The sequence below is a fragment of the Hemibagrus wyckioides genome, linkage group LG21, assembly GCF_019097595.1.
Source record: "Hemibagrus wyckioides isolate EC202008001 linkage group LG21, SWU_Hwy_1.0, whole genome shotgun sequence".
Classification (NCBI taxonomy): domain Eukaryota; kingdom Metazoa; phylum Chordata; class Actinopteri; order Siluriformes; family Bagridae; genus Hemibagrus; species Hemibagrus wyckioides.
This window is the reverse complement of record NC_080730.1, coordinates 19,518,266-19,586,234: the sequence shown is the minus strand read 5'-3', so window position 1 is coordinate 19,586,234 and position 67,969 is coordinate 19,518,266. Positions and strand designations below refer to the sequence as shown.

Sequence of the window (67,969 nt, the reverse complement as noted above, 5' to 3'; positions counted from 1 at the left end):
TAATGCTAAAATCTGAGATATTTTCATGCTGTACCACGTGCACAAAGTGATGAAAATGATCTTCACATAAACCTATATAAACAGAACAGAAGCTGTTCTCCATCATCTTGAAGGATTTGGACTCCTTCCATGTCAGAAACTCTAATATTAAGGTGATCTCAGAGTTTCCCAGTCATAATTACAACTTTTGGGGCTCATAGGAGTGCAGCTTCCCAGAGATCAACTCGTATTTACAATCACAACTCTGGCATTAATGTGATCTCAGAGTTTCCCAGTCGTAATCATGACTTTTGGGACTCTTATGAGTGCAGCTTCCGAAAAATCAACTCATATTTACGATCATGACTCTGGTAATTACGACTTTTGGGGCTTATAGGAGTGCAGCTGCCCAGAGATCAACTCGTATTTACGATCATGACTCTGGTAATTACGACTTTTGGGGCTTATAGGAGTGCAGCTGCCCAGAGATCAACTCGTATTTACGATCATGACTCTGGCATTAATGTGATCTCGGAGTTTCCCAGTCGTAATTACTGTGTTAGCTGCTGGACTCTGATCTCGGCTTCAGTAACATGAGTAAATTATTCAGAATTCCTGAAGTCTGTGTCTTCTGATTCAGTGTGTTAATTGATTTAATTGTTAATTGATTTCATTGTCGCATTTAGGTTTTGTTTATTTTTTATTTTTTTGTTACCTTATGAAACCTTTGATGAATTCGATTCCGAAGCAGTGTTCACATCCGCCTCTACTTCAGGACATCAGGGATGGTGTGGAGCAGCTGCTTCCTCTCCATCTGTAGCGAGGCTCAGGTACAACTCCATTACACACACACACACACACACACACACATACACACACACACACACACACACACACACACTGAGCCTCGTAACTAAATACAGGGCCAGCCAGAGCTCCATATGGGCCTTAAATCTCCTCATAATACCTGCAGCACTCAGCATGTGTGTGTGTGTGTGTGTGTGTGTGTGTGTAATGGAGTTGTACCTGAGCCTCACTACAGTGTGTGTGTGCACTTTAAAGGTGCACTAATAATGTGGTCGAAATTGAAAATAAATCTGCTCAGTAAAAATACAGTTGGAAAAAAAATCTCATGAATGTTTTGGGAAAGTGAAATTAAATGTTTTATTTTTTCGAGATTAAAACACGATGCCGGTTTTAAAGATCACTGGTGTGTGATGACATCATAACCCTGCTTTCTGACCTTTTAATCCACCAAAGAAACCCTGATGCACGTAAAAGCCTGTAAAAGTTCATTTAATTTAATATTCAATCTGATCCCATACTCTCTCTCTTCTCTCTCTCCTTCACTCTCTCTCTCTCTCTCTTTCTCTCTCTTCTCTCTCTCTCTCCCTCACTCTCTCTCTCTCTCTCTCTTATGTTCCCTCCTGCTGGTCTGTGTCCCTCTGAGCCTCTCAGCCTGTAATTAATCCCAGACCTGCATCAGGGCCCAGAAGCTGCCTCCAGGTCAGAGGTCAGAGGTCACAGTTTGGGGTGGCAGCCCGAGGGTGATGGAGGTGAGACCTGAATGAAACACACACACTCGGGTTTCCGAGTCAGCGCCGAGTCTCAGCACCAATCTGATCCATTTCTGTTTAATCAGACTGCGTCCAAGTCCTGAGACTTTCCCTACTCCAACACACACTAACACACTTAAATACACTCCAACACACACTAACACACTTAAATACACTCCAACACACACTAACACACTTAAATACACTCCAACACACACTAACACACTTAAATACACTCCAACACACACACTGATACACTCCAACACACACTAACACACTTAAATACACTCCAATACACACACTAACACACTTAAATACACTCCAACACACACTAACACACTTAAATACACTCCAACACACACTAACACACTTAAATACACTCCAACACACACTAACACACTTAAATACACTCCAACACACACTAACACACTTAAATACACTCCAACACACACTAACACACTTAAATACACTCCAACACACACTAACACACTTAAATACACTCCAACACACACACTGATACACTCCAACACACACTAACACACTTAAATACACTCCAATACACACACTAACACACTTAAATACACTCCAATACACACACTGATACACTCCAACACACACTAACACACTTAAATACACTCCAACACACACTAACACACTTAAATACACTCCAATACACACTAACACACTTAAATACACTCCAATACAAACACTGATACACTCCAACACACACTAACACACTTAAATACACTCCAACACACACTAACACACTTAAATACACTCCAACACACACTAACACACTTAAATACACTCCAACACACACTAACACACTTAAATACACTCCAACACACACAAACACACTTAAATACACTCCAACACACACTAACACACTTAAATACACTCCAACACACACTAACACACTTAAATACACTCCAACACACACTAACACACTTAAATACACTCCAACACACACTAACACACTTAAATACACTCCAACACACACTAACACACTTAAATACACTCCAATACACACACTGATACACTCCAACACACACAAACACACTTAAATACACTCCAATACACACTAACACACTTAAATACACTCCAACACACACTAACACACTTAAATACACTCCAACACACACTAACACATTTAAATACACTCCAACACACACTAACACACTTAAATACACTCCAACACACACACTGATACACTCCAACACACACTAACACACTTAAATACACTCCAATACACACTAACACACTTAAATACACTCCAACACACACTAACACACTTAAATACACTCCAACACACACTAACACACTTAAATACACTCCAACACACACTAACACACTTAAATACACTCCAACACACACTAACACACTTAAATACACTCCAACACACACTAACACACTTAAATACACTCCAACACACACTAACACACTTAAATACACTCCAACACACACTAACACATTTAAATACACTCCAACACACACTAACACACTTAAATACACTCCAATACACACACTAACACACTTAAATACACTCCAATACACACACTGATACACTCCAACACACACTAACACACTTAAATACACTCCACCACACACTAACACACTTAAATACACTCCAACACACACTAACACACTTAAATACACTCCAATACACACTAACACACTTAAATACACTCCAACACACACTAACACACTTAAATACACTCCAACACACACTAACACACTTAAATACACTCCAATACACACACTGATACACTCCAACACACACTAACACACTTAAATACACTCCACCACACACTAACACACTTAAATACACTCCAACACACACTAACACACTTAAATACACTCCAACACACACTAACACACTTAAATACACTCCAATACACACACTGATACACTCCAACACACACTAACACACTTAAATACACTCCAACACACACTAACACACTTAAATACACTCCAACACACACTAACACACTTAAATACACTCCAACACACACTAACACACTTAAATACACTCCAACACACACTAACACACTTAAATACACTCCAACACACACTAACACATTTAAATACACTCCAACACACACTAACACACTTAAATACACTCCAACACACACTAACACATTTAAATACACTCCAACACACACTAACACACTTAAATACACTCCAATACACACACTAACACACTTAAATACACTCCAATACACACACTGATACACTCCAACACACACTAACACACTTAAATACACTCCAACACACACTAACACACTTAAATACACTCCAACACACACTAACACACTTAAATACACTCCAATACAAACACTGATACACACCAATACACACTAACACACTTAAATACACTCCAACACACACTAACACACTTAAATACACTCCAACACACACTAACACACTTAAATACACTCCAACACACACTAACACACTTAAATACACTCCAATACACACTAACACACTTAAATACACTCCAACACACACTAACACACTTAAATACACTCCAACACACACTAACACACTTAAATACACTCCAACACACACTAACACACTTAAATACACTCCAACACACACTAACACACTTAAATACACTCCAATACACACTAACACACTTAAATACACTCCAACACACACTAACACACTTAAATACACTCCAACACACACTAACACACTTAAATACACTCCAACACACACACTGATACACTCCAACACACACTAACACACTTAAATACACTCCAATACACACACTGATACACTCCAACACACACTAACACACTTAAATACACTCCAATACACACACTAACACACTTAAATACACTCCAACACACACTAACACACTTAAATACACTCCAACACACACTAACACACTTAAATACACTCCAACACACACTAACACACTTAAATACACTCCAACACACACTAACACACTTAAATACACTCCAACACACACTAACACACTTAAATACACTCCAACACACACTAACACACTTAAATACACTCCAACACACACTAACACACTTAAATACACTCCAACACACACTAACACACTTAAATACACTCCAACACACACTAACACACTTAAATACACTCCAATACACACACACTGATACACTCCAACACACACTAACACACTTAAATACACTCCAACACACACTAACACACTTAAATACACTCCAACACACACTAACACACTTAAATACACTCCAACACACACTAACACACTTAAATACACTCCAATACACACACTGATACACTCCAACACACACTAACACACTTAAATACACTCCACCACACACTAACACACTTAAATACACTCCAACACACACTAACACACTTAAATACACTCCAACACACACTAACACACTTAAATACACTCCAATACACACACTGATACACTCCAACACACACTAACACACTTAAATACACTCCAACACACACTAACACACTTAAATACACTCCAACACACACTAACACACTTAAATACACTCCAACACACACTAACACACTTAAATACACTCCAACACACACTAACACACTTAAATACACTCCAATACACACACTAACACAATTAAATACACTCCAACACACACTAACACACTTAAATACACTCCAACACACACTAACACATTTAAATACACTCCAACACACACTAACACACTTAAATACACTCCAATACACACACTAACACACTTAAATACACTCCAATACACACACTGATACACTCCAACACACACTAACACACTTAAATACACTCCAACACACACTAACACACTTAAATACACTCCAACACACACTAACACACTTAAATACACTCCAATACACACTAACACACTTAAATACACTCCAACACACACTAACACACTTAAATACACTCCAACACACACTAACACACTTAAATACACTCCAACACACACTAACACACTTAAATACACTCCAATACACACTAACACACTTAAATACACTCCAACACACACTAACACACTTAAATACACTCCAACACACACTAACACACTTAAATACACTCCAACACACACTAACACACTTAAATACACTCCAACACACACTAACACACTTAAATACACTCCAATACACACTAACACACTTAAATACACTCCAACACACACTAACACACTTAAATACACTCCAACACACACTAACACACTTAAATACACTCCAACACACACACTGATACACTCCAACACACACTAACACACTTAAATACACTCCAATACACACACTGATACACTCCAACACACACTAACACACTTAAATACACTCCAATACACACACTAACACACTTAAATACACTCCAACACACACTAACACACTTAAATACACTCCAACACACACTAACACACTTAAATACACTCCAACACACACTAACACACTTAAATACACTCCAACACACACTAACACACTTAAATACACTCCAACACACACTAACACACTTAAATACACTCCAACACACACTAACACACTTAAATACACTCCAACACACACTAACACACTTAAATACACTCCAATACACACACTGATACACTCCAACACACACTAACACACTTAAATACACTCCAATACACACACTAACACACTTAAATACACTCCAACACACACTAACACACTTAAATACACTCCAACACACACTAACACACTTAAATACACTCCAATACACACACTGATACACTCCAACACACACTAACACACTTAAATACACTCCAATACACACACTAACACACTTAAATACACTCCAACACACACTAACACACTTAAATACACTCCAACACACACTAACACACTTAAATACACTCCAACACACACTAACACACTTAAATACACTCCAACACACACTAACACACTTAAATACACTCCAACACACACTAACACACTTAAATACACTCCAACACACACTAACACACTTAAATACACTCCAACACACACTAACACACTTAAATACACTCCAATACACACACTAACACACTTAAATACACTCCAACACACACTAACACACTTAAATACACTCCACCACACACTAACACACTTAAATACACTCCAATACACACACTGATACACTCCAACACACACTAACACACTTAAATACACTCCAATACACACACTAACACACTTAAATACACTCCAACACACATTAACACACTTAAATACACTCCAACACACACTAACACACTTAAATACACTCCAACACACACTAACACACTTAAATACACTCCAACACACACTAACACACTTAAATACACTCCAATACACACACTGATACACTCCAACACACACTAACACACTTAAATACACTCCAACACACACTAACACACTTAAATACACTCCAATACACACACTGATACACTCCAACACACACTAACACACTTAAATACACTCCAATACACACACTAACACACTTAAATACACTCCAACACACACTAACACACTTAAATACACTCCACCACACACTAACAAACTTAAATACACTCCAACACACACTAACACACTTAAATACACTCCAACACACACTAACACACTTAAATACACTCCAACACACACTAACACACTTAAATACACTCCAACACACACTAACACACTTAAATACACTCCAACACACACTAACACACTTAAATATACTCCAATACACACACTAACACACTTAAATACACTCCAACACACACTAACACACTTAAATACACTCCAATACACACACTAACACACTTAAATACACTCCAACACACACTAACACACTTAAATACACTCCAATACACACACTAACACACTTAAATACACTCCAACACACACTAACACACTTAAATACACTCCACCACACACTAACACACTTAAATACACTCCAACACACACTAACACACTTAAATACACTCCAACACACACTAACACACTTAAATACACTCCAACACACACTAACACACTTAAATACACTCCAACACACACTAACACACTTAAATACACTCCAACACACACTAACACACTTAAATACACTCCAACACACACTAACACACTTAAATACACTCCAACACACACACTGATACACTCCAACACACACTAACACACTTAAATACACTCCAACACACACTAACACACTTAAATACACTCCAACACACACTAACACACTTAAATACACTCCAACACACACACTGATACACTCCAACACACACTAACACACTTAAATACACTCCAACACACACTAACACACTTAAATACACTCCAACACACACTAACACACTTAAATACACTCCAACACACACTAACACACTTAAATACACTCCAACACACACTAACACACTTAAATACACTCCAACACACACTGATTCACTCCAATACTCACAGATACACTCCAGCACACACTGATACACTCTAATACACACTAACACACTCTGATACACTCAGGAACACTAGAACACACACTGCTGCACTCCATACTCTGACACACACCTCAAATCAAATCAGAATCACTTTACTGTCACATCGCCATTAGCACACGTGAGCGAGTGAAATCCTCAAGTGCAGCTCCAGACCTTCAGTAAAATATGGAATGTTCAACTGTAAATACTCCTATAAATATATGCTTTGGATAAGCAGCATGGTAATGACATATGATGCATTATTGTGCAGTATGTACTGTCGGGTCAGTGGTCAATAAGCAGTATGGTAGTGGCCATGAGGACACATGATGCATTATTGTGCAGTATGTACAGTCAGGTCAGTGGTCAATAAGCAGTATGGTAGTGGCCATGAGGACACATGATGCATTATTGTGCAGTATGTACAGTCAGGTCAGTGGTCAATAAGCAGTACGGTAGTGGCCATGAGGACACATGATGCATTATTGTGCAGTATGTACAGTCAGGTCAGTGGTCAATAAGCAGTACGGTAGTGGCCATGAGGACACATGATGCATTATTGTGCAGTATGTACAGTCAGGTCAGTGGTCAATAAGCAGTACGGTAGTGGCCATGAGGACACATGATGCATTATTGTGCAGTATATTACAGTGTGATGTGTATAACAGTTCACAGGTATAAACTGTGACACGCATTATGAATGTCATGTCATTCACACAGGCAGTGTACAAACACAATGTATTCACAGAGTCGGGTGAGTTGTAAAGGGCGGTGAGTTCCATAGTAAACTGGTGACTGATGTTAGTCCTGAGTGTTTAGCAGTCTGACAGCCTGCGGCAAAAAGCTGCCCCTCAGTCGGCTCGTTCCGGACCGAATACCGCGGTAGCGCCTGCCCGAGGGCAGCAGAGAGAGCAGCTCGTGTCTCAGAAGGCTGGAGTTTCTGATGATCCTCTGGGTTTTTCTCACACCATCGTCTGATGTAGATGTTCTGGAGTTAGGGAAGCTCACCTCAGACAGTGTGGCCGGCCGTTCGGACCACCCTCGGCACTGCTCTGCGATTAAGAGCTACAACCAATCAGGATGCTCTCCACAGTGCAGGTGACCTGAGAATGACCTTCTTCAGGCTCCTGAGGAAAAAGAGGCCCTGGTGAGCCTTCTTCACCGATGCAGTCCATGTGAGGTCTTCAGTGATGTGTATACCAAGGAACTTTATACTGGTGTTCCGTTGATGGTGATGGGGGGTGGGGGGTGCTCACTCTCCTGCCTTCTGAAGTCCAATATCAGCTCTTTGGTCTTTTCGATATTGAGAGAGAGATTGTGAGCGCGCACCTCTTCTCTGTAGGCCATCTCATCGCTGTCAGTGATCAGGCCTACCACGGTTGTATCATCAGCGAATGTGATGATGACACTGGAGCTGTGTGTCCATGCAGTCAGGGGTGTGTAGGGAGTACAGTAGAGGACTGAGAACACAGCCTTGTGGGGCTCCGGTGCTGAGGATGAGTGGGGAGGAGACAGCGCTGCCTCTTCTGACCACTTGACACCTGCCTATTACAAAGTCCATGATCCAGCTGCACACCTACACACTCTCTGGAGTGCTCACACACACACACACACACACACACACACTTGTGCTCTTGCTGTATTTCTCAGCAGGTTTAATAATCACACTGATGCAGTGGGGTTAAAGCACTACAGGCTCCACACACACACTGAGACAGGAGAACATCTGCAGCACATATGGTGGAGCAAGTAGTACCATGATGATGGTGATGAGTTATAATGGGGGAAATAATGATGATGATGAAAGATGAAGATGTGCTCGTGATATTTAGTTTTTTTTTTAAAAAGTACTATAAAAATCAGCCACTGATGTGCTGGACATCCCTCTCTCTCTCTCTGTGGTGTGGGAAACCTGTCGAGTAGAAACACACAGTCCTTAAAATAAAAAGCTTCTAAAAATAAATAAATAAAAATTGTACTGGAAACAGACTGACACCAGTGTCAGGGCACAGCAGCGCACAGGGGGATTATGGGTAACGAACAGCCGACTTCCTTCTAAAGAGCTGCTCTTTTGTTCGCCTCATTATCTGTGTGTCTCAACCAAATAAAGCCAAAGGAACTCGAGTGAACTTCAGATGACTTCACACACACACACACACACACACACACACACATACACACACACACACACACACACACACACTTAGATCAGAGTTTGGTCTGTAAGTTTTTCCTTTTGGAAGTTGCTGTGTGTGTGTGTGTGCATGTGTGTGTGTGTGTGTGTGCGTGTGTGTGTGTGTGTGTGTGTGTGTGTGTGTGTGAGATAAAGAAACAGTAACAATATTATTTTATTATCGGAACATTTTTCTGGCTCCATGAGTTCAAAATGTTTTCATGAAAAAAAAAAAAGATTTAATTTAATTTAATTTTTTTTAAACCTACATCTAATAGCTTGAGTGTGATTTTGAAGAAAAAAAAATCACTGGACAATGGTCAGTCCTCACAAAGATAGAAAAATCTGTCTGTGTGTGTGAATGAGAATAAGATCCAGATCACTCTCTCTCTCTCTCTCTCACACACACACACACACACTCTCACACACACACACTGTCTGTGTTTTATTGCGCACTATGTAGGACACCACACACACACACAGACTGTGGCCCTGTATCCGGTGTGTGTGATGAGTGCCAGGCCTGAGAACTTCACACACACTGCAGGATTTATTCGTGTTTCTGTAGACACTCCTCTGTCTCAGAGCAAGAGGAGGCCAGGTAGAGAGGAAGTTATCTCTCTCTCTCTCTCACACACACACACAGGCATCAATGTGCTGAGACTCCCTTGTTCACTCCTTTGGCGAAAAATAGGGAAACTGGGCAAAAGGCCCAAGCATAACACACACACACACACACACTGTGTGTTCCAGCAGTTAGAGTTACACTTCTTTGCTTGTTAATTCTAATAATTGCACATTTATACATTATTTCTGTGTCTTTGTGAAAACAGATTCAAATATTTGACTCCTTTGTTCAATTCACTTATCTGAGTCACATGTTTGATTCACATATTTGACTCCCATTTAGTTCATATAATTGATTCATATATTCAGCTTTATTTGATTCACAGATATTTGATTCACATGTTCAGTGTGTGTATTTGATTTTAGATATTTGATTCGGATCCTTGATTCACATAATCATTCTTTCTTATTCAGTAACTCCTTTACTCCTCCTTTACTTCTCTTTAACTCCTTTACTCCTCAGAGCTGAAATGACTCCGGAGCCCGGCCCAGGAATACTGGCTACCAGGTGGGAATTGGGGTCACATGTTCATGTTGTTTTGTAATGGATTAATGGTCCCTCTGTCCAGTGTCACCCGGATGAAAACAGGCGCCATTCTGAGTCCAGTTCTACATTTTTTGTACAGCCGCTTTAATCGAATTAAACCTGTTAGAGTCGAGTGCAAAACACAAGGACGATTCAGACAAAGAGGAAAAGGTAGGTATAGTTTGTGAATGGAATTCTTCCCTCTGATTGGATGAGACATCTGTCACTCAGGATCTACAGGAAGTCCAGCTGCAGCAGTAGACAGTGGATTGGTGTGTGTATGAACACAGGTCTGCTCTTATAGCGCTCCTTACATCCTTTCATCTGGAATAGTTCGGTCTTCCAAACATACCTGGTGTGTTTTTAGAGATCGTAAACTAATCTTTACGCCATGATACGCTATCAGTATATCCATAATCACTCCAAAATCACGCAATAACCAAAAAAATGGTTTAAAGTGAAGGCAGAACTCCACACATGTACAAGAAATAAAGTTAGATACACAATTTTCTACTTCCTGTATATCCTGAGTGTCTCGTCCAATCAGAGGGAAGAATTCCATTCCCAAACTTTACTAACTTTTCCACTTTGTCTGAATTCTCCTTGTGTCTTCGGGTTTGTTTTTGTGTTTTGTACTTCTCGGCCACCGTGATTTATTGTTGCATGAATTGTTTAAATATTTCTATACACTAGTGATAGAATGACGCTCTTCATCTAAGAGGTTTTGCAGAGAAGATCCTCAAATCCAGGTTTGTGGCATCAAAACAAAGCTCTCAGCACTTCCTGAACACCTTTCTCTTGTTTCAACATGCTGACACAAAGATCTTTGGGTCAAACCTTTATCCTAAAGCGTTAAAGCGCTGATCAGGAAGAAGCGAGTGAGTTTTAGCACAAAATGGTTGTGAGCAGAAGGAGGTGCAGAATCAGAGGAGAAAGAGAGAGACAGAGAGAGAGAGAGAGAGAGAGAGAGAGAGAGAGGGCAAGGTGGAGCTGGAGGTGTTGGGCTTTTTTTAGGCAAGCTGAGACAAACTCACTGAAACTCTGACGCATCGGACCTTTCTACACTTCACCGCTCTTTTTTCTGCGGGTGGCACGCGAGTGCACACACACACACACACACACAGACACACACACACACGGCAAAAATAAAATTCAAATGAATGAGATGATGGAGATGATGAAGAGACCTGCATGCCAGGTGTGCACAGGTAAACACACACACACACATGCACACACACACACACACACACTAATTTTCTACTTTTGTAAGGAGCTTCCATTAGCATAATAATCACTAGAGAAAACTGATGTGATATTTCATCAGTAACCACAAGGAAATCTTTTCATTTCGAAAGCTCCTCACACATTACACACACCCAGGACACACATACACACACAAACACACAGGACATGCACATTCAGGTCAGAGAAATGTGAAAAACAGATTTCTTAATAACCATTAAACTCCATTAAGCCGTTAAACTCTGCCTCACTTCCTGGGGCCACAGATTTTGATGATTCAGGAGAAACAAAACAAGGAAAGAGTTCAAAGGAAAAAAAGACAGAAACGAGCAGGAACAAGCTGGGAAATAAACTGGAAGGGAAAGGTTTCGTAAAAAGACGTCGATCATCAGAGTTTCAGGAGGAAGGTTCAGGATTTTCTGTTGATTAAAGGTGTGTGTGTTCTAGCTAGTTAGCTGCACTAGCTTTCTGAGGCCTGGCCATCACATTTGATGAAGCTCTCACTATTTAGCGGTCACTTTGTTTGGGAGCAGTGAAGCATGGGGGTGGTAGCGGAAGTGATAGCGATGATCTTTGATGTTTGGGATCTTTTGGGATCAATTTTTTTTTTTCTTCTTCCTCTGTTTTTGGTTGCTCCTTTGTGCGCTGGCTTTGTGATGCTTTTTCTTCTCTAATGATCTAATGAGCATGGAAGGAGAAGGTGCAGACAGGTTCAAGGATCACGGATCAATCCGGAACGTTCCGTGAGACTCGGACTGGTGTGTGTACGGTGCCGTTACGGTGCCTTGACATTTTCCACAAGATTTCTGTGCAGGTTTTTTGATGACATGATGATCACGACGCTGCGGGATCTATAGCTATGAGGTCATACCTTAGTTTGTGTGTGTGTGTGTGTGTGTGTGAAGTGGCAGCTTGCTTTTCCTCCACCTGTTTAAAGAAACCTGACTCCCTCCGACCCCTCAGCCAGTTCTCCACACCATTTACCTGTGCAGGTAGACGAAGCTCCGCCCACTCTGGTTCTCTGCTGCTCATCGGTGTTCTCTCATCCCTCGCTCTTTGTGTTAGTGAATGTGAGGGGAAGCAAATGGGGGACAATAGAGCTGTCAGTCAAAGCGCTATTGCTTGTGTGTGTGGGGGGGGGCTTTAATTGAAGGAGACAGGAGCGTTATGTGATTTTGAGTCAGAACGATTTACCCTCTATAAATATCTTCATGTTCAGACAGCAGCACTGTTGAGTCGAATCCCGGATTCTGATTGGTCAGAACTTTGGTGTCGATTCATTTTAATTCCACCGGCGACTCGCAGGTTCCTGTTAACACGCCCGCTCTGTGTTATCGTTTCTATGGTAACAAAGACGTTTATTAACCTTTATTAGAGGATTTTATTGGTCTCCAGGTGTCAGTGCTTCGAAAAACTGGATAAAAAGTCATCGCTGGCAGATTGCTGTGGTGTTCAGAACCATCAGAACTTCAGTCTGTCCTTGATTATTCTCCTCTAGCAGCAGGACACACTGTTGTTCCTTATACAGTAAAGTGCAGGTCATAGAGAAATAAATGAAGACATTGATAGTGAGGGCTCTGGAGTTTCATACGCTCATGCAAGAGAAAGCAGAAAACGTGTGTGTGTGTGTGTGTGAGAGATGAGAGATGAGGGTCAGTGGCCTCCACCTGTGCATCAGCTCCCCATTAGTGACCTGCTGAGTGACTCTTTGTAAGAGTCTTACACACCTCCATTACTCTGTGTGTGTGTGTGTGTGTGTGTGTGTGTGTGTGTGTGTGTGTGCGTGTGTGTGCATGTGCGTGTGCATGGCAAGGCTTTTATTATGGGATTTTGAAAAGACAGCATTAAGAAATTAAGGAGGAGAAGTGGCTTGCTGAGTGGAGTCTGATTTTGTGTGTGTGTTAGAGACATGCATTCATAAAATTATATAAAATGCAACCAAATAAATAATAACTTTAACGACATAAGTACTATTCTTTCCAAGGCATGTTAGTTTGAAATATTCTTTGTCTGTAATCTTCGTGTATCTGACACAAGATCCAGCTGAACTCTGACATTTTCCTCAGAGCTGATCTCCTTTAGCCTTTAAATCTGAGAGTAAACTTAAACTACAGGATGGAGAGAGAGAGAGAGAGAGAGAGACAGACAGAGAGAGAGAGAGAGAGAGAGAGAGAGAGAGAGAGACAGACAGACAGACAGACAGACAGAGAGAGAGAGAGAGAGAGAGAGAGAGAGATCAGACGCTGTGTTTTTACACCTTAACTCTGACCTTTAATGAAATCCAGAGCTGAGGGGAATAAACAGAGTTGATGTTTGACAGTTGAAGAACAACAAGGATGAGTCACTGAGTCACAGAGTCACAGAGTCACTGAGTCACTGAGTCTCGGACCAACGCTCAGGCACTAATGGATTCTCTGAGCTGATGTCAGATCAGACTTGTCAGTGTATTGTTTTTTATTTTTCTTTGGCTTTTTAGATCTCAGTACTGTGTTTGACGTGACCTTTACAAACTCACACACACACACACACACAACACACACACACACACACACACACACTTCCTGCCTGCATGTGACAGGGGTCAGAATCACCATCGAACTTCAAACACTCGAGTGTGCTGGACAAAGCCCTCGGTCCGAGCTGCTGAACAGCAGAACCGTGTGCTGATCTGATCTGCTGCTCCAGGACCTGAGTGCCGAGTGAGTAAGAGGTAGAAAATACGATGTGTCTCATTTATGAGAAGCTTCTCCTCCATCATCTCCACTCTCTGACTTCTTTCCTCTGTAGCAGGGAAACATGAGAGCGTTAGTTAGGAGACGGAAGACGTTCAGCACACAGAGAAGTGTTTAGGAGAGACACGTTGTGTGTGTGTTTGTAGAAGGGGTCATTTTTGAGCTAAGAAGCCCTGATATTGGCTCTGGGCCTGGTGGAGCGAACGCTGAATCAGAGCCAGTGAGACTCGCACACACAAGTTTAATGTGAGCAGCTGCTCTGCAGAAATGTACTGAGTGTGGGCCAAACCACACACACACACACACTGATTCCGAACCCTTCACAAAGCGTTTTTTTGGCGTTCTGGCTGCAGATTTTCGAGTCAGATTATTATTCAGCGTGCGCTCCTTCCTGTTTGGATGTGCTCGAGCGCGGCGACACATTTCACTCTCCTCTCTTGTTAAAAATAAAAGTGGAGTCAGGAAGCGGAGCATCAGCGCAGCCTGCAAACGACCTTGAGGGGATGGAGATAAATCAGGAGGCGGGGGGTGGGGGGGTGGGGGGTGGGGGGGTGCTCTGAAAGTGAAGCTCGGGGGGTTTTGCTGATGGAGCAAAAGTCTTGTTTTTTTCTCTTTAAACTCGGAGCTTTAGTCGGTTTAACTCTTTGCTGCCGGCTGTTTTTTTTTCTCTGTCTGCTCTTTCCTGGTTGAGAAACACCAAAGACACTTCAACCCCAAACACAAACACACACACAAACACACACACACACACACACACACAAACACACACACACAAACACACAGCCTCAAGGAAGGAGTTTCTGCCAAACTGGGCAAAAAAAAAACCTCAAGAAGAAAAAAACAACACAAGACAGACTTTTGGATTTTCACATGGACTTCAGGAAACAGATAAAAACATTTATGTGATTTAATCCATATTAAAAAAGGGTGTTAAGATGTTTGTTTATCTCAGAACGCCTCAACGCTTCATCACTCAGTGAGCAAATAACCAGAAAATACTCGAATCTGAGCTCACACACACACACACACACACACTTACACACAATCACACACACACACACACACACACACTCGCCTGTTTCAAGTCTTTAAATAGTCCTGTAGTTTATTTTGTAAGGATTCTCTTGCTCTTCAGTTCTAGGCTTTGCAAAAATAAGTTTCAGAACAACCCCATGGCAGATCAGTGTGTGTGTGTGGGTTTGTGTGTGTGTGTGTGGAACACCGGATAAAAAAAAGTGATGGAAAGTCAAACACTGAACCCTCTTCGTTATTTTGAAGCTCTAAAGGTTTGTTATGCATCTCATTGCCGTCAGTGTTGTTTTGTGAGTAAACGAGGACCTCACACTGCCCTCCAGAGGCTACTCCAGAACCTGAGACCGGTGCTGATTCACTGCGTCACTGGATGGAGCTACAAAACAGCATCAGCATCCACTGCCACCTCCAGCCTTCGCTGACTGAAAAACCAGGAAGTGAGCCACCATTGTTCCCTCTGACATGATTTCCGGCGCCCCCTCGGGTCTAATGAAAGCCCTTCGTCTTCCTCCTCCTCCTCCTCCTCCTCCTTCTCCTCTTCCTCGGCACGGTTCACATGCTCTCCTGGCTCCTTCCCAGAGCGCTGCTATTTCCCCACGGCCTGAGAGTAAACACTCGGCCCATCTGCTTTTTACACAGAGCAGAGCCACGGACAGGCAACCAGAGCCAGATGTGCAGAGAGCAGGAAGTGGCATTAGAGCTCCAGCTCCCAGGCTGCTTTTCCTCTCCTGAGCACTTTTATCCATTTATACATACATTTAACCTCCTGTGAGACAAATTAGCCTCGCATCTCACTTATGTTATATCTGTGGACACTCATCCTCTCATCAGCCTCTTCTCTCTCTCTCTCTTTCTCTCTCTCTCTCCTGAAATTAATAATAAAGAAAAAGCAGCAGCTTTACCAAGGCCACTGTTAAACAATCAGTCAACCTGTTCTGACCAATCAGGATGGAGAATTTAATAGCACTATATTTGTGTGTAATATAAGTTTTTGTTGTTTTTTCCCCCACTAATGTCTCTGTGAAAGAAAGGAAACACTCTCTTTGCTCTCTAAGAGCTTCCTGAATGAGATGGACACTCCAGACATAATTAATGATGGTGTGTGTATGTGTGTGTGTGTGTGTGTGTGTGTGTGAGACGGATGATGACGGGGAATTAGAAGAGTAATAAAGGGAAGGGGATCAGGAACAATACCATAGGCGAAGCAGCTTTACAGAGGGAGAATAATGCAGCATGAAGGACATTAACACACCTTTATCCCGAGTCTCGGTCAGTGTGTAAGCTCACAGTTTGTTTTATCCACCTACTAACAAAAGAGAAGGCATTAAACTGGACCAGCTTTTATTTTTCATCTATTGTGAGTCTGCTTGGTGATATTTTTGCTCTTTCACCATCTCATGTTTTAAAGATCCTCAGCTTGTTTGGAGGGTAAATGATTTCAACCTAGATATGAATCATTTTCTGTTTTTTTTTAATGAATCGTAGTCTCTAACGTGACACCAAATTAAGGAGATCCACATTTAATTATTTTATTTAAAGTAAAATAAAAAATCCATTTAATCTGTAGGATGTTCCTCAGCTCATTTGATTCAGCTCCCCACTATGAGTCGACTTATTCTTCTTTCCTAATAGTTGCTGAAATATATATATATATATTCCTGAAATCTTAATCCACATTGTACTGAAATGAATTTTTTTAGTTATTTCAGTTTTGTAATGATAAATGATCGTTTATTGCACACAGCTGAGTCGAACACACGACTCGATTCACGAATCATAAAAAATCCAACAGTTTAGACGAAAAGAGGTTTCCTTAAATAGGTGAATGAATGAGTAATGGTCTTTTCTGTATTTATTTTTATTTTTTAAATGAAAGGAAGAAAGAAACAGGTAATAATTGCGAGATTCAGCTGAAAGAGTCGACTCAAAGAGCCGACTCACCAGTGCGCGTGATGTAAAACAGGGGAGTTTGAGATTTAGCGACAGATTTACTAAAAACCCGGTGATGCGCGTGGATAAATCTAGTCATATGTGAGATTATTCTGAGATTTCATATTCCTGGGCTTTTTCTTCTGATTCCTCATGTAGAGGAGGAGGAGTGCTGGAAAGTAATTCTGGAAATGTGAAATGATAAAGTGATGATGCATCTCCATGCGTGTCTTCTTCCAGTCTCGGAGTCTCAGACACAGGAAACTGTAAATCTTCTCTGGCCTTTTCCCAGAAGCCCGGTCAGTAACTCCCACGGGCTCTCAGCGCCCTCTGCTGGACACTAGTGCGAAGTGCAGGGAGCGACGGCAGGGGCCCAAGCACCGGAGGTTGGCGGTTTGTTTGTTGTAGTGCAAAAAGGCAGAACTAAATACTGTGTGAGTCCAAGACTAAGACAAGTCCACGTTGATGGTCAGTCGATTTAGAAAATATGTATGAGCAGAAGCTGATGTGGTTCATGCTGCTGGTTGGTTCTCCAGTGATACCGTTGTTGTAGTGTGGTGTTGGTCAGACTGGAGCAGGTACAACTGTTTACACAAAATCTTCACTGGAATTGGTGCTGCATGAGATTCTGTTCATTTGAATTCATTTTGCAGAAACACTAACAACGAGAAGATTGGATGGAATAATGTAAAAAAGGCAGAGAATAATAATAATGATGATAATAATAATAATAATAATACACTGACCAGTCATAACATTATGTCCACCTGCCTGATATTGTGTTGGTCCCCCTTTTACTGCCCAAACAGCCCTGACCCATCGAGGCATGGACTCCACTAGATCCCTGAAGGTGTGCTGTGGGATCTGTCACCAAGATGTTAGCAGCAGATCCTTTAAGTCCTGTAAGTTGTGAGATGGGGCCTCCATGGATCAGACTTGTTTGTCCAGCATCCCATAGATACTGGATTGGATTGAGATCTGGGGAATTTGGAGGCGGAGTCAACACCTTAAACTGGTTGTTGTGGTCATCAAACCATTCCTGAACCATTTCTGCTTTGTGTCACGGCGCATTATCCTGCTGAAAGAGGCCACAGCCATCAGGGAATACCGTTTCCATGAAAGGGTGTAGATGGTCTGTAACAATGTTGTGGTACGTGTCACAATAACATTCACATGGATGACAGGACCCAAGGTTTCCCAGCAGAACACTGACCAAAGCAGGACACTGCCTCCGCCAGCTCACCTTCTTCCCATAATGCATCCTGGTGCCATGTGTTCCCCAGGTAAGAGACGCACACAAGGACATCATCAGTCTTATTCACGTCCCCTTTTACTGCTCAGAGTATTATACCTGATTAATGTATGATGCATGGACCATAATGACCACACAGGTCCCGAATCTCATGCTGCCCCCTGACACACCAACACTGTTAGCACCAAGCGTAATGGACGAGGCAATAATTCATTTATTAACAGGACTAACCGAGACATAAAAATATACAAAAATACACACCCAAAAAAGCACAAATAAAAGAGCTGACTGAAAATTTACACAATTATAAAATTACTAAGAAAAAAAATGTCAACTTTGGAGGTATTTTTACTGCTGCGTCCAGGACAAAAAATCAAGAATTCTATCACAAGCAAGTCCTTGTGACCGATACATCAGCTTCTTGGTCCTGAAAAAGTCCATATAAGATCACACCTCCCTCCCTCTCTCTGTTTGAAAGGTCAGTGGTCACTCCAGGAACCCGTCCAGCGTGGTGAGGCTGGGGGTCAGTTTGCTCGTCGCCGGTCTCGATACTTTCTTCCGCTTGGCCTTCACGAGCAGCGGCCGGATCTCGGCCAGAGGAGACTGACGCTCTCAGTTAAGGAAAGACATCGTTTATAGAAATATTCCAAATGAAATGACGAGGAGTGGCATTGTGTGTGTGTGTGTGTGTGTGTGTATTTATATGTGTGTCTTCTTCTCCTCCATCACTCTTATTTACCTTTTAAATACTGAGCTCTCTCATCTTCTTCCTTTTCCACTGCTCTTCCTTTTTTTCCTCTTTCTTGTTCTTTCCACTTTTCCTGCTTCTTATCCTTTTTTTTTCTTTTCATATTTTCTACTTTAAATGTTGTACCTTGTCTCTTTATTTTTTTTAATCTCCTTTCCTTCTTCATCTTTAATATTTTCATGCTTCTTGCTGTTTCATTATTTTTACTCCTGATATTTGTTCGGGCTTTTTTTTTTTTTTCGGTTTTATTCGTTTGCCTCACTTTTTTTTTTAATTAAAATAATTTTTACATTTTTTTTAAAAAAATGTATTTTTATTTAATTTATTTATTTTATTTTTTTAACAAATGTTTTTATGTGTTTTTATTCGCTTCTCTCTCCTTTCACTTCCTTTTCTTTTCTTTCTCCATTTCACTCTTTACACGCTTCCTCTCTTTTCTCCCATTTCCTTTTTTTTTACATTTCTTAGTAATTTTCTTTCTTGGTCTCTCTGCTGTTTTATTCCTGTAACTGTCTCTCACTGCACTGATGTCATGTAAAGGATACGGGCTGGATGAATTTGGTTCTGCCTCCAAGTCCGTCGTAACCCGTTCTGACCTAAAACACACACACACACACACACGCACACACGTTAGAGGTCTGTATTAATAAGATATTGGACTGTGTGTGTGTGTGTGTGTCGTACAGCTCCAGGTTTGCTGTGTGGATCCAGCATGCTGCCAAACATCTTCTTCCTGAAGAGCAGAGAGTTCCTGAACATGGGCTCCATAGAAACGTCATCATCTTTAGGGTGTGAGATCTGTCCGATGGATCACACACACACACACACACACACACACAGGTCAGTGATCTGCTGGTCAGAATCAGGTGTGTATATTTGTTTGTTTCTCAGACAGACCTTACTCCCGAAGGTGTTCTCGCCGTGTCTGGATGACGTCCTACAGAAGCAGAACTCCAGATTAATCTCCAAAGCCACGTTAAAGCACATAATATTGTTTTTGTTTATTTTAAAAAAAAGAGACACGTAGAGACGACACACTCACGCTCCTGAGTCCAGACGCATCTTCTTAGAAGGAACGGCCGTGGGTTTCTTCTCCACCTGCTCAGGTGTGCTGATGTCGAAGGTCATGTTGAGGTCGATGTCCTGGCTGTCTGAGGGCCGGTGCAGGCGCGGGGACTTCAGCTCCACAGGAGCGGGGCTGAGACACGACGAGCAAAGGGTTAAATCTGTCACTCAATGGCGCTGTACAGAAAGTGTGTGTGTGTGTGTGTGTGTGTGTGTGTGTGTGTAGGTGAAAGCGAACCTCTCAAACACCAGGCGGCTGATGGCCTCGTTGGTGCGTGTGGGAGTGCTCAGGGTCTTCTGCAGGATCTCCACTTTCTTCTTCAGACTCTAGACACACACACACACACAAACACGGTCACTAACAGCACACACTCAGAGACAGGATCGAAACCGGACGTGTGTCTTACTGTGATCTCTTTATCCGAGTTGTTGAGATCGTTCTGAAGAGCTTTCATGTCATCCTTCGCTCGGGTCATCTCCAGCGTGGCTTTCTGCAACTACACACACACACACACAGAGAGAGAGAGAGCAGTGTTTATTCCTCTTATACTGCAACATTTTCAGTTCTTTAAATAAAAGGACTGCAGGTTTCACAGGCGGTGATGAAGCGGTCAGTCGGCTGGCCGGACCTTGTTATTGGAGGAGAACACTTCCCTCTTCAGCTTCTCACACATCTCGTTGGAGGTCCGGAGGCTTCCTTTCAGATTCTCGTACTCTCTGGAAGAACAAGAGGAAGAGGAGAGTGTGGTACTTCTTGGAATTCTGGGTAAGATTGTTATTTGGGATGAAACACTGCTTTAGGACATGAAGGTGTGCTTACTTTTTGAGAGAGATGCAGTAGATGGACAGCTGCTCCACAGCCGACTGACCCACGCCCATGTCCGAGATCATGGCCTCCACCTCGGCCCTCTGACCCTGCAGCACCATGCCCAGGCTAGCGCACACACACACACACACACAGGGTTTGCTCCAGGATCCAGTCCTCACACACAGAAGTAAACAGAATCTCCAAACTTGTACCTTTCGAAGGTTTTCATTTTGGTCCTCAGTCTCTTGGCCTCCTCTTTAGCCGCCTCACTCTCTCTCTGCTGACCCTCCAGATACTGCATCTGCTTCTGCAGCAGTGGAAACAGGACAGGTCACACACACCTGCACCAACACTGACCACCAGGTAAAACTAACAGCACATTCAGGTCACTTCACCTCACACCACACAGGGCTTCTAATCACAATCAGGGTGATTACACACGACCAGTCCAGGGGTCACTCTCTCCATCTTTCTCTCTCTCTGTCTCTCTCTCTCACACACACACACACACATACTCTCTCTCACACTCTCTCTCTCTCTCTCATACACACACACACACACTCTCTCATTCTCTCACTCTCAGTGTGGTACAGAGCATCTCCTTCTCTCCGATCTCTCTCCTGACTCGGTCCAGGTCGGCTCTCTGCTTCTCTATGGTCTCCTTCAGAGCCTCGGTTGCTTTCTGTTTCTCCCTCCAGTCTCTCTCTGAAACACACATCATCATCAGTCCATCATCCTCAGTCCTCAGCTCTGTGCCAAAACTATTCCTGATGAAGGGAACTCTTACCTTTTTCACATAAAACCACTTTCAATCTGTCCAGCTCGTTCTGGGAAAAAAAAGAAGAAGAAGAAAGCAGAGCGGAGGCGTCAGGAGCCGAACGAACACGTGAAGGAGGTTTACAAGAAGGTGGGACTTCCGAACTGTAATGCAGCGATGCGGTGAAGGCTTTCTGTGAATCTTCTCACCTGTAAGCTCTCGGGGTCGGCTGCAGATCCTTCCTCCTCCGGCGCGATGTCGAAGAACAGCTTGTTGATGATGTGCCTGGTGCTGACCTGGGGACCGGACACAGAGATGACAGATGTCAGAGACGAAAAAGGCTGTGTTATACCTCACTCACTCACAACACGCGCGCACACACACACACACACACCTGCTTCCTGCACTGGGGACAGGTCTTAGTGGGAGCTGACTGGAACCACTGAAGGAGACTGTAATGGAAGAAAAACAAGACAGGAGACTCAGATAGAGAGTGTATGGCTCGGTCAGTCTCCACACACATATAGAGTGTGTATGTATGCGACTCAGTCAGTCTCCCCACTCAGGTGACCTCTCTTACCAGGCGTAGTGGAAAGTGTGACCACAGTGGATCGCTGCGACATCTCTGGAGTGGTCAAAGTAATCCGAGCAGATGGTGCAGTATGCCCGGATCGGCATGATGAAGCAGCTGTGAGGATAGAGAAAACACACACACACACACACACACGTCAACTTTAGATGAACACCATGAGATCTCAACACTGGGAATCTGAGGACATACACACATACATACATACATATACACACACACACACACACACACACACACACACACGGCTAGCTGGATCTCTGAACAGAACTGAAGTAAACATACATTACGTCACGATTTAGACAATCTGGCCCTCTATTTCACCTAAACATGATTCCCCTTACCAGAAATAAGCGCCCAACGATCCGGTTCCTAATAAAAAACACTTTTATTCAAAATTATTACTCATTTTTCTTTCTGTTTTGTTTTAACCTTCCGTGTCGCGCGCTCGGTTCAAACGTAACAGCTCCGCCTCCTGCGTATTTACGTCACCAATACGCGTATCTCAGACCGCCATATCACTGGTACGAAAAAGAATTGCAAAAATCTTAATTAGATAGCGATCATAGTTAACGCGGTTTTGTGTCTATTATTAAAAAACAGTTAAACATTTAAATGTCTCGGAAAAATAAGAAAAAATGGTTCTGTGTACTGTTTAAGTCGAGACTCGGTGTCCCACTATGCATTGCGGGTGAACGACCTCTACTACGCTTTCCTCCCATACACACCTGTATTCGACCAAGCCCCGCCTTTTCTTGGCTGCTATTGAAGAAAACGTGCCCGCTTTCTCCAATACTATTGGCTAATAGGAAAGTTATCCAATCAGATCGAGGCTTGAAGCATGAAGAAGGCGGAAGTTGTCTGAATGCGGGTGCGGGGAGGAATTAATGATAAGGGCCGTGTGACGGGTAAGTGAGTCGGTTCTCTCAGGCTGAGGGCTGAAATGTCTACAGCGGCGATAAAGGTAAAATATTCTCCTGCACACTGCACACTGTTCTCTTCCACTCCACACTGTTCCATCTTTGTGTTAGGAGATAAAACATCAGCTGTTAGGTTGCGGCTTTATTCTGTTTCTTTTCCCAGTTAGCTAACTTGGCTAGGCACAAATCACGTCTCAGCGTTTATTTACATTTTTTTCATTCTAACGTGTGTCTGTAATTTTCTTCCCTAAAATAGTTTAACTTTAACTTTTTGAGCTTAACCTCAGACGTGTAATGTTTCTGTACTGACAACTAGACTACATGATACGGTATGATGTGGATCTGAGAACTAACTAACTAACTAACTAAGCAAAATTAACAGTGTGCTAAAATGACGGTTTCCTGTTCTTAATGTCATCAGTGAACTTTGCTGTCTTGCATGTCTGCAGTATTTTATAACCCTGTGTGTGTTTGTGTGTGTGTTTGTGTGTGTGTTTGTATATGTGTGTGTTTCTAATTCAGTGATCTTTAAAGTTTGGTCCTTCACACCTTCGGGACACATCGAGTCTTCTCTCTCCCTGACCACCCTTGTCCAGCATGGCGGCCGACGTCCACAGTAAAGGAGTGACGTGGGACGCTCCGAACGGAAACCTGGCGCCGGTGGGGCATCTTCCTAACAGCAGATCGGAGAGTCCCACGCCGGGGCTGGTGGAAGGGACGGAGCCGGGTGAGACGGTGCATCGGTATCGACTTTGAGATTGATGAAGACGACAGGATTTAGTGGAGTAAACTTTTCTGTGTGTTTGTGTGTTCCTCAGGCGCAAGTCAGGAGCGCGCCATGTTCGTCCACACGCAGTCTTTTGAGGACCTGACAGCCGACGTGGAGCTGACTGGCAGCCGGCCATCTGAGGCTGAGGAGAAGGAGGAGGAACAGCAGCGAGAAGGTGGAGAAGGAGAAGGAGTGGATGAGCCGAAGCAGGAAGTGCAGGCTATAGTGAGGGAGAAGGAGGAAGACGTGACGAGTGAGGCGTGGCGTTTGCACAAGAAGCACGTGTTCGTCCTCAGCGAGGCAGGAAAGCCCATTTACACTCGCTATGGCTCAGAGGAGGCGCTCTCCACCACCATGGGGGTCATGATGGCGCTGGTGTCGTTCGTAGAAGCCGATAAGAACGTCATCCTCTCCATCCACGCAGGTCATCTGCTCACTGAGATTTTAGCAGGAGAATTAATCCATTATAGAATTCTAGAGTTTAATTTAAAAATACTTCTTTAAAGTAAACATGAGAGTGATAAAGCTGCAATAAAAACACCACCACGCTCTGTTCATTAGAGAATTAGTGCCCAATGCTAGCTGTAGTTAACGCTTTGTTGGTGTTTTTTCTTCCTCAGATGGTTTCCGTGTGGTGTTCCTGCGTAAGAGTCCTCTGGTGTTGGTGTGTGTGTCTCGCTCGGGTCAGTCAGATGGTGAGCTGTGGAGAGAGCTGCACTACGTTTACTATCAGATCCTGAGTCTGCTCACTCAGCCTCAGCTGCAGCGTGTCTTCCAGCAGCGTCAGAGCTTCGACCTGCGCCGGCTGCTGGCCGGATCTGAGCGGGTGACCGCGGGGCTGCTGCGCCTGCTGGAGACGGACGCGGGGCTGATGCTCAACGCCACCATGAGCCTGCCGCTCTGCAGCACCACGCGGAACATCGTCTGCACCAGCCTGCAGGCTGCCAGCTCCAAGAACCTGGTCTTCTCCGTGCTGCTGGCCGGGAACCGACTGGTGGCTCTGATCAGGAAGAAGGAGCAGCACCTCCATCACACCGACCTCCACCTGCTGTCCAACCTCGCCTCCTCGTCCTCATCCTTCAGGCAGGGGGAAGGCTGGACGCCCGTCTGTCTGCCCAAGTTCAACGCCTCCGGCTTCTTCCACGCGCACATCTCCTACCTGGAGCCGGCGTCCGATCTCTGTCTGATCTTGGTCTCCACAGACCGAGAGGACTTCTTTAACCTGTCTGACTGCAAGCAGCGCTTTCTGGAGCGGCTGAAGAAGCGTAACGCCTACCAGGCCCTGCAGGAGGCGCTGCACTCGCCCACGTACCCCGTCTCTCAGGTGGCCATCCCCGAGCTCTGGCACTTCATCTACAAGTCCAAAAGCTCCGGGCTTTACACCAGGTGAGGAGGAGGACACTAACAAACACACACTACTGCACAATCACCATTGTACAACACTATCACAAACACACTCACCATCATACACACCTTCACACACACACACACACACACACACACAAACAAACCATTGCACACACAAACAAACCATTGCACACACACACAAACAAACCATTGCACACACACACACACAAACCATTGCACACACACACACAAACCATTGCACACACACACACAAACCATTGCACACACACACACAAACCATTACACACACACACACAAACCATTACACACACAAACAAACCATTACACACACTCTCACCATCATACACACCTTCTCACCATCATACACACCTTCTCACACACACACACACACACACACACACAAACAAACCATTACACACACTCTCACCATCATACACACACATACCTTCACACACACACACCTTCACACACACACACCTTCACACACACACATACCTTCACACACACACACCTTCACACACACACACCTTCACACACACACACACACCCCATCACCAACACACACACACACACACACACACACACACACACACACCCCCCATCACCAACACACACACACACACCCACCCCATCACACACACACACACACACACACCCCATCACCAACACACACACACACACACACACACACACCCCATCACCAACACACACACACACCCCATCACCAACACACACACACACCCCATCACCAACACACACACACACACCCCATCACCAACACACACACACACACACCCCATCACCAACACACACACACACACACACCCCATCACCAACACACACACACACACACCCCATCACCAACACACACACACACACACCCCATCACCAACACACACACACACACACCCCATCACCAACACACACACACACACACACACCCCATCACCAACACACACACACACACACCCCATCACCAACACACACACACACACACCCCATCACCAACACACACACACACACACCCCATCACCAACACACACACACACACACCCCATCACCAACACACACACACACACACCCCATCACCAACACACACACACACACACCCCATCACCAACACACACACACACACACACACACACCCCATCACCAACACACACACACACACACACCCCATCACCAACACACACACACACACACACACCCCATCACCAACACACACACACACACACACCCCATCACCAACACACACACACACACACACACCCCATCACCAACACACACACACACACACACACCCCATCACCAACACACACACACACACACACACCCCATCACCAACACACACACACACACACACACCCCATCACCAACACACACACACACACACACACCCCATCACCAACACACACACACACACACACACCCCATCACCAACACACACACACACACACACACCCCATCACCAACACACACACACACACACACCCCATCACCAACACACACACACACACACACACCCCATCACCAACACACACACACACACCCCATCACCAACACACACACACACACACACACACACACACACACACACCCCATCACCAACACACACACACACACACACACACCCCATCACCAACACACACACACACACACACACCCCATCACCAACAGACACACACACACACACACACACACCCCATCACCAACACACACACACACACACACACACACACCCCATCACCAACACACACACACACACACACCCCATCACCAACACACACACACACACACACACACACACCCCATCACCAACACACACACACACACACACACACACACCCCATCACCAACACACACACACACACACACACACACACCCCATCACCAACACACACACACACACACACACCCCATCACCAACACACACACACACACACACACACCCCATCACCAACACACACACACACACACACCCCATCACCAACACACACACACACACACCCCATCACCAACACACACACACACCCCATCACCAACACACACACACACACACACACACCCCATCACCAACACACACACACACACACACACACCCCATCACCAACACACACACACACACACACACACCCCATCACCAACACACACACACCCCATCACCAACAAACACACACACCCCATCACCAACACACACACACACACACACCCCATCACCAACACACACACACACACACACACACCCCATCACCAACACACACACACACACACACACACCCCATCACCAACACACACACACACACACACACACCCCATCACCAACACACACACACACACACACACACACCCCATCACCAACACACACACACACACACACACACCCCATCACCAACACACACACACACACACACACACCCCATCACCAACACACACACACACACACACACACACACCCCATCACCAACACACACACACACACACACACACACCCCATCACCAACACACACACACACACACACACACACCCCATCACCAACACACACACACACACACACACACACCCCATCACCAACACACACACACACACACACACACACCCCATCACCAACACACACACACACACACACACACCCCATCACCAACACACACACACACACACACACACCCCATCACCAACACACACACACACACACACACACACCCCATCACCAACACACACACACACACACACACACACCCCATCACCAACACACACACACACACACACACACACCCCATCACCAACACACACACACACACACACACACCCCATCACCAACACACACACACACACACACACACACCCCATCACCAACACACACACACACACACACACACACCCCATCACCAACACACACACACACACACACACACCCCATCACCAACACACACACACACACACACACACACCCCATCACCAACACACACACACACACACACACACCCCATCACCAACACACACACACACACACACACACACCCCATCACCAACACACACACACACACACACACACACCCCATCACCAACACACACACACACACACACACACACCCCATCACCAACACACACACACACACACACACACACACCCCATCACCAACACACACACACACACACACACACACACACCCCATCACCAACACACACACACACACACACACACACACACACCCCATCACCAACACACACACACACACACACACACACACACCCCATCACCAACACACACACACACACACCCCATCACCAACACACACACACACACACCCCATCACCAACACACACACACACACACACACACACACACACCCCATCACCAACACACACACACACACACACACACCCCATCACCAACACTCACGCAACTATCAAATACACTTACCATTTTGCGCACACACACACACCTTGTCACACACCTCTCGTTTTATTTATTCGATTCCATCTACAGTAAATAATAATTTGTTTAAAGACTAAGAATGAACAGAAGTGTTTATTAAATTCGTTCCTCTGTGTATGTTGTTGTAAAGTGAGACACTGAGAGTAAGTGCAGGTGTTTCTGTAACTCCACCATGACATGTTTATATTTCTAGTAGAGAAGTGTAGAGAGGACGCAGTGTCTGGAGGCTGCTGGAGTTTCTCAGTGTTTCATTACTCTGTTATTTCTGCTCTCTAACACCTTCACTGTGAGAGTTACGCTCTATACATAAACACTTCTGTCTGGAACGTCACACAGCTGAAACACTCCCACCCACTCCCACTAACCACAGCTGCTGGTGTAAAGTGTGTGCGTGTGCGTGTGCGCGTGTGCGTGCGCGCGTGTGCGTGTGTGTGTGTGCGTGCGTGCGTGTGTGTGTGCGTGTGTGTGCGTGCGTGCGTGCATGCATTGTTATAATGATGCTCACATTAAAAACCAGAGGGAATATATGTAGATTTGGTCCGGTGACGGTGTGTGTGTGTGTGTGTTCTTTCCGTTAGTCCAGAGCTGACCGTTCCGTATCACACTGAGGAGGAGCAGGAGAGGCTGATGGAGATGTACCGGTACCTTCACAGTCGCCTGCACCACCTGACACGACCCCTGCGCTCCATCTACCGCTGCACCAACACCGAGAACTTGCTCGCCTGGGTGAGAACACACTCAAACTCAACACACACCTCACAGCATACACACACACACACACACCTCACAGCATACACACACACACACACACCTCACAGCATACACACACACATACTCACTTGCACTCTCACACATACACATGTAGCCAGATGGGTGTAGCAGGTGAGTCAGTAAACTGTGTGATAAAGGTTAAAGGCTCTGTGTGTGTGTGTGTGTGTGTGTGTGTGTTCTTTATATAATCAGAGTGTGAAGCTCCACCCACAAGCTTGAATTTGAGTGATCTGTTCTTTCAGAATCAAAACCTAAGGCTTCAGTTCCTAAAATGTGGATGAGTTTAATGGAAGTGTAAAAACTTTATATAAGCCGTTTCTTTTTTTTTGTTTGTCCTTCTCAGTCCACCAGCGGCTTCGAGCTCTACCTCTGCTTCAGCCCTCTGGCCACGAAAGCACTGGCCGTGTCGGCCGTCACCAAGCTGCTGAAGTGGATCAGGAAGGAGGAAGATCGTCTCTTTATCCTCAACTCGCTCACGTACTGAGACTCCATCCCTCATCCGGAGGACAGGAGCGGGGACATCTGACTGCTCTGGACCACTGACCACTGGTGCTGGAGCTGCTGTCTGATCTTCTGCACCACGTGGTGGAGGGAGGAACAGGAACCGCTTCAAATTCTGCAGAGGTTCAGAGTGAGCTTCACTGAGCAGAGTCAAGTGAGCTGTACGTGGCTCACTAAACCTCACTGACACACAAACACACACACACACACACTGACACTGATATTGTCTCAACCCCATAAACACTAATTTGCCATTAAAGGGGCGGTATGTAACATTTAGTCACATAACATAGGGCTAGAAGGAAAGGGTTCCTTGATGCTTCCTGGTCGGTTAAATAAAATAAAATAAAATGACGGTGCTTTTTTTTAGTGCCATAGAAGAACCATCTTGCTTCTGAAAGCTTCTGATGCTTTCTTCAATTTTTTTTTTTTTTTTTTTCTTTTGCTGTAAATAAACAGGAGAACCCCACCCCAGCACAAAACCTTTCCAAGTAACACTGACGTTTTATTTTTAAATAGAGCCAAGAAAAATGATCCTCGGCTTCTTCGATCATTCTCCTAATGCAGGATGTTTTCTAGCACCTTTATTTTCCAGAGTGTAAACAACACAGGCTTTGCTTTTTTTTTTTTTTTTCTCCTTCTGAAATCTCTGAGCTTCCCAGAGCCGGCGGCCGCTCCCATCTGTTTTTCTCTTGCGTTCACGTGGGAAGATTTCTGCACGGTTTCTGTGTGGAAACTTATCTGAAAGGTCCTGCGTACAAAGGAACGGGGGTTTGGTCACAGGTTTGTCGTGGCTTTAAAGGAGGAAATCGCCCGAGCGCAGAATGACCACATCATTACATATACTTAACCATTTGCACTGGAGCTGAGGCTAATGTAACTAAATGTATTATATTTGTCTAAAAATCCACCATAAATAATATTGTATAGTAATAAATATTAATAATATATATAATTTTTAAAATAATTAAATCTAATTATTCACCATTTTTTTGCTTAATGTTTTGATGTGGTTTCTGACACCATTTATTATTAATATTTTTCCTCATTATTTGTCTTCAGCAAATCTAATCTATAAATCTAGTCACGGCTGATGGACTGTATTTTCACAGATTGTCTGTCTGATTTTTCATCCAGTCTTCTTTCACCTTGGCCCTTTTTCTTCTCTTTTTTCCCCCTCCAATATTTTTCTTATTTTTTATTTTTATTTTTATTTTTTAATGAAAAGACCCATCACTGTTCTGACCTACACTGACGTGTCGACACGGTTTTTATACAAACTCGCAATATGACAAAAAACTGAATATAATGCTTAAAAACATCGATCTTCTTTACTTGAAACATTTGCTGGAAGCGTGTGAAGGACAATAACACGTGTAAGGCGAGTTTAAAGAGCTCATTAGCATATTACAGATGAACAAAGCGCTGCTTTAATAGCGACCCAGAAACTGATCGAAAAGGTTCTGTAAGCCGTGTGTTAGAAGGTGGGAAGTCTTCATATTAAAGCTGCGGTTTGTCATGCAGAAAGGTGTTTTTTTTAAAAAAAAAAAAAAAAAAAAAGATCTGGATCACTTACTGCTCCTTTAAACTTGGAATATTAGGATCCTTGATATGGTTTAACAGCCACGAGCGCTAATCCCAGTGCTAGCTGTTTTTCTGTCTGTCTGTTTGAGCCTATACTGTTTGAAATTATTCCACTTAATTTATGGGAAGTGATTAGTTTAGAGGAATTCTGGAGTCCATATTCGGTGTGTGAATATCTGACGATGCACACGCTGTTATAAAATGTCGTTTCCATGCTATGAGCTAGCGCTAAATAACATTCCTGTTGTATATTTATTTCTTCTTTTGGTTTAAACTGTGATTTAAGGTGATTAGGTTAAAGTAGCGTTGCGTAAACGTTCTGCAATAATTTAATAATAATTATAAAATAATTTTCATTTGGATCTATGCACTGCTCTGCTGCAAGCTATTATTGTTATTATAATAATAATAATAATAATAATAATAATAATAATAATAATAATAATTATTATTAGATGATATTTTTGCATTGGTCTGCCAACAACGCTAAAATCCTGACATGGTATGTTTGTGTTTATCCGGAATCAAGCGTCTCTGTAAATGATGTTTATTTTCTCTCGTACGTGATCACAGTAAACACTAAGACTCAGGTAGATGTCCTGCATCTGGTCTCTGACGTCTGATCTCCTTGTGTGCATCAGACCGCACTTACATATCCGTGAGATCGGAGTTGATTAGACACGTGCTGAGCTTCATCTCTTACTGCTTCAGTGATCGAGCAAGATGACGACTGTTGACACACACACACACACACACACACACACACACACCCGTTAAAGGGACAATGTGAACCGAGAGGCTCGTCAGTCAGCGCGCCACGTTATTTTCTCCCCGTCTTTTCGACCCCACGTGCAGAACGTTCCTTCGGCGCAGGGTTCAGGAGATCTCCTGGCGCACTAGGAGGCGGATCGTGTCGTGTAGCGACGCTTTAGATCCCTTTCTACAGCTCAGGGGAGGGGCATGGTGCAGACTTGGTGTTATTTGTGTCTTAACCACGCAGATGATTGACTCTGTAATGTTGTAATGTAAATAAATTAACAAAATCAATAAAGTGCTATTTCAGTAAACATTCTGATTATTTTTCATTGTGTTTCCACTGCGCTGTGACCTGGAGACTGAGAACATTATTATTACCATTAGTAGTAGTAGTAGTAATTAATTTTTTTATAATAATTATAATTATAATAATTAATTATTATTAGTTTAGTTTTTTTTATTATAATAATAATAATGCTAATAATAATATTTAGTTTTTTTAAATTATAATACTTATTATAATTAGTAGTAGTATCTGTTTTTAAATTTCTTAGTTTAAATATTAATAAATAATTTCAGCTTTTAATTTTTTTATGTTTAAAATGTACTTCTTTTTTCTTTTCACCTGCATGTGTGGTGGTTTGTATATTCTCTTTCTTTCTTTAAAAAAGAAGCATGCTGCTGTTCATAAGAATCTTTCAATCAGAGAGACTGCTGCTCTTAATTTTTTTCCTTGTTTGTTTATTTACTTTATTTTTAGCTTTGAAAGTTTTTAGAAGGTTTTTTTTAATACAAAAAGCACGTCACCATGTAGAAACTGAGCCCTTTCCATATCTTTCCTGTCTTTCTTCTTTCTTTTAAGTATTTTCTTTTTATCTATTTATTTAATAATTTATTTTTAATCGTATTGTTATTTATTGATAGATAGATAGATAGATAGATAGATAGATAGATAGATAGATAGATAGATAGATAGATAGTGTTATCGATTGCAAAAAAAATCTAAGGGGACTAATATTCTATAATTTTTTTTCTTTGTTTAAATTTGATTTTTAATCATATTTATTCATTTTAAAAAAAACTCGCATATATCCGTGCGCGAGACTTGACCAATTAGTTAATTATTTATTTAGTCTCCCCACTAAGGAACGTGACCTTCCGCTAGGCGTCGTTGTTCTCTAAGTTTCCTGTGACGTGAGACAATGAATCAAATATTTAAGTATTCTTTCTTTCTTTCTTTCTTTCTTTCTTTCTTTCCTCGTGGTAAAAAAAAAAGAAAGCAAACAAACAAGCACGTGACCGGGCGCGAGGCGTCGCCGCGAGCCCGCAGTGAGTGAGCGTTGCCCTTGGGCGCACGCGACTCCAACCTCGGGTCCTCTGGCGCGCAGAGAGAGATGGGTGGAGCGCGCGCTCGCTCCTGTCGCGCTCTCGTGCCGCCTGCAGAGCCGTTATAGGAACTCCGAGCTCACTGAGAGAAATTAGCCTTTGGCTAACAAGACATTTTATTACAGTTTTGAAAGCGGAGGATAAAAGAAAAGCGGAGGAAAAGTTAAAGATTTATCGTTTCTCTTTCTGTTTGGAGGGAAATTTGTTTTTGTTTTAATCCACCGAAGGAAAAAAGTTGTCTCGTGTTCAGGACACTTTACCTCACACAGGTAAGACTCGAACCTGGACACTTCATTAAACAAGACTAAAACATTTTAACATTTCCATTCGGGCTTTAAGACACGTACAGAGTTTAAAAAGAAGTTTAAAAAAACTTTATTTCAGTTTCTAATCGAAATGATCCGGTTACCACAGCGTTAATGATGTGTTTATTACATGTTTATAACAAGTTTTCCTCTCAGTCACGCAGCTATAACCTAGCGCAGGTTTGTTTCTATCATTCAGATGGAGGACTCAGCTGATCTCAGTCCATTTTAGTTTCAGAAAGAAAAAGATGAAGGAATTTATAAACCTCAGACCTTTCTCTGTCAAAAAGGATAACATATGCGAGTTAATAATAATTTTATTAAAGTCCTTCTGCCTACAGAGCCAAGGTTTTACTAAAAATGACCTTTTATGTCTTTTACACCATATTTACAGACACAGTAACTGGAATAAAAGTAGTTTCTGATGAAATAGTTGAATAAATGTTGATTTTCAGATGTTTATTATATTTATGATGTATTCAGAAGGAGAAAAATCCATATTTAAATCACTTTTAGTCACTGGAAACGGCGGGATTTTACCTGGAATTAATTGCAGTTAGGATGAGGAAATAAAATATTAAATCTTCATCACCTGCTTCTCTGTACTATTGTTCTAAGTTTATAAGTGAGCGTTCCAGGCTGATTTATTTGGGTGAAGATCAGATCTGAAGTGTTACTGATTCATGATCCATCATCAGCCGCATTAATAACATCATCATCAAATACCCTCCTGACATTTCTACTAAAAACAAAGGATTAAAATAAGATGGAACCTGCAGTTCATGGCACTTCATGTAAACAGAAAAATGCCGGATCCTGATTGGTTAATCCTCTTCACAACAGGAAGCCAATTATAGATGATTAAACAAATCAGACACTGGATCCTGTGGTCAGCTGTAATTTAGGGTTAAATAGCTCGAGGTCATGATAACGCTGTGGACATTATTACAACTGTAACATGTTTCTGACCCAGAGTAACGATCCACAGGATCTGAGTGAATAATAATAATAATAATATTAATAATATTAATAGTAATAAGCTGATTCATTTCCAATTACTCATTTCATTCAAATGTCATTTTTTGGGTTCATAGTGCAATCTGTTTGTCTGTATGTATGTATGTATGTATGTATGTATGTATGTGTCTGTCTGTCTGCCTACCTGTCTGTCTGTCAGTCTGTCTGTCCGTCCGTCCGTCCGTCCGTCCGTCCGTCCGTCCGTCCGTCTATCTATCTATCTATCTATCTATCTATCTATCTATCTATCTATCTATCTATCTATCTATCTATCTATCTATGTCTATGTAAAGAAAGTGATAAAGTGTTCCAGTATTTTCCGTGTTGAAGTTTGTGGACAATGGTGTAAAGTGTTCTAGTGTTCATGTCTTTCATGTGTTCATGTCTTTGCCCAGCGTGAGACTGAACACATAAATCCATCCAAATAACTCATTTCTGAAAGTGAAATTCAGTCAGTGCCAGTCTGTGCTTTGCCACAGTGCCGTACCTCTCAGCCTGCAGAGAATAAAACAGGCACACATTAACAGCTTTACTCTGGGGTTATGATTTATTTAGGTTACTATTTGCCCTGTGCAGTGGTTACTATAAAGCTTATGAATTGTCCACTACCTCCACGCACCCGGTCGTCAGAAACACGAAGCGGTTCATGTGCAATGTTTAACATCTGAAGAGGACCTGCAGCGTTCCTTTGCTCGGGCTTTTTAAGTTTTATAAGTGCGGTCACTTGGCAGCAAACAGGGCAGACTTTAATTCAAATGAATCATCGGAAACGCAATTAAAACGCTCTGATTGATTGACATGGTCAAAAAGCATCATTAATATGTGACCTCATGTTTCAGACAAGATGGAACAGAGGATACAGGAGAGACATGGATAAAGCTTAAGCTGTATCTTCTGACTAGTTTTGGCTTATGACTCGGGAAATCTGTTAAAACATTCAAATGTTGACACAAGGTACATGCAGCTAATTGCGTCTATTTGTGTATTTAATGCAGCTGTGAAAATTCCCCGGCACGTCTTTAACCAGTCATTAGTTCACTCATTACTTTAACAGACGAGCATTGCGCGAGCATCAGGCCGTGCTCGCGTTTTCACACAGAAAGCACGTAGCGTTAGTGACAGGAATGTAAAGTAGAGGGGCCACCGGTCACACCGCCATCACCTCTGTTAATGAGCGACAGCGTCCACCTGTAGCAACGGCGACACAATACTACATGTTTCTGTCCGTTCTGTAAAAAAAAAATCCTTTTGATTTCCTTGTGACATTTGTTTAAATTGAAAGGAAACATTTCCGCTACCTACACAGAGTCGTCCCTGTCTTACTCATGCATTCTCATGTTGTCTCTTCGTGATGAATCATCTGTGTGAACTGTTTTATTGAATATGAGTGTCAGGAGAGAGCATTTCACAGATCTGTTTCATCTCTTGTTTATAACCACAGATTGTTTAATTACAATCATCCTTAAACAATGTATAGCTATATGAACAGAATAGTGTAAGATGTAACCTCTGAGCTCAATTTATGCTAAAGCCTGTGTTTGTTTTGTAATCTCTGTTTTATTCAGAGATCCCATGCTGCTTGTCACAATGTCTCCATTCGAAAGCTGGAGGTAACCAGAGGATATCTGCGTTCCCCCATTCGACATGGTCCACTGGACCACTGTTCTGGTGCCATGTATCTGGATCCAGGCCCTTGTGACATGGGTAGCATCAGAAACCTGCCCTTCTGTGCCCCTCGCACATGTCAGCTTCTCCGTGCCCTACCCCATGCCCACATTTCAGACCTCCGACCCCATCCAGAACATCGCTGTCAACCCTTTTTACCACGAGGTCTACGTGGGTTCGCGGAACATCATTGAGGCGGTGAACGGCACTCTGGGTAAGCTCTGGGAGCTGCGCACTGGCCCTGTGGGCAGCAAGGAGTGCCACCTGTGTCGACTGTGTGACATTGAAAGCGATCCGTTTGAGGAGGATACGGACAGCGAGGTGCTGCTGCTGGACACCTTCCTTATGTACCTGTACACGTGCGGCAGTTCTCAGTATGGAGTGTGTTACTTCCACCAGCTCAATGAAAACGGGCGGGCACCGGCACCTTCTAAGTGCCTTTTTCGCAAAGAAGCGAACTCCGCCGCTTTCTGCCCAGACTGCATCGCCAGCCCACTGGGCACCAAGGTCAGCATGGTGGAGGAGGGACAGACGGTGTATTTTTATGTGGCCGCAACCGTCAATGACAGCGTGACGCAGCGGTACGGCAGGAAGTCTGTCTCGGTTCGGCGTCCTTTAGCCACCGAGAATGGCTTCCACACGGACGTGCAGGGCCTGACGGTGCTGCCCGAGCTGAGGAGGGTCTACCCCATAGAGTACATTTACAGCTTCTACACTAATGACTTTGTCTACTTCCTGTCGGTGCAGAGGGAGAAGGCAGAGCTACACGGCACGTCCCGTTTCCAGACGCGACTCGGACGTCTACCGCGCAACGAATGGGAGATGCGCCGCTACAGAGAGGTCGTGCTCGAGTGCCGCTACGAACCCAAGCGCAGACGCAGGAACGCGGACGGTGCCGCCTTCAGGGACATCGTGTACAATGTGGTGCAGGCGGCGCACTTTGGCAGGGCCGGGCGAGAACTAGCCGATGAGCTCGGCGTGGAGGAAAACGACGACATTCTGTACGGAGTCTTCGCCGTTAAGGACGTCTCGGACGTCACCGAGCACGACTCGGCTCTTTGCGCGTTCCCCATGGACTGGGTGAACAAGTTCATCAATGACGGCGTGGAGGATTGCTGCACTTATGGACCAGAGAGGCTTTCCCGTGGTCTGTGCCACTTCCAGCCCTGCGAAAGCTGCCCACACGAGGTCAGTGCTACACACCCCACAATCTGGTTTAAACAGGTTCACACGAAAATCCAAAGGGAATCATCAGGAATTTAATACACTTACTAAATATGGATGCATGGTTTTTTTTGTAGTCTCTTTTTCCCGGGAGGAATTCTCATAAAATATTTGGATGAAAATATTGACTGCAGCATCCTGGTCACTGTTGTGTAAATTCTTCAAAGCACAAAAAGCATATTTTCTTGTTTTGACCCACTTTATGATGAAAACTCAGAGTCCTGAAAGTTTAGATTTTAAGTCCATGAGAAGTCAATCAATTATCTTTTTAAGCAAACTTTTTACAAAGGGGTTTTTACAGAAACCAAAAACAGACAATTTTTCCACAGGTTTTGATATATATACTTCTGTGAGAACATGAAACATAACCTAAAGCTACATCTAGTGAGAGCTGACACAGACAGACAGAACTCCATGAACCTATAGATGTTACGTAACTGTTCATAACATTAGATGACAAAGCAGTAAAACAGATTTCTGGCACATGCTAAACCTTGCTAAAACACAGAGCTGAACTGAATGTGTGTGTTTTTGCTGTGTCACGCTCCGTGCTTTTCCCACTAGAATGCAGTGGGAGTGATGAGTAACGGCAGTTATGTGGATGGATAGCTCACGGTTTCCGGAAACGATGCTTTCTATACACTGCTATTGCGACACGAAAGGGACAGTTGCTAGGATTTGACTTTGACTCGCTCCGGCTAATCTGTTCCATCTGCTTCGAGTTTTTTTAGTTTTTGTTGTTTGGCACGTGAAGCTGGAGCATGTGAATCTGTGACCCAGCAGTGTGTACTGATGCAGGTCAGAACATTCCTTCTGCAGGATATGACCTGTGTTTCCTGTGGGTGGTTAAAGCAAGAGCGCAAAGAAGAGACACAGATTAAGCTCACTGAATTCACTTTTATTTTATTACGTTTACAATGTTTTTAACGTGTCACAACGGTTTATTATAGATGAGATCTCTAATGAACAAGTCAGAGTACAGTTATTACTCAACTGTATACTGTAAAGTCAGAGAGTGTGTTGAAAAGATGTTCAGAGCAGATTAGATATAGGACTAAAATATTATATTATAGATGTAGAACTGCTGAAGGCCAACAGTAAGTCCCTGAAAATATCAAAGCTGAATTGTCTCCAGCTGTCTGGAAGCCAAAACTAGACAAAGAGAAAGAGAAAATGCTGTGGTCGGTGGTGGAGATTATCTAATAACGAAATTATAACAACTGAAGGCTAAGACATAAAGTAGTTTAACATCATTTTGCCAAGCAAGCAGCTAGCTAGAAGTTAGAGCATGTAACGTTTTTATAGCTAGCTTCTCTCTTGGTAGAGTTTGTCATTCTGCTCAGATTGACTCGACAGCGTGCTGTTTTAAAGTATACACAGTGTGTAAACGCCAGCATGGTTGTAGCCTGTGTGATGATGGTTTGTCTCATTTCACTGTCTATGATCACAGTGAGAACAGGACAGTCTTTATGTTGACAGCAGCATCTCTTAGAGACTTGAGACTTGGACATAATCTGTTCTTTAGGGTGTCTATGAAGGGGTGTGCAGATCAGCACAAAGTGACTCACAGCTTCCTCAAGTTAAATGTGAAGTCATTCCAATAGAAACTGAATATAATTTTACTCATCGAGTTACACTATATTGCCAAAAGTTTTGGGACACCCCTCCAAATCACTGAATTCAGGGGTTGGGCTCGACCCCTTAATTCCAGTGAAAGGAACTCTTAATGTTTCAGCTTCATACTAAGACATTTTGGACAATTTCATGCTCTTTGTCCTGACCTCAACCCCATAGAACACCTTTGAATGAATTAGATGAATTAGAGCGGAGACTGCGAGCCAGGCCTTCTTGTCCAACATCAGTGCCTGACCTTACAAATGCTCTTCTAGAGGAACGGTCAAAAATTCCCATGAACACACTCCTAAACCTTATAGAAAGCCTTCCCAGAAGAGTTGAAGCTGTTGCGGGACAACTCCATATTACATTCATGTGCATGTAAAGGCAGACGTCCCAAAACTTTTGGCAATATCGTGTATCTGTGAAGGCTCTCTTTCTCTTTTTTTCCAGCTGAAGTACGGTCCACTCCTACACCAGCTGGCCCTTGTGCCGATTAGTTAATGAGTTGTAATGCAGTGTCTCTTTGACTCGGGCGGTTGTGTTTACACACCATACAAACACTTGACGCTTGTTGGTTTTACAGGATTATGGTAAGTGGATGTCCAGTACAGCAGAGGAGTAGAATCCAGTAAAATGTTTGATTTGATTGATACAATGAATATGATTTTTATGCTTGATGTGTATCAGATGCCCTTGTGCTTGAGTGTAACAAAAAGGTGTGTTGTTAAAAATAAATAAAAGCATGTATTTTGAGCTCGGTGAAGGGTGTGAGAAATCTCTTTGGTCTGACGTAAAGGAGGATGTGTGTAGAGTCACATCACAAGCACCAGACGGCTCGGAGTGTTACTCTTCCAGATACGCTTCCTTCTCGAAGGTTTGCAAGTTTAGGGTTAGAGATACAGGGATTCATAAAAAGATATGAGAAATGAGACAGGAGGTGGTGTTCACCTGGAACAGAGTGCAGCACCACAAACGTTTGGAAGAAAAACACACGGAATGGAAATGAAGAGTCGTTATACGAGGCTGCGGTCAGTTCCTTTTCTCACTCAGACTGTAGAGTCACTCAACCTGTCGACAGTGACTGTGGTGTCAGGCGAGTGACACACCTTCTAGATCCTCTAGATCCTGTGTGTGTGTGTGCATGTGTGTGTGTGTGTGTGTGCGTGCGTGTGTGCGTGTGTGTGTGTGTTTTACCCAAAATCCATTTGGAGAAGAAAGTAGAAACATTGCACAGACTAAATACACATTCTCTAAACAAAGCACACAAAAGTACACAGAACAGAGCTGTTGTCTTGTGTCTTTTTTCTTTTTTTTTGCTTGAAGGAGAGATTTGCAAAAGTTAGTTGATTTGCTATTTAGAACCTGGTCAAGCATTAAGAACTTGAAGCACTTAAAAATTCAACTGACTTTAAATGTGTGTGTGTGTGTGTGTGTGTGAGAGAGAGAGAGAGAGAGAGACAGTGAGAGAGAGAGAGAGAGAGAGACAGAGAGAGACAGACAGAGAGGCAGACAGATTGAGAGAGAAAGAGAGAGAGAGACAGAGAGAGAGAGAGAGAGAGACTGAGAGAGAGACAGACAGAGAGAGATGGGCAGACAGAGAGAGAGAGAGAGAGAGAGAGAGAGACTATTATGCCACAGATGAGACCTTGTGCTCTAACACAGTGTTCAGCATGACTCTGTTCAAGATGAAGCTGTATATAGTTATTAGATTTGAGAACATCACAGTTTGAGGTGAATGAATGAGTCAGTAAATCAATACTAAGATACTTTCCCACTGCATTCTCTGCGACAGTAGTGTGGATTTTTAATTTAATTTATTTTGTGCAACAAGCGTAACTGCATTTTTTTCAGCTCCGTTCCAGACGGCTGTGGGCTGCCAGAGCTTTCCTGGTCAGTTGTGTGGGCTGTGAAGAGTTAGGACCTCTGATTTAGAGAAAATCTTCCATTGAGTCAAGTCTCAGAGATTGCTTTGCTTTCTCTTTCTCTTTCTGCAAACGCTGACGGATGCCAAATATGATTTTAAAGCACTTCTTTACAATGCTGCATGACATTGCAGTAATTTTCCACAGAGGGAACCTGCGCATGCACTTCCTTTTCCCCTGGGGAGATTTGATTCATATTACATAGAAAGTTCGATTTATCACTGAGGAAAATAGTTGCCTGACAGAAACACTGCCCGAGGTCTTCTGTATATGAAGTAGGATAAATATATAGTTCTTTTTTGTCATGGATCAAATTATATAATTGTTTAAATAAAATACATAAAAATTAGGTGAAATTATTCATTATTGGGTGGCGGTAGCTCAAGTGGTTAAGGCTCTGAGTTGCTGGTTCAAGCCACAGTACCACCAAGCTGCCCCCGCTGGGCCCTTGAGCAAGGCCCCCAACCCAGGGACCCTGCGCTCTGACCCCAAACTCTATGAATGGGATATGCGAAGAAAGAATTTTTGTAATGTATATGTGACAAATAAAGGCTACTTAACTTTAAACGTAATTACTGACATTATTGCTCGGTGTGTGTGTGTTGAGAACAGAGCATAGAGCAAAATATGAGCTGCAGAGATCAGCCCACTCTGGTGTCCCAGCCATGTTACAGAGTGGACCTGTTCAACAGGCAGATGAGAGACACGCTGCTCACCTCTCTGCTCGTCACCAACATCGACAATGAAACCCTCGCCCACATCGGCACGGCCGACGGCAGACTGCTGCAGGTACGACAAGCGGGACGCAACCACATGCTGTTCTAACACAGATCATGTTCTTGGGTATGTCTGAAATGTGAAAAATTCCAGTACCTCGAGCGCTCCTTTATGAGATCCACCTGTACCTCTGAGTAAATCTTCCATTATTCACCTTTCTGGTGTTACCTTTGGTGCAGCAGTTAACACAGGTGTGTGTGTGTGTGTGTGTGTGTGTGTGTGTGAAAATAATTAATTGATTGAATAACTGATGAAGAAATAATGAAATGATTGTAATCTTAATATTGAAACCAGCAGAGTGTTTCTGAACTCTTCTTAAATCATCAGGAAGAAAACCTTAAGATGTTTAAAAGCTTTATTACTTTATAAACCTTATGTTCACTCCCAAGTCTGTTTACTAAAGTCAGGAGAACTTGAACATTAAAGGAAATTTGACAGACTGAATTTAACAGACCCAAACTGAACGTGTGTGGTTTTCCTGTCTCTCTCTCTCTCTCTGTGTTTTTCCCGGTGGAATGCAGTGGGAGGGATGAGTAATGGCAGCTACGTGGATGGATAGCTCACGTTTTCCAGAAACCATGCTTTCTGTACACTGACACTGCAACATGTTACAGAGAGCAGAAAGAGACAGTTGCTATGATTTAACTTTGACATGCGCGGGCTAATCTGTTCCATCTGCTTTACGTTAAGAAGGAAAATACGTTTAAAATCTTTATTCCTTTATAAACTTTAGGTTCACCACCATGTCAGGAGAACATTCTTGAGCGTAAAAGGAAATATAACATACTGAATTACATGAAGGGAAAAAAACTCACATTCTTACTTTACATGAAATATATATCCAGTTATATCTGGTGTGTTTTATTGGTCATGTTTCATGTGCAGTGTCTGTTCTGCTTGTGTCCTAGTACGTCTTGCGGAGATCCAGACCCATAATCTTCGCCAACTATTCCCTCGCGCAGAACCAGAGGGTGTCGTCCACTGCCGCCGTGCTTCCCCCAGACCACCTCCTCTTCATTGTGGGGAACAAGGTACGAGCTCGGACACTGTGTGACCTTTAGCAACGGGATCATTTTACTGCATATCGTTCAGCAAAACGAACTGACCCTTTATCGAGTCATCTGATTCATTTCAGCAGAATATTCTTACAGTGTTACGTGTTAATAGCCAATGACCTCGACACATCTACTTATGTAAACGTCGATCACGTTTAAAGTAAGAACTAAAAAATTATAAATCAACCAAGGCCAAAAAAACGAGGCTGACAGGAACAAGAACAGAACTTGATAATTTTATGATAATTCCTAAATATTGGGGCAGTGGTGGCTCAAGTGTTTAAGGCTCTGGGTTGTTGACCGGAGGATCAGGGTTAAAGCCCCAGCACCACCAAGCCTCCACTGTTGGGCAATTGAGCAAGGCCCTTAACCCTCTCTGCTCCAGGGGCGCTGTTTCATTGCTGCCCCTGTGCTCTGACCCCAACTTCCTCAGCTGGGATATGCGAAGAAAAGAATTCCACTGTGCGGTAATGTACGTGTGGCGATAATAAAGGCTTCATGCCCTCAGTTCTTCTTCTAAATATTATACAACATTACATCAGTATTATCGACTGTAAGATACCGATCCAGGAAGTGGTCACGTGATGAATGAACGAACGACTCGGCCCCAAAGACTGAATGAATCATTCCGGTACAGTCTGTACAGCCGAAGCCTGTGAGGCTCTCAGGTGATGAAGGAACGAGTCGGGAGATGACCTTGTTTCCCGTACAGAACCTATGCACATGTGTGATCAATACAACATAAACAAATCGTTCTCTGGGATGACTCCTTGTTCCCGAGTCATATTAAGGATTCGTTCAAAATGAACAACACATCACTAGTGACCTTATTATTACAGCTGTTTAATTTCACAGCTACTGAGTTCGGATATTAGCGTCGTCTTCACACCGTAAGAACAGAGCTTTAGGCTTCTAAACATTAACAAAGAGTTGTCCTGTGCAGTAGCTCACTCTGACTTAACATCTCCATAATTTCACATGCACTGTATGAACTGCCTCTGTTAATGCTGATTCGATGATGTTATTATGATTGTCGAATAAACCGTAAAACTGGAAAAAATGAAGAAAAGAAACAAATATTAAGTAATTAGTCGGCTGATTGGGATCGAAAGGTTCTTCTTTGTGTTTGAGTGAACGAAATGCAGCCATGCTTGTTTAGAGCTTTATCATTCAATCATCAGAGGAAAAACTCTCTAAGCGTGAAGCACCTGCCTTTAGGTTATAGTATAACTTCAACCGTAACAGTGGCATTGCCGTTGGAGACAGCCTCGACTTTTAATGAGACTGATGCAATTTAAGATAACTCTTTCCTCATACCCAAGTCTTAACAGCGGCATGTTTACACATGAAGATTTTCCCCAAATCCTGATGAATTTATTCGGACTGCAGATTCAGACACTCTCTAGACAGTCTGTGTTCACACCTAATCTGAGCTAAATCTGTGAGTTAGCGTAACAGAGAGAAGTACATGAGTCTGATGTTCAGCTTGTGTTTTTAAACACAGGACTGACTTTCAGGAGCAAGGATGTTCTGGTTAGGAAACATAAAATCCCCCTGCATCCCACCCAACTTTTAGGCTAATTCTGAAGGAGCTATGAAATGTTTCCGTTGCAGATGATCCAGGTGCCTCAGAGAGGTCCGGGGTGTCTCCACTTCCTCACCTGTGCTGCATGTTTGACTGCACCACGGTTTATGGCGTGTGGCTGGTGTTCAGGACGCTGCACATGGCAGTCTGAGTGTTCGAGGCACTGGGTCAAAGAGTCCTGCCCACCTGTCATAACCGACGTGAGCTACAGAGTCTACACACACACACACACACACACGGTTGGGTGTGTCTGTTTGCTTTACAATACACACCTGCGCCTACAGTCTCTGCAACAAAACAATTGCAAGGTGACTTATCTTATCTTTTTCCACCTGTGACTTAGCCGTGTGTCAGGGAGTAACATGTCATTAATGTCACGGAAACTGATCAGACATTAAATGAGTAACAAGATTACACAGACTGTAGAGTTCAATCCTCACCATGACCAGCAGCTATAGAAATCAACCCCTTAACTGTTGACTGTGTAACTGTAACTGCTCTGTTTCCTGCTCAGTTCTTCCCTAAGACGGCGCCCCTCGATGGTCAGACGGAGTTATCGCTCTGTGGATTTGAGTTCCAGTCGCCCCACAAACCTGACATCACCACCAAGACTCACGTGGTGAAGCTCGGAGAAACTGGCTGCGTAGTTCACCCTCAGAAAAGCAACAGCAATGTGTGAGTGCCGCAGCCAACACCCAGACACACACACACTCTTTTTGTTTACACAGCTTGTACATTAAAAAAAACCCAAGTACACGGGCACACAAGGCACTTAACCTAGTCCTCTATATCGCATTCCTTATGAGTTCATATTTCCTCTCTGGATGACATGAAATAATCATTTGTAATGCCTGAAATATGCCAGCTTAATCCGGCTCACTACTCTTGCCTGGAAACCAAAATATAGCGCTTAAAGGGAATTTTTTATTCCGTTTTAAAAAGATTTATTTAGATTTACAATCCTAATGTAAAAGAGTAGAAATAGAAGTAGAAATAGTTCCACTGCAGAAAACATACATGCCATAATTACCCCTTCAGACTATGCATTAACGTACAGTGTGGAATTGGTATTAATTAAAATATATTCACTCAGAACCACTTGAATACTTTTCAGCAGGATATTTGTGTGTCTTTAATCCAGTTCAATCCTCTGTCCGTAGGCTGGTGTGTAAGATTCGTTCTGAAGTAACGGAGCCTCCGTTTAAGCCGATTAACGTCACGGTGAGCGTCCGCGAGGATCGCAAGGAGGACCCGTACTTCATCAAGGGAATTGATGAAATGCCTGGATTCACATTTGTGGTAAAATTTTTTTGATCTACGTCACTATCTACCCTCGTCCTCTCGCAGGTGGGGGAGAAATGACTCTCCTACTCAGACCACACAGCCAGATCTGCTCTCTCAGATGCACCTGTGGCTTAAAATACATTTCAATACTGAAGTTTGAGTTATTTTTGTAATGATTTTGGCATCAAGTCAAGAAGCTTTTATTGTCATTTCGACCCTCTATGGCTGACGCAGTACAGAGTACAATGAGACAGGACCCTGGTGCTACATAAAGCAACACAGAGCTAAGGACTAGAAGTAAGCTGTCCTAGATACATACAGTGCAATGTGTGCAAACTGTGCAAGGCAATAAGACAATACAAAACAAAACAGTACAGGACAGGTACACAAAATACACAATATAGGCAGAATAGCGCTGAGCAGTATACATTCTGTACAGTATGTATCTCTGTATGTAACAGCGCTGTATGTGTGTTTGTGTGTGCGTGCGTTTGTGTGTGTGTGTCTCAGCTGCCCAACATCACCGAGGTGCAGCCGGATTACGGTCCGATGAACGGAGGCACCTTGATCAACATCACCGGACCTTTCTTACACTCAGGGAGGACCAGGAAGGTCACGCTGGATGGTGAAATCTGTCCTATTAAAGGGTGTGTGTGTGTGTGAGTGTGTGTGTGTGTGTGTGTATGCTCATATCGGTACAAGAAGTGAACTCTGTGTTCTGTCTGGCAGAGTATCTGTAGTCCGAGAGACCCTGTCCTCCATCGTGTGTCTTTCTCAGCGTGTCACCGAGGCGAAGGATGTGGTGCTGCAGGTCTACATCGACAAATTTCGCATCGCCACCACCAGAGTCTTCCGCTACAAGGAGACGCCCAAGATCCTCTCCGTTCGGCCCGACTGCAGCTTCGACAAGTATTCAAGCCTTTCTCATTATTAGAGTCCCTCATCCTGCTCATTGTACAGTCCCTTTTTAATGATTGTGCATCATCTGCACTTCACATGCTGCATTTTTATTTCTCCATCTTTGATCTGCAGCGGCTCGCGGATCACTATCGAAGGGAAAAATCTAGACTCTGTCTACAGGACCATCATCCACTTTAAACCCAAAGAAAGCCACCTGAAACCAGTTTCCACAGTAAGATCTGACCTTACAGTTAGTTTCTTGCTAATTATTTAGGGTTAGGATTTATGTGGAAAATATAAATATATCACTGATAACTGTGCCAAAGTGATAGACTTATTCAGCACCAGTTACTCATTCCCAAAACATTTAATAGTCCTTCAGGACACTTATAAGATTTATCTCTGTGCCTTATGCCTTTTTTTCCCCAGGAGTGCCTGGGAAAAGCCAAGTCTACCCACATGGAGTGTGTGACTCCGGTCTTCCCCAGAGATGAGACAGAAGAAGGAGAGCTCTCCTTTGACATGGATGGAGCTGTGGGTTTGTTTAAGCAGGACTTCTCCTATCACCCGTACGGCAGGCCCATTCCCTTTGAGACCGAGGGACACGTTCTCACACTCTACCCTGGCTTTGATGAAGTTTCCTTACATGTGAGTGAGGTAGAGCTGTGTGTGTGTGTGTGTGTGTGTGTGCACAGTTCAACCTTTCTGTGACCTTTGACTCACTGTGGGATTATGTGAGATAGTATCAGTGAGCACAAAAACATCTAAGCTGTTAATGTATGTGGAAAGCCTGGACATTTATAGACTACTTTTCCAGTAATGGAAAAGATCTGGAATGTGGGAAGTGTGCACTTGGAAATGTCCGATAAATTAATGAAGTCCTGGAAAAGCATAATATGCATTAAACTTTCTATATGACTTCACTTTGCAGAGCCAAGTTTAGGTCACTAAAACGTCATCCAGCTTGTCAGAAATCTCCTCATATTTGCTCACTAACAGATTATTTGCTGCTACCGTTTTGTTTGTTTTCACTTAACTTTCTCTAACTTAACATCCTATCTGGTTTTTTGGTTTTTGAAACGGGTCATGACCTTGAAAGATTTCCGAGTGTGTTTTAACTAGTCGATTTGTTCTATTCATGCTGCTGTACCCTGTGTGTGTGTGCAACAGCACCAGAAGCTGAACCTGGTAAACTCCTGCATGAAGATCACCATGACGGTCGGAGGAGTTGACTGTGGAGCGAAGGTTCTGGATAACGAGATCACCTGCCGCATCCCCAAAAACCTCACCATCCCTAACGAGGGCTTACCCGTGAAGGTGAGGTTTCTGAGGTGGTAATCACAGCCTCCTCTGGATGTTGACTGAGTATGATGACTGAACATACAGACTATTTTTATCATATTTTTTGATCATTTTTTTCCCTTTGTTAAGATCATGGTCAACGGCCAGGTTCATGACGTGGGCACGGTCGTCCTGGTCAGCAACCACTACGTAGTAGGCATCGTGCTCGGCATTCTGGGAGCTCTGGTTGCTGGCGCGGTGCTGGCTTATGTCACTATGAAACACCTGAGAAAGAAGAAGACAGGTGAGGCAGAATTGTGTCATTTTTACATGATTCAGTGATCCACTCAACACAGGCCTAATCATTTCAGTTGATTTGGTGCAAGGTTTAGCAAATTTCCCTGCCTGCTATTATTATTTAAATAATTAAATCCCCTGTATGTGCAGGAGTACATGAAGTTATCATGTCTGTCTTGCAGATTCCCTGGCTGAGAGTCGTCTGTCCCATTACTCCCGTAATCACAGTTTTTCAGGCAATGGCAGCGTCGAGCTCCTGCCTTTCGGTGACTACAGACGAGGTAAGAACTGCGCTGATCTGTAATTTTTATTTACACACACAACATCTCATCTGAGTAAAAATCTAACAAATGACACTGAAATATCGTTCACATGGAGAAATTAACTTCAGTCCGACCCCTGCGTCCACTGTGCCTGTGGCGTTTCCCGGCCTGGCCTACGCCAACACGCTGGACCCCAGCTTCAACCCACTCTTGCCTTCTAAGATCATCTCCATCTCCAGCTTCCGTCCGGAGCTCCTGGAAGAGGTGAAGGACGTCCTCATCCCGGCGTCCATGCTTAACGTACAGTACCATCAGATTATCGGGAAAGGTATGAACAGTCCCGAGCTGGAGCTGCACTGTGAACAGCACTTAAGAGCAAAATATTTTTATTTGAAGCATTCTGATATTATATTCTGCAATGAAATGAGGTGATTTGTCAAAGTGTGACATGCCAACACAGTTTCTATTCAATTGTTTTGTTTGCAGGTCACTTCGGCACTGTTTACCACGGTTACTTAACCACTGACCACAATAACTGGGAAATCCACTGTGCCGTGAAGTCACTAAGTAACAGTAAGTATCTGTGATTGATAATCCCAGCTCGCTCAGGCAAAACATAGTATGGAGTGTTTTATCAGGATCTCCTACATTGTGACAAATATTAAATGCACCCTGAAAGATTAAGCTTTATTAAGAAACATCTTTAACTGAAGTGGTTAAGGCTCTGGGTTGTTGATCGGAGGATCAGGGTTCAAACCCCAGCACCATCAAGCTCCAGTGTTGGGCAATTGAGCAAGGCCCTTAACCCTCCCTGCTCCAGGGGCGCTGTGTCATAGCCACCCCTGCGCTCCAATCCCAATTTCCTCGGCTGGGATATGCGAAGAAAAGTATTCCACTGTGCTGTAATGTACACCGATCAGGCTACATACCTGCCTAATATTGTGTTGGTTCCCCTTTTGCTGCCACATGGACGGCAGGACCCATGGATTCCCAGCAGAACATTGCCTAAAGCATGTCACTGACTCTGCCGGCTTGCCTTCTTCTCATAGCACATCCTGGTGCCATGTGTTCCTCAGGTAAGCGGCGCACACGCACCCGGCCATCTAGGTGATGTAAAAGAAAATGTGATTCAACGGACCAGGACACCTTCTTCCATTGCTCCATGATCCAGTTCTGATGCTCATGTGTTCATTGTTGGTGCTTTCACTGGTGCACGGGTCAGCATGGGCACCTTGACTGGTCTGCAGCTATGCAGCCCGATACGCAGCAAACTGTGATGCTGACACCTTTCTATCAGAACCAGCATTAACTTAGACGTCTCTGTGATAACCATCTCATCATTCAGGAATAACGGATGTAGAGGAAGTGGAACAGTTTCTAAAGGAGGGGATCCTGATGAAGGCTTTCCACCACTGTAATGTGCTCTCTCTACTGGGCATCCTGTTGCCTCAAGAAGGGCTCCCCCTAGTGGTGCTACCCTACATGAAGCATGGGGACCTGCGCCACTTCATACGCTGTGAGAACAGGGTGAGTGATGGCCTGTGGGTCAGAGAGACTCTTAATCAATTCCATTACTTTTTTCTTACTGCTAATCATCTTCTTTACACCAGAACCCTACAGTCAAGGACCTGATTGGCTTCGGACTTCAGGTTGCCAAGGGGATGGAGTATTTGGCCCAGAAGAAGTTTGTGCACAGAGACTTAGCTGCCCGCAACTGCATGTGAGCCTAAAACACACAATTATTATGAATGATGATGATGAAGATGGTGATGATGATGATGATGATTATTGTTTTAATATTTGCAGATACAAATTCAATGTTTTAATATGATAACGCTGTTGCTCCTGCAGGCTGGATGAGTCATACACAGTGAAGGTGGCAGACTTTGGCATGGCTCGCGACGTGTTCGATAAGGAGTACTACAGCATCCAGGACCACAGGAAAGCCAAGCTGCCTGTCAAATGGATGGCCATAGAGAGCCTGCAGACCCAAAAATTCACATCCAAATCTGACGTGGTGAGATACAGGAAGACTCAGAGGTGTTTGTGGAAATATTCCACCACATTAAGTCAGAGTTGTACCTCAGCGAGGTTGAATTCTCTAATCTGAAGGCAGGGATACATTTCCTCACAGGCTTTAGTTCATATCAGATGTTTGTCAGTACTTTTTCAGGACAGAATTTACTGCTGGGAAACATTTTTTGTCTTATTGACCTAAAGATAAACAGAAAGGTGTGTGAGGGAAGAACTGTTTTATAACGTTAGTAAGAGCACTGTCTGGTCTCTTGGATGTTACAAAACATTCGTTGTAGCTAATTGTGATTAAAAATGACAGCTTGTCTTTCAGTAAATTAAAAGCAGCAGTTGTCTGCATGGTGTTGTGCTGCAGGAGTGAAAATAATACAGTTCTGTGTGTGTGGAAAGTAATCTGCTTCTGCTCCATGTTGAGCTGCGTCACACTTCCCACTCATGGATTTATTTCCAGTTACATCACAGACTGTCATCTTTCATCATTCCTTCTCCAGTTCCTCCAAACATTGTGGATCTTAGTTGCTTTAGTTGTTTTCTTAACTCCTTACTCACTTCCTGTCTCTGTTCAGTCACCACATTTCTCCCTCTCTCTCTCTCTAGTGGTCCTTCGGGGTTCTGATGTGGGAGTTACTGACACGAGGCGCAAGCCCTTACCCAGAGGTCGACCCTTATGACATCACACATTACCTCTTAAGGGGGCGGAGACTCCCTCAGCCACAGTATTGTCCTGATCCGCTGTGAGTTTTTATTCTGTTTTTATTTTTTTCTGCACTCTGACTCTTCACCTGCTTCAAGTTAAACAAAAGCAGACTGATGATTGATTGACTCGCGCCGTTGCCTTCATGAGGCTTCATCCGCTATGGAAAGGATGGTTAATATTCATTTCCGACCTAAAACCAGCAGATAAATGTTTCTAGGGTTTGTGGAGTCCATTAGGGGCTTTAGAAAGAATTCTGATGAATTAGAGTTAGGTTTGGAGGAACAGTAATAAACTAAAATTGAATACAACCAAAGTAATCCACCGAAATGTGTAGTATATTCTAGAGAAGGTGCTTAATGTTGGCTTGATTTGGAGTTATATGTTTAGCTATTTAAAAGCTTTTAAATTTTGAAAATGTCAGAAACAGTTGTAGAAATTATTTCTGACATTCTTCAATTTCTTTCAAGTACTTTTTTACCATGAAGGGGGAAAAATGACAGTTTTTGTATGGAATTAACCTTTGAGTTGTTATTGGTTAAGGCATAAATACCATCATAATGAGGCAATAGCTGAACACTAAGTTCATGAACGCAGGAAAACTACTGAACAACCTTCTGCTGTTGCCTTCATCTACTATGCCTGCTATATGACATTTGTATGTGTTTTATATTCTCATAGCAGAAAGCATGATGTTTCATGATTATACATATACATTCAGCCTGCTCTGTAGCTTAGTGCTGTGGTGTAGTTTATAGCTAGTTATAACATTTACTCTGGTAAATGTTTTCTTTGTCTGTAGTTGATGAGCAGCTTGTTGTTGATTTCAAAAGTTTCCATCTCTTCAGGGTTGAGAAAGACCTGTTGATCCAAAGAAGCAAGTTACTGATTCATTTTAGCCCAGAGATTATCACTTTGGCGATCGTGTCGGCCCGGAAAAAATCCAGAGCCTGAACTGAGACCATCTGGATCCTCTCAGTTGTAATATTAAATTTGGAATTTAATGCGCTGTCAGAGTAGTCATGAAGCTGGATTTATAAAGGATGTGAATTCATCTTTCCTGCTATCTTTAGGCTGAAATCTGCCAGTCAAGGTGATGCCTATGGATTGGGACTTTGCTCTTTAAGTCAGCTCTGATTATATAATGACGCAAACTGATTCCCTTCAATTTGAAGTCTTTCATAATCTCAGAGCAGCTTTACAGAAGTATAAAAACATAGAGAAGAAAAAAAATGATAAAGTTTAAAGTTAAGTTACTATTTTATCCCTAATGAGCAAGCCTGAGGTGACGGTGGTGAGGAAAACTCCCTGAGATGATATGAGGAAGAAACCTTGAGAGGAACCAGGCTCAGAAGGGAACAGTAAATCATGTAAATGTAAAAATAATGTCCTTTCTACAACAGCAACCAAGAGCTCTTCAGGAACTATCAGGTCACTGTCTTCTATTTTAATCTGTTCATTTGTCTGGTGTGTTTTATTAGATCATCTTAAAACGAGTCAGAATGTTGTTTAAGCTCAAATTCTGTATCAGAGAGCCTGAACTGCTGCCCTGTCTCTTATCAAATTTAACATTGCTTCGGGTGGAGTATTCACTCAAAAGTAAATACGTAAGTAAATCTGTTGGAGCAGATAATACCTTCTGAACAGAGACTGGGAATGAAAAGGAGGTGTGCAAAAAAAAAAAGTGTCTCACCACCAAAGGTTTTTGCTTTTGGGAAGTTCAGGTACATGGAGTTCCACATGTTCTCCCATTGTCCTTCTAGTTTTTTGATCCAGATTCTCAGTTTTCCTCCACCTTTTTAAACATTTCTACTTCTGTGTTTCCTCTCCAGCGCCTGTAGGGGGCACTTCATAACCCTGACTCTGTTGTGTGCAGGTTTGCTATAATGCTGCAGTGCTGGGATCCGGACCCGGAGCTAAGACCCAGCTTCTCCACGCTAGTCTCTGAGGTGACGGCCATCCTCTCTGGCCTGGAGGGGGAGCACTACATCAGCCTGAAGGTGACGTACGTGAACCTGGACCAGCCGCGCCCTTACCCCGCCCTGACCGAGTCGGCCGATGAGTGCGAGACCTCGGACGAAGACGAGGTCGGCTCAGCCGCCACCTGACCGACTACACGTGCTGTCGCTCATAGAGAAGGTCCTAAGACATCATCCCAGAGTCAGTGACTATTTATTTATAATGCAGCGGCCATGCTGGAATGTAAAGTTGTGAAAGAAGGTACGTGTTCTGTAGTGTGCAGGAAAATGTGAACTCTTGTCTGAAGTATGACTAAGTGCACACTGGACAAATTCAGCCCTTTTATTTTATCTTTTATTTTTAATTTTATAAATTGCAGCAAATCAGAAGAAGTGTCCGTTACTGCAGTGTGAACAGGGGAGAGACTAGAAACTAACAGGATTTGGTTTGTCCAGTAATTCAGATTAAAATTAAAGCATGAAAAAAGGAAGGCGTGATTAGAGATATTAGCAACAAATGAGGAAGATGATCAGGTTTGGTTTCATTTTTTTCATTTCTAGACCTGTGAAATGATGGAGCTGTACAGTACGTGCTGTCATGATGGTAATGTAGGCTGGTTTAATGGTTACAGATGATGACTTTTAAAAAGCAGGATACTTATCTGTAGCAAATGAAATCATGCTTCCCTCTATGACGAACGTTTTATTAGCACCAACACAAACCACACTGTCTACATTTTCCCTGAATTTTTCTCAGCACAATTTTAGCTGCGTGCTGCTGTTCTTCCTGTCAGGTTCAATCCACTCCAAACAGATTTACAGATATTATTATTTTTTTTAAAAAATAGCAGATTTTTTTTGGTGATTCAACTCGCTCAAAGTGTCAGAAGTAGTACTTTGTAAAACCGTGCATGCTGTAACTTCTGTGGAATGACAAAAAACGTTCTGTACCGAGAGAAACGTGGCTGAATTTTAATGTTGTGCACTTAGACTGGGTAGTTTTTGTATTCTCGGTCCTGCAGCACAGCCTGCCTCGTTCCGCTGTGTTTTCTAAATGTTATATATCTCTACAAAGTGTCAGAACACCTTCCAGGAGGCAAAAATTCCACACCGGACTGCTTAAGGTCCACCGGTAGTCTGGTGTGAGTCTGTCAGAATGTGTGGCGCAAAAGAGAAGCGTTCACTGCCATGCTTGTCTGAGTGGGAGGGGCTTAGTCAATCACACTGACACTAACCAGAGCGTAGTTCATGTATGTAGAAGAAGGCGGACAGCTCCTTCCTCCGAATGTGTCATGTCACTGCAGCGTGATCAGCAGTTTGAAAACATGAAGTTGGCCACATGTTAGACTTCTCCATCTCCACTTAGAAGCTTTTGTGTGATAGAGGAGAGCTGGCTGGTGGGAGGGGCAATCTCGGGACAGAATTCGGGTGAAATAAATATTCCAAAACTTTAAAACTAAAAATGAAAGATGAGATCGTAAACAAGCGGAACGTATTATCCTGTGTTTCTCTGGAAAAAATTGTAGCAGTGAAATTCATTGTGATCGTCATGAAGGAACATGAAATATTCTGTTTTAATAAATATCAAGGTTCCACAGGATACTCTACAATTTCTGTCCTTAAGGCAACAACGTTTTGAATGTTTGACCATATCACCGAACCTGCTACGTTACGATATGACACGATACGTTTCGATTCTATTTAATAACCTCTGATCAACATTTGAGCGGAACTGGGGCTCAGAGACAAGGATGTAAAGCAGCAAATCTCTCACTATCCTATACACAACAGTCTAAAACAGTTTATTATTTTTACACACTGGTTGTTTGTCCTTTTTATAATCTGTTATAAACGTTAGTGACTGATTGATTTATATTTGTTGCCTCATTTCAAGACGCTGCCTTTTAATTCGATGCGTTATCATGCGATGGCTGTGGCCCTGATGAAGCTGTGTAAAGGAAGATTTCATAGTCAGATCATGGTCTAGAGCCTAGAGCGTCCCACCTCTCCAGTTACACGGCTTTTCATCCCGTGTGTCAGTGAAACATCTCATTCATTCTGAATATTCAATCTACCCAGTACTTCATATTCATCTACACCTATGTCCTAAAAGATTATATGTTACGTTTTAGTGTTCAAGACTCTCATCACGCCTGATCAAACCGTGTCAGGGGATCATGAGTCAGATATCAGCTGAGCTGGAGCAGACTGGGAGAATAAGGACTGTGGTGGGCTGCTGTGTGTGTGTGTGTGAGTGTGAGTGTGAGAGAGAGAGAGATAGAAATGAAACAGTTATATAAAAGAGCATTATCGTGTTCCTCAGACACGGAGATGTTGGTGATGTTAGTCGAGATGGTGAATGTCGAGCTCTCACATCTTCTGGTTTTGTAAACACGCACATTGTTGACTTTTATATTTGTCAGTTGTAGAGTAGAAGACTGTGGTCACATTTTACTACTAGATCACTAAAAGACTATTTAACTCTGATATGCTAACGTTTCTAACACTCAGTCAGCATCTCATTTAATTTAGCGCTAAATGGGACTAGCTAGGTTTAAGTCGTTATTAGCAATGCTGAAGCGTTTACCTGACAAATCTTTGTTCCTTGTGTCTGTGACATACACATTATTAATTTCTACTAAAATACAAACATTTTACTCTGCAAAACCACTTCTCTTTATTGATTTTCGTAAAAGAGAAGCTTGTTTTCATTTACTGTTTATTTTTAACTTTTAAAGTGCTTCACGAACACATTGTGACGTTCCTCGACGCTGTAACTACAGCACAAGCTTTCAGATCCCACCTCCTGATGCACTACACACATCGGCACAGTCGCGTCTTTACTAGGAGGATTAAACAGCATGCACAGGGATCTTTTCAAAATAAATTCCTGTCGTATTGCTCAACACCCACACACAGTCGCCTTGCAGTTTCACACATTGTGTAATGTGAGGACAAAACACACCAGTTAGAGCTTCAGACGTTTCCCTCCCTCAGTGTGTATAACCAGCTCATGAGCTCAGGATACATACACTGATCAGGCATAACATTATGACCACCTGCCTAATATTGTGTTGGTCCCCCTTTTGCTGACAAAACAGTCCTGACCCGTCCTGCACTGTGTATTCTGAAACCTTTCTATCAGAACCAGCATTAACTTCTTTAGCAATTTGAGCAACAGTAGCTCATCTGTTGGATCAGATCACACGGGCCAGCCTTCGCTCCCCACGTGCATTAATGAGCCTTGACCACCCATGACCCTGTCTATCCGGTTCACCACTGTTCCTTCCTTGGACCACTTTTGATAGATACTGACCAGTGCAGACTGGGAACACCCCACAAGAGCTGCAGTTTTGGAGATGCTCTGATCCAGTGGTCTAGTCATCACAATTTGGCCTTTCGTCAAACTCAAATCTCAAATCCTTACGCTTGTCCATTTTTTCTGCTTCTAACATCAACTTTGAGGACAAAATGTTCACTTGCTGCCTAATATATCCCACCCACTAACAGGTGCCATGATGAGGAGATCATCAGTCTTATTCACTTCACCTCCCACTGCTCATAATGTTATGGCTGATTGGTGAACACATATTTATTAAATTGCGAGTCAGTTAAAGGACCTGACACTGGAGCTATACCTGGAGGAATAATTATTTCCTGATTTGTCCAGCTCTGATTAAATTAATTCACTTCAGCACCTTCCATTTGAACTGTTTCCTGTTTGAAGTCATTTCTGTCTCTGTGACTCTACAGATGCGATGGATAAACATTAGACTATTTTGACTCTTATAGTGACCACTTTGACTGCGTGAGCTGTAGCTGATGTCCATTTTGGCTCACGCCTTTGTACGTAATTGTATGTTTGAAATTGTTTTAGATTCTAGCGGCACGTTTTATTCGATTTTCATTCTGTAACTGAACTCATGACTTTGTGTAGCTGTGCTTTATGTGCTTTTCTAACTGAAACACACAAGATAGCAGCACGCTAATTTACTTCACTGGCTTTAATTTCCAAGTTCCTCAGAACTGTTTAGCAATTGTACCACGGCTAATAACGTTTGTTTAAATAAAAACTTAAACAAAAACACTGCATCCTTTTTCTTTCTTTCTTTTCTTTTCTTTTTTTTACGTACAAGTGATGTCATTGTGCAATTTTTCCATTTTTGTTGTTTTTTCTCCTAGATTATTTTCTGTGATTATTAAACACAGCCTAAAGCGTTGTATTCAAACATATACACTTGCTGTTAATCCTGAAAAACCTTAGGGATAGAAAATACGGACTGAAGGAGGACATGCTGGCGTTTTTCTTTGCTGTGAAATGTGATACAGTGTCAGATAAAAGCCAGAGACAATTAACATGATGATGATGATGATGATGATGATATATGAATGAGATAATAGTATTCAGTTACAGATGTTGTGATACTTCTTTTTTTATTGCTGTTTGTTACCAGATGTAATCTCCAATGTTTTCTCCAGTATCTGACCCAATGGTTTTTTTTTTTTTATTGTTGGATATCAGATTGTTGTGTCTCTGTATTAAACCCTCATGTGTCCAGCTCCTTCAATATGAACCGAGTGTCACACAGAGACTCAGAGGAGGCTGCACCGGCACAATGTCACCATTAGAGGACAGTAGAGTCTCTCTCTCTCTCTCTCTCACACACACACACACACACAAAGCTGCAGGTGAGCCTCTGTACAAGTGAATAAGTTATAGTTTTTTTTCCGCAGAATCTTTTGCTTCCTGTGTATTTTCCTCCTCCTTTCACTGCATAGAAATGACTGCATTTCAGAAACCTGTCATGCCTCTAATGTGAACACGTCAGTCTTCTTTTACAGAAATGAGAGTCGCTCACGTCTCCACCGCCCTCTCACCCTTTTTCCGGACGCGTGTGTCTCTCCTTAAAGACGCCAGATATCTCAGGAGATTGTGAGTATTTTACTGTATGAGTTTGTGTGTAAAAACGTAGGGTATGATTTATACAAACACCACCATTTCTCATCATTTAGGAACAGACCAGTTTGTGTCCAGTTTGAGGAATGAGGCCCGGAGTTAAACCAGTACCGTGTTCCGCTTAGCTCCTGTGTGCACCTCAGAGGAAACTTATTTCAGACACCAGACATGTCTAGGTTTACAAGGAAAAAGTGTATGAATTTCATTTTAGGATTCTTTTGTGAGGTGAGGAATGGGAGTCTCTCTCTCTTTCTCTCTCTCTCTCTCTCTCTCTCTATCTTCATCTTTCTGTCTCATCTCTATAGACGAGAGAGAGAAAACGAGAGCAAGCTGTGAGGAAGTTCTGACATCCTGCAGAACTCTACAGCTTGCAGAGGACTACGAGGGTAAGAAAAAGAGAGAGAGAGGGAGAAGGAGGGAGAAGACAAGTAGTGAGGGAGAAAGCATCTGATGTTTAGTTCCTTCTTGTTTTGTTTCTGTTGACGTGTGTGTGGATGTTGTACTGCTGTGAACCTCAGCGCCCCCTACACACACGCGCACACACACACACACACACACAACACACCAACTTCTACCAGAACTTTCTCAACTCTCTCTCTCTCCCTCTCTCTCTCTCTCTCTCTTTCTCCCCCTCATTTTCATTGTACAAAAGTAAAATCCCAGATGGTGGAGCTTTTGAATGGTGCTGAGATGAGAACGCACACTGTCATCAAGTGTGTGTGTGTGTGTGTGTAGAGCACAGGGCATGTGAGAAAGAGCTAAGGAGTGATACACACAGGCTCTTGTCTTTCACTGAGGCATAAATAACGCGTACTTTGTCAGGAAGGACACGGAGGTGACGGCACACACTCGTATCCTTTTGATGTGTGAAGATTGGACTCGGTTCTGCCTCAAAGGAACGAACTTGTACGAGTGTAAGATCTCGATGTGGTGCGAACTTACAATCAGAGGCAAACGGGTTTAAGTGTACAGGCCGTGACACAGCGGTTCTAAGCTAACCTTTTAGCTACATCCTGTAATTCTGCATGGAGAGACCTCTGTTAATGATGGAAAAAACCCATGAAATAGTTAGCTATGAGTTCAGGACAAATTAGACATGGCTTTATTTAAGGAGCGTATACAGTATACGTGAAGGGTTTTTCAGTTTTCTGTGGAGGTGTCTCCAGTCTTCAAGACAGAGGAGCTTATGGTTCCTTGGTAACATGACAAAGGTGCAATTCCTTGGGCAAGGTGTGTGTATGAGGTAGAGACTGTCTGAATATGGATAAGACAGGGTTTTCCACACTTTTTTGTCTAATCCCTTTATTCCTTCTCCTCTCCATAGTGGAGGTGTTCTGTTTTCAGGTTTGTCTGTGTGTTGAGTGTTTGTAGGGTTTATGTGGTATGATTATTGTAACCAGCAGGGGAACTGATTAGTTTTTAGTCTGAGAGAACTTCACAGCAAGGTGAAATGCCTGAAATAGTTTACCAACAGCTTCCTTCCGGTGAGAAGTGGATTTTCAGGGATACAAATGAGTAAACAGGACACCATTGGTTTTCTTCTACTCATGTTTTCGTGTGTGTGTGTGTGTGTTTTACCTGTTTTCCATTTGTGATCTTCATGGCAAATGGTGAAGCACTGAGACCCTGCCATTTAGAGAAAGCTGTGAAAACTCTGGCTGTGACTTTCACATTTTACACCGGCCACTTTTCTCAAGTTATAGACGCATTTATGCTGTTTATAGCTGCAGTAAATCTGCTCTATGTAGCAATCACTGACCAAAACTCCACAGAATGGACACACAGATCTCTCTCTCTCTCTCTGTATCAAGAGGAGCCTGAGAGAACTCTCACTGTCAGAGCCTCCTGCCACTCACCTGAAAGAGAAAAAAAAAGACATTCTTCCCCTCTCCACGATATCTGCCCTGCATCTTCAATATTTCATGAGTGTATCTTTGAGAGACAACAGAAAGAGAATAAATCAGACAAGAGGGGGGTGAGAGAAAGAGAGAGAGAGAGGAGAGGTGGAGAGAGAGAAAGACGTGATGGGAGGTCGAAGTCATGAACGCAGTGGTGTTAAGAGTGATCGATGCATTGTTACAGCATCCTCGTATTGTGTCTCCTCCTCGACTGAGCAGCCATCCATCTGATTCTCCTTCGTTCCCTCACTTCAGCTCATTACTGACCCTGAATCAGGAGGAGGGGATAGAAATGAGTTTGTTATCAACAGCCTTGAGTCTCACACTGCAGTCCTGATAGATACATCACTAACGACGTTGTGTAGCATGGTATAGCGTCTAGTCTTTGATTCTCAGTAGCTCCTTTCTATATCGATGAACCTGACTGGGGGCTAACATCTCTCAGGTGTCCATGTGTCCGTGTTACATATAGACCATGTGACATTTATTGTAAGGAATGGAACGAGCGAAAGCCTCCAGAACGTGGAACCGTGCGGAGTGAAGAATTCAGTGCCTGAAGTCGCAAGCAATTTGAGCTGTATTATCTTTAAGCTCCCTCGTGTCCGCTCTTTATGGCCTCGGAGCCAGCAGCGGCGTGCTGCTTTATTGGATAACAGTGTCAGCTCGCCTCCGGAGAGAGAATGGATGAGAAAAGGCAGAAACGACACCTCGGGACCTGCAGGGCACACGGCGTATATATATACAGCATAGCCAGTGCGAAAACATCAGTAATAATTTAACAGCAAAGAGTTGAGGAGGAGATCTGACGACGGGGAGAATAGATATACATGAATAAGGCTACAGTGCTTAAGTGTTCATTTTAAAACCAGGGATTTATTCGTTTGTTTGATCCAGATGGAAAACTGGTCATCTTTTTTCTTCCTCTTTATTTATCAAGACAGAAACATGGTTTATTTTAGAAAGCAGGCGCTTTCAAGAGCAGAGTCCAAGAGTCTGATTCTACTGCAGCATTATTCGTGTAATTATTTAAATCCGTGTTTTACAAACTTCCTGCCTTCTGCCTGCTCACACCGGATCGACTTCACCATGGATTTTGTTCGAGCGTTATCTCTGGTGCATGCGAGTCTTAATTACTGGCATCTCGATTAGTGTTTAAGCTTCAGCCAGAGTTTTGAAATTGTTGTGTTCTGTCAGTTTTCTCAGCAACCGTGTCATCCTGTGATCATGCTCCATGTCGAGGGACCTGGTAGCTTAGTGGTTAATATGTTGGACTTCTAATGGTAAGGTTGTGAGTTTGAATCCTTGCCCCTGAGCAAGGCCCTTAACCCTCAGTTGTATAAAATGAGATAAAATGTAAGTCGCTCTGGATAAGGGTGTCTGCCAGAAGCCAGAAATGTAAATGAAGCTATCACCTAGCTGCAGGTTGGACTCGGCTCTACAGGGTATTTTAGACAGCGGTTAGCTGTAGCAGGAGCAAGTCACAAACACACAACTACACCGTTTTTTTTTTTAATTCCACACAAACTAGTAGATTTCCTCCATTAGGGTTGAAAGTGTTTATCCGCGAGTGTTGGTGTTTTACAGCCAGTGGTTTTAGTCAGTCCTGGCTACAGATGTACACACTGCCTTTTCCAATCTCTTTAAAATTCACATCCTCATCCCTGTGATTAGCACAAAGCCTTGTTTTAATCACAAGCACATTGTAGGAAATGACTGAAAGCTCATTTAGGAATGTTTGCATGAATTATCTCTGCATTTTTTCGATCTGTATTTGCACCATGTGTGTGTGTCCGAAGTGATGAGCGATGATTAATTAGATGCTTTTCAGGAATCGTCATCGTCCTGAACTTAACAATGATGCTCCAGCTCCTGAAGCTCCAGTCCTTCAAGGGCAAAACAGACAGAATTCAATTTATTCAAAACTCCTAGTGGTGAAGTTTTCCTGCGACTGAGCCGGTGTGAAGCGCGTGTGCCGAGCGCAGAAAGTTTCCCGAGGACTGATGCTGATTGACAGGCACTGAAGGGGGATAAAACAGCGCAGGTTCTCCTGTAGGCATCAGAACGGGAGTCTCATGATGATCGCCATCGCTCGCTGCATGCCAAAAATACACCGCATTTGCATGGAGGAAGAGGGAACAGTGCAGTGCCAAATAAGGAAATAAGTGGAATATCTGACAGCATGTGGCGCTCAGATCACAACCTCATCACTCATTATCAGTACTTACTCATTATCAAAGAGCTATTGAGAGCACGTTGTTTTGTATATAACATATGATGGTGCTTACCCATAACTCTCCGATTCCAATTACGCCGAAGTTCCTGCTGATGTGTTTACGGTGTTCCTTAACAACCCTCTACATATTACTGTAGTGCAGACGCCTCGCTCGCGGCTCGGCTAATGAACTGAGATGGATCTCATTCCTCTCCTCGCCTCAGTACGGCGTCTGTTTAAACCATGCACCTTCTAATTACCCAGATCAATCTCTATAACTCAGCCCGGATAAATATTTATCTGAATCATGTGAACTCGTGTAGGAGCTGAGAAAGTTCTTTGTGAACTTATTTTCTCCCTCCCTGTGCTATCTGGGTGAAATGTGGACGCTAGCACAGCGAGTGACTTACTTCCGCACTGATGTGAGGAGAATCTGAATTAATGTAAGCGTGTGAATTCGCTAACTTTACTCTAGCTATTGTTGTAGCAGGACCTTGCTGGATAAATTTCTTCCTTGACACACTGGACAATGGTCATTAGTTAAGATTAGATTACATTACATTACATTACATTAGATTCAACTGTCATTGCGCATGCGTATATGGCAACGAAATGCAGTTAGCATCTAACTATATGCACAGTATCTCACAAAAGTGAGTATACCCCTCACATTTTTGTAAATATTTTATTATATCTTTTCATGTGACAACACTGAAGAAATGACACTCTGAGGATCTGAAAAAAAAGAATTTTTGCTCTACATAAAGATGGCCTAGGCTATAAGAAGATTGCCAAGACCCTGAAACTGAGCTGCAGCACGGTGGGGAAGACCGTACAGCGGTTTTACAGGACGGGTTCCACTCAGAACAGGCCTCACCATGGTCCACCAAAGAAGTTGAGTGCACGTGCTCAGCATCATATTCAGAGGTTGTCTTTGGGAAATAGACGTATGAGTGCTGCCAGCATTGCTGCAGAGGTTGAAGGGGTGGGGGGTCAGCCTGTCAGTGCTCATACCATACGCCGCACACTGCATCAAATTGGTCTGCATGGCTATCGTCCCAGAAGGAAGACTCTAATAAAGATGATGCATAAGAAAGCCTGCATACAGTTTGCTGAGGACAAGCAGACTAAGGACATTACTGGAACCATGTCCTGTGGTCCGTTGAGACCAAGATGAACTCATTTGGTCCAGATGGTGTCAAGCGTGTGTGGTGGCAACCAGGTGAGGAGTACAAAGACAAGTGTGTCTCGCCTACAGTCAAGCATGGTGGTGGGAGTGTCATGGTCTGGGCCTGCATGAGTGCTGCCAGCACTGCGCAGCTACAGTTCATTGAGGGAACCATGAATACCAACATGTACTGTGACATACTGAAGCAGAGCATGATTCCCTCCCTTGGGATTGGGCCGCAGGGCAGTATTCCAACATGATAACGACCCCAAACACACCTCCAAGACGACCACTCCCTTGCTAAAGAAGCTGAGGGTAAAGGTGGTGGACTGGCCAAACATGTCTCAAAGACCTAAACCCTAAGGTGGGGGAGCGCAATGTCTCTAATATCCACCAGCTCTGTGGTGGAGGAGTGGAAGAGGACTCCAGTGGCAACCTGTGAAGCTCTGGTGAACTCCATGCCCAAGAGGGTTAAGGCAGTGCTGGAAAATAATGGTGGCCATACAAAATATTGACACTTTGGGCCCAATTTGGACATTTCCACTTAGGGGTGTACTCAATTTTGTTGCCAACAGTTTAGACATTAATGGCTGTGTGTTGAGTTATTTTGAGGGGACAGCAAATTTACACTGTTATACAGGCTGGACACTCACTTCTTTACATTGTAGTAGAGTGTCATTTCTTCAGTGTTGTCACATGAAAAGATATAATAAAATATTTACAAAAATGTGAGGGGTGTACTCACTTTTGTGAGATACTGTATATATGAATGTACAGAGAATATATACAGTGATTATATTGCAGTTTTGAGGGGCTTATCAGTATGAAGGAGGGGATTTTTACCATCAATGGGGGGTTAACAGGTTAAAGAGTTCAGTAAGGAGACCGCTGTGGGGTAAAAACTGTTCCTTTGCCTGCTAGTCTTGGACCGCAGGCGCCTGAACCTCTTCCCTGAGGTTAGGGGGGTAAACAGTTTATGGGCTGGATGCTAGGTGTCCCTGATGATGCTGCAAGCTTTACACAGACACTGCTTCCTCTGAATGTCCTCAATGGCAGGAAGTGGGGTCCCAATAATGCACTGGGCGGTTTTCACCACCCTCATGTAGGGAAGGTCGTACTTACGAGTTGAACACACGAGAACAGCACCACAAAGCCATAATTACATGTAGAGTTTCCTCGTTAGGGGCATCAGTCAGAAAACATCTTGGAGTCGATGGATGTGGCGTCTCTAGTGAAATATCGAGCGTTTAGTCGTGTCAGAAGCTGATTTCAGACGTTATGTGTGGGTTAATGCAGCAGGTTACTGAAATACAAGCATCTTGGCTAACATTTAAACACCGTTAGGAGAGAGAGAGCTTCAACAGTCATTTCCAGAATTTTGTGGTTTATAAGAAAAAATCTGTTAAGGCTTTGTGGTTCTTTTCACAGCACCTCCTGCAGATGGAGCTTATCCTCCTCCTCCTCCTCCTCTTCCTCCTCCTCTTTCTTCTTCTTTGAAGTTTCTTGTGTAAACACGATCATGCTGTTGTTCCTCAGTACTGGATGTGAGCTGTGAAGGTTAGGCCAGCTTTTCCTTTAGCAGTCGCAACTTTTTCATTCATTTAATGGCTCAATGATGAAAGTGAAGGCGTATCAGAGCAGGGCGCTTTTAGCAAAGCCTTTCAGGGACATGCGTCTTTGAATTTCAATTATCGACCTGAAACTAGCTGAGTCTGGTCTATAATTTCTTTTCTTTCTTTCGTTCTTCCTTTCTTTTTTTTTGAGGGTAATGTTTAATATTTACCTGCCTGAGTCAGTACATTTACTTTGTCCAATTAAGCAATGCTAATCTCTCCAAACCGTGAAACGTTATGCTAACCAGCCCACGTTCGCTTTTATTATTAGCATTGTAGTTTGGCTTTCACTCCAGTCGCAGTAATGTGTCCGCCACTTTTGAGTAATTGCTTTGGCCGGTCCTCAAATGTGCTCATCACAGGAATAAATCTTCCTGGGCACTTTATATTTCTGTCCTTCTGCCATCCGAGAGTGTTCAAAGTTGCTAAGAAGGTGCTGGCTTCGGTGAGCCAAAAATCATTCCAGACGTTCGCATTTCACGACTACCCTTGCTGTTGGAGACATTTTGATAATTGGCCACTGAATCAGTGTTGATCTCGGGAGCTGCAGGTCAGCGTGGGTAGGAGCATATTTGCATACAACCGTCTGCGGCCCGAGATTGAACTCTGAGTAAAACGTTCCACCGCTATTGCAAAGCCTGCAGAGAAGCGAGCGGATTAGACGCCCAACTACAGTAAATCCTCCCCCGCTGATTAGCTCCGTTTCTGAGTCTGTGTGTTAATGCGGGCCACGTCCACCGCACTGCTTTTAATAACGCTGCAGTCTGCTAGCTTAGCGCTCTTCTGTTTACAGACATGTAATTTATGGAAGACATTTGCATTCAGAACTCGCAGTAAACTTTCTAATGCGCTAATTGAGTTTGGCTAAGCCGAGATTCATCAATCCAGGTGCCGACCAGCTGAACTCACGGAGACGCGCACCGATTTTCCACTCCAGTGTCACGTTTGGCTCATGAAGAGCTCCGTAATTAGCCGATGAGTTGAATCAGGTGTGCTGGAGCATGAAAAATAAACCCACTATAATATACTGAGAAGTGACGAAACTATTCAGATTAACAAAACACTTTTCTCTAAAAGTCAGTTCTAATGAAGGGGGTGTGGCCTCTATATCTGTCAGTCACACGGAAGAAGGCGTGGCCTCTGTATCTGTCAGTCACAGGGAAGGAGATGTGGACTCTGTCAGTCAGTCACAGTAAAGGAGGTGTGGCCTCTGTATCTGTCAGTCACAGTAAAGGAGGTGTGGCCTCGGTATCTGTCAGTCACAGTAAAGGAGGTGTGGCCTCGGTATCTGTCAGTCACAGTGAAGGAGGCTTAAGTTGCATCTTTCCATCATTAGATCTGATGCTGTATTGAGAT

The 67,969-nt window shown here is 43.2% G+C and overlaps 3 protein-coding genes across 3 annotated transcripts; 2 read left to right on the top strand and 1 right to left on the bottom strand.

Annotated features, from left to right (window-relative positions):
- Positions 1-19,616: 19,616 nt before the first annotated feature.
- Positions 19,617-23,889, bottom strand: traip (TRAF-interacting protein). Its single transcript, XM_058373712.1, has 16 exons — positions 23,740-23,889; positions 23,387-23,494; positions 23,201-23,258; positions 23,016-23,102; positions 22,837-22,876; positions 22,627-22,754; positions 22,262-22,356; positions 22,062-22,175; positions 21,871-21,958; positions 21,649-21,738; positions 21,480-21,568; positions 21,219-21,374; positions 21,074-21,113; positions 20,861-20,974; positions 20,722-20,772; positions 19,617-20,031 (listed from the first exon to the last, which is right to left on the bottom strand). The coding sequence occupies exons 2-16, from the start codon at positions 23,482-23,484 to the stop codon at positions 19,915-19,917; spliced, it is 1,365 nt and encodes a 454-aa protein (XP_058229695.1). The 5' UTR covers positions 23,485-23,494; positions 23,740-23,889; the 3' UTR covers positions 19,617-19,914.
- Positions 23,890-24,100: 211 nt separating this feature from the next.
- mon1a (MON1 secretory trafficking family member A) lies at positions 24,101-31,795 on the top strand. The gene is made up of 6 exons (XM_058373711.1): positions 24,101-24,359; positions 24,838-25,042; positions 25,134-25,508; positions 25,705-26,470; positions 30,468-30,615; positions 31,004-31,795. Exons 2-6 carry the CDS (start codon positions 24,913-24,915, stop codon positions 31,142-31,144), a joined length of 1,560 nt encoding a protein of 519 aa, XP_058229694.1. The 5' UTR covers positions 24,101-24,359; positions 24,838-24,912; the 3' UTR covers positions 31,145-31,795.
- A 3,026-nt stretch (positions 31,796-34,821) lies between these two features.
- Positions 34,822-58,841, top strand: mst1rb (macrophage stimulating 1 receptor b). Its single transcript, XM_058373767.1, has 21 exons — positions 34,822-35,156; positions 37,775-39,062; positions 43,250-43,426; positions 44,323-44,445; positions 46,084-46,254; positions 46,569-46,729; positions 47,215-47,353; positions 47,849-47,985; positions 48,068-48,247; positions 48,371-48,470; positions 48,668-48,886; positions 49,409-49,555; positions 49,670-49,823; positions 49,999-50,097; positions 50,195-50,407; positions 50,566-50,652; positions 51,425-51,606; positions 51,690-51,799; positions 51,931-52,096; positions 52,711-52,847; positions 54,684-58,841. Exons 2-21 carry the CDS (start codon positions 37,854-37,856, stop codon positions 54,913-54,915), a joined length of 4,143 nt encoding a protein of 1,380 aa, XP_058229750.1. The 5' UTR covers positions 34,822-35,156; positions 37,775-37,853; the 3' UTR covers positions 54,916-58,841.
- Positions 58,842-67,969: the final 9,128 nt, after the last annotated feature.

Excerpts from the sequence above, each read along its gene's own strand:
- traip (XM_058373712.1), bottom strand. The coding sequence starts at position 23,484 with ATGCCGATCCGGGCATACTGCACCATCTGCTCGGATTACTTTGACCAC. Across the intron at positions 21,739-21,870 it reads TGTTCTCCTCCAATAACAAG|TTGCAGAAAGCCACGCTGGA; the intron begins GTCCGGCCAGCC and ends GTGTGTGTGTAG. Across the intron at positions 20,032-20,721 it reads GAACCAAATTCATCCAGCCC|TCTCCTCTGGCCGAGATCCG; the intron begins GTATCCTTTACA and ends TGAGAGCGTCAG.
- mon1a (XM_058373711.1), top strand. The coding sequence starts at position 24,913 with ATGGCGGCCGACGTCCACAGTAAAGGAGTGACGTGGGACGCTCCGAAC. Across the intron at positions 25,043-25,133 it reads GGTGGAAGGGACGGAGCCGG|GCGCAAGTCAGGAGCGCGCC; the intron begins GTGAGACGGTGC and ends TGTGTTCCTCAG. Across the intron at positions 26,471-30,467 it reads AGCTCCGGGCTTTACACCAG|TCCAGAGCTGACCGTTCCGT; the intron begins GTGAGGAGGAGG and ends TCTTTCCGTTAG.
- mst1rb (XM_058373767.1), top strand. The coding sequence starts at position 37,854 with ATGGTCCACTGGACCACTGTTCTGGTGCCATGTATCTGGATCCAGGCC. Across the intron at positions 46,730-47,214 it reads CAGAAAAGCAACAGCAATGT|GCTGGTGTGTAAGATTCGTT; the intron begins GTGAGTGCCGCA and ends CTCTGTCCGTAG. Across the intron at positions 50,653-51,424 it reads CGTGAAGTCACTAAGTAACA|GAATAACGGATGTAGAGGAA; the intron begins GTAAGTATCTGT and ends CTCATCATTCAG.